The sequence below is a fragment of the Leuciscus leuciscus genome, assembly GCF_965113295.1.
Source record: "Leuciscus leuciscus genome assembly, chromosome: 1".
In the NCBI taxonomy this organism is placed as follows: Eukaryota; Metazoa; Chordata; class Actinopteri; order Cypriniformes; family Leuciscidae; genus Leuciscus; species Leuciscus leuciscus.
This window is the reverse complement of record NC_138725.1, coordinates 74885351-74939961: the sequence shown is the minus strand read 5'-3', so window position 1 is coordinate 74939961 and position 54611 is coordinate 74885351. Positions and strand designations below refer to the sequence as shown.

General features: G+C 38.3%; 1 protein-coding gene across 1 annotated transcript; it reads left to right on the top strand.

Moving 5' to 3' along the window:
• The first annotated feature begins 5848 nt into the window (after positions 1 to 5848).
• Positions 5849 to 42966, top strand: vwa3a (von Willebrand factor A domain containing 3A). The gene is given in 34 exon segments (XM_082185107.1): positions 5849 to 6205; positions 6948 to 7020; positions 7119 to 7191; positions 7282 to 7376; positions 10332 to 10412; positions 11459 to 11513; positions 11603 to 11704; positions 11808 to 11914; positions 15058 to 15183; positions 16148 to 16247; positions 16323 to 16385; positions 17539 to 17670; positions 18944 to 19082; positions 20054 to 20157; positions 20260 to 20340; positions 20622 to 20719; positions 21957 to 22076; positions 27669 to 27743; positions 28494 to 28641; positions 29862 to 30030; positions 31446 to 31516; positions 32753 to 32905; positions 34373 to 34451; positions 35347 to 35451; positions 35571 to 35668; positions 37448 to 37600; positions 37690 to 37798; positions 39124 to 39268; positions 39801 to 39875; positions 39877 to 39943; positions 40868 to 41019; positions 42223 to 42340; positions 42462 to 42559; positions 42648 to 42966. Coding segments are annotated over 33 exon segments (3363 nt in total). The 5' UTR covers positions 5849 to 6205; positions 6948 to 6988; the 3' UTR covers positions 42688 to 42966.
• Positions 42967 to 54611: the final 11645 nt, after the last annotated feature.

Genomic DNA, 54611 nt, shown 5'->3' with positions numbered 1-54611 from the left:
GTCGCTCGCTCGCGCAGTTCGTTTCGCTTTTGTCCAGTCCGGCGCCTCATATCGAAGATGTGTGGCGAGTGACTAGCCGCAGCCGCAGGTGTGTTGTTGTTGTGTGGAATCTGATGCGCGGCATGGCGGCAGCCGGGTGGTGGGCGTACCCAAAACAAGGATAGGAAGCGGCAGCATTGCTGATATTTTTTTAGCTCAGAACAGACAGATTTCACGCAAATTAGGCAGAAATGACATGCATTGTGAACGTCAGACTTATAATCATTTTCGTTCCGTCTCGTCTCGTCAACGAAAACTCGAAAACGTCTCGTCATGTTTTAGTCACCTTAGAGCCATTTTTAGCTAGTCATCGTCGCGTTATCGTCATAAAAAAAAGGTGCGTCAACGAAATCATTTCGTTATCGTCATCGTTGACGAAAACAACATTGGTTTGACAGCAGATATTCACATACATGCTCCGTGAAAGTGACGTCATCGATTAACAGCACATAGATTTGTGTTAAATATCAGTTTTTTAAAATAAATTAGCCAACTTCCAATCACCCATTCAACTGACACGAAAAACTTTTACAAAACTAACAAAAAATCTCGTTTACACAAAAAGACGTGATTAAATAAAAGGCCAAACTTTTATAAACAAGAGTTTAGGTTAGCTTAGGTGCGTTCACACCAAACGCGAATAGAGCGTCTGGCACGAGTGATTTCAGGATAGTTCACTCAAAAATGAAAATTGTGTCATCACTAGCTATGTTTCCATCAACACGTTTTTATCCGAATTATGTGAAATCGAATGAAAAATGCCTTATGGAAACAGTAAAATTCGATTGAATTTCTTGAATATCGACTAAAATGAAATACGGTCGGTCTCATCGGATTTTATCTTGATCGATGTACGGTTTATGCGATAAACGCTGATGGAAACGTTATTTGCCGAATAAATAATGGATTGCGATTAAGTTTTAGGTCAATTTATGGGAACAACCCGCCACAAAAGAAGTTTTAGTTAATTTCCGCCCAGTTTGTACCCATTATACTGTCTGGTTTGCACACATGGCCGGTGTCAACAAAGTGGATAAACGAGGAGACGAGATACTTTTTGAATTTAATTTAACAGAAAAATAAAACGGCTATTATAGCAAAAATCTAAGAAATGCCATAATAGTCAAATAATGTCGCTAGCTGTCACATAAGCACCTAGAGTCCTGCAATGGGTTGGGTACCCGCATAAAAGTGGCTAAAACGGGTGGATTCTTGTGACATTCCTAAAATTCACAGGCGGGGATGCGGGCGGATAATGAACTCCATAAAAAACCAAACTCGCAGGCAAGCAGATGGACTCAGAATAACGCGCAAAGCTTAATGCTGAGCGTTTCCCATTGATAGACTGGCATAAAGATGGCTTGATGTTGGACATTCTCACATTTAGGGTCGTCCGTCTCTAAAGTGTATACGACATTGGTATACACGTTTCTAACTCCGATAGCATTTGAATAGAACGACTTACAGTCATAAAACCAACTGTAAAGTGTTCATGTAGTGTCAGGCATAATGCGCACCCTTTGGATTTTTGATATTTTTTCAAATAAATGTAAGTTTGCTATTGAAGTTAGAAAAGTGTATGCCAATGTTGTATGCAACTTTAGAGACGGTCCCTAAATGTGCGAATGTCCAATGTCAAGCCAATTTCACATTTAGTTATTTAGCAGACGCTTTTATCCAAAGCGATTTACAGTTAAACTAACAATAGGAAAACAATATGCAAGTGCTATGACAGTTTAAGCTGCAACCCAGCAAACAGGGGACGTCCCCCGGACGTTTTGAACGTCCCCTTAGGTCCGCATTAGGTCCGCTTTGTAACGTTCCCGAGCGGACGTTCGGCATTTCTTTTTTTTTAAAGAATAAGTAACGTTTTCTTCAGCAGCAAATCATCATTAGAGTGATTTCTGAAGGATCATGTGACACTGAAGACTGGAGTAATAATGCTGAACATTCTGCTTATGATCACAGGAATAAATTATATAGAAAATAGTTATTTAGAATTTTAATAATTCACAATAAATGCAGCCCTAAGACACACACACACACAAAAAAAAAACCAGGCCCACACGTTTGAACAATATTGTGTTTGTTCTTATATTGTTTGGTACTTTTAAGTTTTTATTTTTTAAAGTGCCTTGAGTACTGGCTGTAAGCGTTAGGTTAACCGATATTACTATTGTTGTTTTATCAAGAAGCTAATATCTCCATCTCGTGCATTTTAATAGGCCTACGTTGAAGAAAGTTTCCGAAAGGAGATTCTACATTCCTTTCTTGTGATTTTACCATAGCAACAACCAAAGTATGCAGTAACTATGGTATTCTACGTTACAGGAAAAATCATGTTGAAGTGTCGCGAGCTTATCAATAGGCGGATCTTTTGTGACGTCATTGTTTATGTTTGTCGCGTTGCATCATGGGAATCGTGTGGCAGGAAACACCGCTAGATACCTCTAGATACCTGTAATTTGATTGTTTTGCACGTTTGGAGGAGGATTTAGAGAAGAGGATGGTTCACTCTTGCTGTGTGGTCGAGTACGGCTCGTTGGGGGCCTGATAAAAAGTTTTTTTCGAATTCCCTCCGAAAAGGATCGCGAAAAACAATTAGGCGATTGAACCTGGACGCTCCGAAGAAAGCCTGGATTCCTGCAGCTAACGTTACTGATCGAGTTTGTGAGGCTCATTTTGTTCATGGTAGGCCTAAGTCTTAGTGACTATGTATTTATAGAAGATTGAATAAAAAAAATAATAAAACTGAGTCAAATCAACCGAGTCATGTTTTCGCGTTCTGATTCAGGTGTCCCAAACCGCGATCCACAGCACCCAGACTATGTTCCTCACATCAAAATGGGCTATTCTGGATCGCAAAACTTAAAAGCAAAAGAAAAGGCTGTTCTAACCTCTGCTTTTAGCACGATCACTGCTTTCTGTTTGGCAGAAAAGATCGGCCCAACTTTTCGAAAAAACAAAATAATCATAGGCCTCCAGACTTTTGAAAGCCTTTAATCTTTCATTAGTGAAGGGTCCAGGGGTTTAAATAAGAATAAATGTCTCCCCAGCTGATTGGTGGCCAAGACACGGGCAAGTCGGACCAACGTTTTTTGTCATCCCAGATCTCATATGGGCTTTGAATAACTTCGATTTTGTCACCAATACAAATTTTGAGCTTCTCTCCAAACCTCCTCCGGTCTTCAGATGTTAAAGTGCTTATATATTGTGGATTTCGCCCGCTAACTCTCTTGAAAATGCTCGTCGCGTCTTTACTGCCCGCAATACTGTTTGTTTTGTTGCCACACAACCACTCGCGCATGCGTACAAAGATGTCAACAAAGATCCTCCTATAGTGTTTACCTTCACGTGACGGTGTTGGTTCTGAAGCTCGCGCGCGTACAGTATCTATGATCCTCGCGCAGAAACCAGTAAACGTCCGTGTGCGGCTCACACTCGTCAGTGACTGACAGCTGCTGTGTTAGGCGTCTCCATAGTAACACACTGCACTAGTGCGCCTCACGAGCTCATGTTGACATGTTCATGATCAGTGCTACAGTTATTAATTCAAGCATTACTGTTATTATTGCTGAGACAAAACACGAGAAGTACTCATGTAACGTTAGACATCTAAACGGATGGCACTTTAGTTTTCACTGGAGCCAGTGACCCAGAGTCAGACTGATGTTCAGTTCGCGAACGAGTCGTTCTTTTGAACCGGTTCTTTTGATTAAACTTACTGATCCAGTTCGACAAGTTTGACAGTATGCTTATGTAATAACTTCCGCTTTTCACGTCTTAGGTGCTTTAATAATATAATTGCGTATATGTGACAACATTGTGTGATTATGTACACAAATAAATTGTTAATCGTTTTTTTTAACTGGTTAATTGAAACGAACTGTTCGAAAGAACCAGTTTGCGGAAAAGATTCTATGGAAGTAAAATAATGTCAAATGTTTTTGAAATAAAAAGCCTGTTGAATTGCACTACTTGAAAAAAAATAGGCCTTACATTAACCATGCTTGCATTTTAATGCATTGCATTTTTAGGGCTTGCATTTTTATGGGCTGAAATTCAACGTGGTTGAATATTTAAGCTGTGAATATTTCAATTAAAAACATTTCAAACACCTTTTCATTATTAACAATTCAATAATCCATATTCACCTTTCATATTTCACTTCCAAAATATTCAAACTGTTTAAAAATACAACCAATAATATTCAACAGGCATTTTTCGGTCCATTTTATTTCGCTTTGCAAATTCTCTTCCACAAATTCAGTGGTTCAAATTCGACAGTAAATTCAACATTGACGTCCAGGAACTGCAGGAAAAGCAGTAGATTGCCGAGCATACTCTCCATCTGCTGTTAGTCAACCTCACCAGCAGATGGTGCAAAAGCGCTTGTTGCTGACGAATACATTCATTCATAAAATGGAAATGATTATCTGTGTCAGTATATGCGGAAAAGATGATAAACACACAAAAGGTGTGTTTATGTTTCATTCAATAACTTCATTGTTACTTTCCCTGTGTAGCCTACATGTCATCAGCTTTCTCTACATGAACAGGATTATAATCGGTTTCGCTCAATACCTCATACTCAAGGATTCCCCTTCCGTCGGGACAAAACGCTTAACGTAGCTTAGCCTAATGGACTAATACAGTGATATGAAAGACCAATCTTGCACCGTATTGGGGAAGTAGGCTGTAGGCTACTATATAGGCTACAGGCAAGAAGATGGACTCAGAATATGAACTTAACGCGCAAAGTTTCATGCTGAGCGTTTCGTGATATACTGACATAAAATCAACACTTGATCAATTAATACTAACACTTTCTCTTCTATTCTATTCTCTCTCTCTCTCTCTCTCTATATATATATATGTGCTACGTTAAGCGTTTTGTCCCGACGGAAGGGGAATCCTTGAGTATGAGGTATTGAGGGAAACCGATTATAATCCCGTTCATGGTAGAGAAAGCTGATGACATGTAGGCTACACAGGGAAAGTAACAATGAAGTTATTGAATGAAACATAAACACACCTTTTGTGTCTTTATCATCTTTTCCGCATATACTGACACAGATAATCATTTTCATTTTATGAATGAATGTCTTCGTCAACAACAAGCGCTTTTACACCATCTGCTGGTGAGGTCGACTAACAGAAGATGGAGAGTATGCTCGGCAATCTACTGCTTTTCCTGCAGTTCCTGGATGTCTATGTTGAATTTACTGTCGAATTTGAACCACTGAATTTGTGGAAGCGAATTTGCAAAGCGAAATAAAATGGACCGAAAAATGCCTGTTGAATATTATTGGTTGTATTTTTAAACAGTTTGAATATTTTGGAAGTGAAATATGAAAGGTGAATATGGATTATTGAATTGTTAATAATGAAAAGGTGTTTGAAATGTTTTTAATTGAAATATTCACAGCTTAAATATTCAACCACGTTGAATTTCAGCCCATAAAAAATGCAAGCCCTAAAAATGCAATGCATTAAAATGCAAGCATGGTTAATGTAAGGCCTATTTTTTTTCAAGTAGTGCAATTCAACAGGCTTTTTATTTCAAAAACATTTGACATTATTTTACTTCCATAGAATCTTTTCCGCAAACTGGTTCTTTCGAACAGTTCGTTTCAATTAACCAGTTAAAAAAAAACGATTAACAATTTATTTGTGTACATAATCACACAATGTTGTCACATATACGCAATTATATTATTAAAGCACCTAAGACGTGAAAAGCGGAAGTTATTACATAAGCATACTGTCAAACTTGTCGAACTGGATCAGTAAGTTTAATCAAAAGAACCGGTTCAAAAGAACGACTCGTTCGCGAACTGAACATCAGTCTGACTCTGGGTCACTGGCTCCAGTGAAAACTAAAGTGCCATCTGTTTAGATGTCTAACGTTACATGAGTACTTCTCGTGTTTTGTCTCAGCAATAATAACAGTAATGCTTGAATTAATAACTGTAGCACTGATCATGAATATGTCAACATGAGCTCGTGAGGCGCACTAGTGCAGTGTGTTACTATGGAGACGCCTAACACAGCAGCTGTCAGTCACTGACGAGTGTGAGCCGCACACGGACGTTTACTGGTTTCTGCGCGAGGATCATAGAGACTGTGCGCGCGCGAGCTTCAGAACCAACACCGTGACGTGAAGGTAAACACTATTGATAAGCTCGCGACACTTCAACATGATTTTTCCTGAATACCATAGTTACTGCATACTTGGGTCGTTGTTGCTACGGTAAAATCACAAGAAAGGAATGTAGAATCTCCTTTCAGAAACTTTCTTTAACATAGGCCTATTAAAATGCACGAGATGGAGATATTAGCTTCTTGATAAAACTGTTACTAATACTAATAACAACAATAGTAATATCGGTTAACCTAACGCTTATAGCCAGTACTCAAGGCACTTTAAAAAATCTAAACTTAAAAGTACCAAACAATATAAGGACAAACACAATATTGTTCAAACGTGTGGGCCTGTTTTTTTTAATGTTTTTTTTTTTTTTTTTTTTTTGTGTGTGTGTGTGTGTGTGTGTCTTAGGGCTGCATTTATTGTGAATTATTAAAATTCTAAATAACTATTTTCTATATAATTTATTCCTGTGATCATAAGCAGAATGTTCAGCATTATTACTCCAGTCTTCAGTGTCACATGATCCTTCAGAAATCACTCTAATGATGATTTGCTGCTGAAGAAAACGTTACTTATTCTTTTAAAAAAAAGAAAAATAATTCAGGATTCTTCGATGACTAGAAAGTAAAAAAAAAACAAAAAAACAGCATTTATATGAAATATAAATATTTTGTAACATTAGACACAAGCAGTTGTTAGAGATCAGTCCTCAGAGAGTTACTTCATCGCATTATTATACACTGCTATTATTCCACAGAGAACCTGTGGCATTGGGAAGTAAGTTCCTCTCATCTCCGTATGGAGCAGAAGAAGACGGGACCCCTCGAGTGGTGAACTTACACAACAGATCCGGTTTCTATGTTCATCTGTGCTTGATATGCAGATTATAAAGAGACATTTTCCCCTGTCTTATTTAAATGGTCTTTAGGGCAGAGAGCAGTGAGTCTCACATGGAGACGAGTGCACAGTCCACCATCTTCAGACAAACCCAAACTTCAGATGTACTGGTGCCTTCATTACCTATAATCATGCAGTTATTTCCTACATTGTAAGCTTCGTTGCTGTATGAAGTGATGACGCTGTTGTTGCAGGATCGCAGTGAAGTGTACGAGAGCTCAGAGCGATGGCTGGAGAACTGTGGACTGACTCTCTCTCGCCCCCTCTCTCTCTGCAACACTCGTCCTGTGTGAGTTTACTACTGACTCTTACACACCCTGTGTCCGTCTATACACTGATGTAGCCCAACCAACCTGCAACACTCCTATTATAACTAACTGAGCTAAGATACAGTCAAACCAAAGATTATTCAGACAGTTTGACCTGATCATGTTTTGCTGAAGTGTTTTTTCTTTAATTGCTAATGTGACCTTTTTACACACAGACTGAACACAATGAAGCATTGCTTGGTAATCAGTTGATCTAAACTGGCATTATCTAATGGTGTAGTTAAATTTAACAGCTGATAGATATTCAACATAATTCATCTGTGAGACAGTCTAACAGAAGGACAGACAAAACCAGTCAAATATAAACTGATCTGATAACTCTGAGTTCTAGTCATATTTTATTAACACTTATAGTGAATAAACTGTGATAATGTGAGAAATGTTGAAGGTGTCTGAATAGATTTAGGTTTGACTGTAAGTGTAAACAGGCCCGATTGTGAACAGATCGCAGATTTATTTATTTTTTGCCACCGGTTATGCCATCAAAAACAAATTCCCCACACAATATCGGTTCAGCAATCGTTTCGGTTTGGGTTTTAGAAACCAGGTGGTGGAATTATAATTACCTGCTGTTCTCAAAACAAGGAAACATGAGTTATAAATTATGCTTATTCTTGTGGAAATATAAACCATGCTTTCAGATCTGATACACGTCAATAATACAGATAACAAGCATACCGTTATTTGACAGAGTTTAAGGTAGTAATGTGTGGCCTCTATTACAGCGAGAAAAGCATAACCTTGTGAAAAAGAAGTGGCTTAGTTGAACTGAATGTGCACTTGTAGTGCATTTAAAAACAGTATAAAAAGTATATCTTACTTGCATATTATTTAATATTCATGCAATTAAGTGTACTTAAAGAGAGCACACTTTTTATGATTTAACACACTTAAGTACACTTTTAAAAAAGTGCACTGCAATAGTCAAATAAAATAATAAAAGTAAACGTTAAAGTACATTTTAAATCAGCATGTTTTAATAATCTTTTGTCATGCTTTAATGTACACTTATTTTGATGTGTTGACTAACATACTAAAAGCACATACTTGATTTTAACTGTACTGCTATTTGATGTTAAAGTCCCCATGAAATCAAAATTGAAGTTGTAATGAAGTCTATAATCCATCGCGCTCTTTAAGATCACTAAATTCAAGGCTTTTGGTCATACCTAGGATATCCAGAACCACCAAAGGAGGGAGAGCATTCTCACATTTGGCTCCAAAACTCTGGAATAGTCTTCCTGATACTGTTCGTTGCTCAGACTCGCTCTCCCAGTTTAAAACTAGATTAAAGTCGCATCTCTTCAGCCAGGCATTCATATAATCCTACAGTTCAAACTACAATCCGGCCTCTAGCTCATAAATGCCAGAGGAGAACTGGCCCCCGACTGAGCCTGGGTTCTCCCAAGGTTTTTTTTTCTCCATTAGGTCACCTGATGGAGTTTTAGGACACCATTAGGTCACCTGATGGAGTTTTAGGACACCCATTAGGTCACTTGATGGAGTTTTTCGGTTCCTTGCCACTGTTGCCTTTGGCTTGCTCAGTTGGGGATATTTTGGGGATATTTAATTTAATTTTAACAATCAATAAATTCCACTTGAAACAAACCTTGTTGTATTATTTTAATTTAATACTGTGAAGCTGCTTTGATACAATCTGTATTGTGAAAAGCGCTATACAAATATACTTGACTTGATACTTGACTTAATGGCTTTTAGTATGACTAGGTTAGCCTTTCTGTTGTCTATAAGCTGGTGTCCTCTAAAACAATGACAGCATTCGCATTTAGAAGATATAAGCGTTCAAAACTAACAGTCTCTCACGCCCACCAATAATGATCAATGGTTTTGATGATATCACTGCACTTCAGCTTCTCATCAGATTTTCTATCCAATCAAATGCTTTCTAGAATCTGAAGCTCCGCCCCCTAAATTATAAATAGACGCTGAAGCTGCTGCTGAAATCGGTCACTTGTTCAGTGGAAATTACATCAACGCATTGAATAACGCTGCGTGTTTCAAGGCACTTCAGTGGGCCTTTAACTGATTGATTTTAAATGTACTAAATTGCATCTTTATCATTACAAATGTGCAATATAGAATAAATTATTATTATTATTACCATATATTCTTGTCAGTAAACTTCAGCCACGTTCAGTTGTTGTTTCAGTTTAATTTTCACGAACGCTTCTCATTATTTACCGTGTTCCTTGGTTACCAAGTATGTTTTCATTGGTTGTCATGGCTACTCATTGATTGCACACACCTGATCCTTGTTCTCTCTGCATATATTGCACTCAGTTCAGTTTGCTTGTTGTCTGGTGTTGATAACTGTGCTCTAGCACACTGTTCTGTTGACTGATTACTCTTTTGTTTGTGTTTAATAAAGTTTATGCTGCTATTCGATCTGCTTGGCTTACCTCTGTCTTCTTCCTCATCCTGAACGTGACAATTATGAAATTACATATGAATGTGCACTTTGGTACTTAAGTCTTATATAAGTGGGGCATTAATGCTCTAATGTTTTCATGTGTAAAAATTTGGGAGCCAAAAAAAACTACAATGTAAAACTATTGTATGGGTCCTAAAAATAGGCAGCATTTTCTTTATTCAAAACATTTCTTTTTTTTTTGATTTTGAGGTGAAATATGACCTAGAAGTTCTTAGTGATTTTCTCTCTCTCACTCGCTCTCTCTCTTTTGCTCTCTCTCGCTATCTCTCTCTCTCTCTGTCTCTCTCTCTTTTTTTCTTTCTCTCTCTCTCTCTCTCTCTCTCTCTCTCTCTCTCTCTCTCTCTCTCTCTCTCTCTCTCTCTCTCTCTCTCTCTGTCTATCTCTCTCTCTCTCTCTCTCTGTCTCTCTCTCTCTCTCTCTCTCTCTCGCTCTCTCTCTCTCTCTCTCTCTCTCTATCTCACAGATCTGAAAGAGGAGACGAGCTGAGCAAACAGATGCACATCAGCAGTGAGTCACTGGCTGACTTTGAGGAACAGCTTTACACGTGAGAATCATCTCCACTACTTGTTTACAGTCGCCATGATGATGCTTTATCATTCTCTGAATGCAGTACATGTGATTTATATGCTATACAGCCCTATCAAAATGTGGAATTAATTACATTATATGAGAAAATACATTACAGTACATGATACAGATTAAATAATGTAACAATAATTGTTTTGTGGGGGCAGACAGACAAGTGAAGCCTTGCATTGACAGCAAGTGACTTTAGAACTCAGTATATTATTATTAAGTTTTATTACAAAATTGACAAATCAAGGGTTATGATTAAATGTGTTAATCTTATATATATAAAAAAAAAAAATCAAGGTTTGTGTTCTTGAGCCACCAGGCACTGTTGTTGTGCGAAGTTGATAACTAATGATCTTTACAACGGAAGTGAATCAATCAAAAACAACTTTAGCTGGACAATAACTTTATTCTAGAGCCAAAACAATCTCTGTAACTTTAATTCCCTATTATCACTGTAAAGCTGCTTTGAAACAGTCTATATTGTTAAAAGCTCTATATAAATGAAGGTGACTTGACTTGACTTGACATTGTTTTTTAATATAATAAACTAAATTAACCTGATAGCCCAACTATTACAATGAACAGTGTCTATTTATACCAAGTGCAAATAGCCTGCCTTGTTGGCAGAGGCTATTTACACTAACTCCGCCCACTTTTGTATCCAAAAATGACAAAAGACACCTGTCTGATAACTGGATCGGTGGTGGGAGGCATTAAAGGGATAGTTCACACATACATTTTAATTCTGTTATCCTTCACTCACCTTCAAGTTCTTCCAAACCTGTATGACTGTGTAAGGGCGGGGTTTAGGTACAGGGTCAAGATGTAAGGCAATACAATTGCCATAAGACAATACACTGAGGTGCAAATAGTATAAATAGCAACTACTATCTACACTTAGTGCAAAGAAAGTTCTACTGTTGGCAAATAGCCTCTGGCTAATATGAATCTGATGGTTGATGGCTTCACTTGTGTTAAATTCAGATGTTTTGATCTGTTTTTTTTTTTTTGTAGTGCCATTGAGATGTACCATGACCGAATTAAGTGGCTCAGTCAAGGAAACCGAAAGGTAACCTGGATCTCTGAGAAATCCTCACATGAATCTGGTTCAGGCAGATGAACTTTGGTACCCAGTGTTGGTTTGGTTTGATCTGTCAGGTGTTTGGGGTGGTGAACGGATCCCGAGTCGGAGTGCTTGTCGACACATCTGATTTCAACGCCTCTACGGAGAGACTAGCAGATCTACAGCGAGAGCTCTTAGTAGGGTCCCAATATGCTTCATACTTTATTTTACTAATTGAATCAATTACACGGCTCATTTTTGTGGTTTTTCTTCTTACTTGCTTATGTAACACCATCAAAGACTCTCATTGAGGAGCAACTTTGCTTCAAAAACCAACTGTATCTACTGTCCTACGGCTCGGAGGTCAGCAGCCTTTGGGACAAACCACTAGATATCAGCCCACTAAGGTGAGTGAGATTGTTTGTGTGAATATCATCTGTTTGTCTCATTTGCATAGTGTTATTTTCATGATTCATACGGACAAGTGATCCTGTAAGTCCTTCGGGTTTTGGAAACGGCTCTGCCTGGCCATTATTTTAATTAGTTTCTGTTTAGAGTGACTCCTTGTTTTATTTTAGGTTGTCATGAGGGATGAGTGGGCACATGTGAGAACAGTTTGTTCTTGTATTAGACGCCAAGAAATCACTAGAGAGGAGGGGATGGAAGGACAAGAGAGAGAACGGGGAGATGAGATAATGAGAGAAGAGGATAAAGGCCACGGTTCTGACACAAATTAAAACTGATTTTTGCCTCTCGTCATTCAAAATCAATGAATCATTCTTCAAGACATTTGTATTTGAAACATGGTGATGATAATGAAATGAGACACTCATAGGCAACAGGCTTACTGAAACAGAACCTCATTTGGCTCATTGACACACACAGCAACAACTCAACACAAATAGGGAGACTGACCTTACAGTGTATTTAAATAGAGTTTACATTAGCGTGTGTTGCTAAGTCTGAGGTGTAATTGTAGATATCCACACGTCAACACATCCACTATCTTGGAACCGTCAATATTTTAGGCGCTGCTCATCATTCAGACTAACTTCCCAGCATTTGTTTAGCCATAGTTGTAAGAAACACAGATGTCTAGGCTTCTCTGATGAGTTTTAACCAATAATCATTTTTATTTACTATATGCATCTAACTTTTGATAGGTAATTGATTGAAATTGAAACATTGATAAACCTAATCCTGTGAGAATCAGTTGCTAAAGACTCATGCAGATATAGATATTCATGGGCTGCATATGAATAAGATGCTGACACACATTCATCTTGCTCTCGAGTGTTCACAGAACAACTTTGATTGTGTCTTTGTGTCTTCTTTAGTAAGTCCTGACATTAATTTTTAACGACAAAAGAGGGTTTGCGCTGACGCAAGGTGTTAGTTCATCTGGCCCTATGTTTCCACAAAGGATGTATGCCATGCTTCCTTAGAATATGACATCTAAAATAAGACATATTGTGCAGCATAATTAAGATACCTACCTTTTGAACAGCTTTCACGCGGGGAGTTCGTCCATGACGCCTGCGGAGGCAGCTCATTACACAGCAAATTCCCCAGTGTTAAATTAACACCCCTCAGCGTTCGTATGTGTCCACACTACAGAGTGTTAAAATAACACTGAAGCAGCGTTGAAGTTAATTAGAAAATGAAGTGATGGTTGAGCATTAGTGATAACAAGGATGTGATGGTGAGGAAATAATCGACATGTGACAACACCGGTAATACCGGAATCACTGCCGGGAGGTGGGAGGAGTTTTTCCCTCTTTTGCACCTCACTTTTAATTTGAAAGTGAAAGTAAAATGCGCACAGTCGCACTGGCATTCACAACGGTGCGGAGCAGAGCGAGCGTTTTCAATAAATTCCTATGGAAGTTAGGCTTTCATAATGAACTGAAAACGCTCGCTCTGCTCTGCGCCAGTGGACACGCACCGTCATGACGCGCATTTTACTTGCTTTCAAATTAGCCCTAATTTGGGAGCGGCAATTGCTTGAATGGTGAGTTCATTATTATTCTTATTGAAAAAGACAACAACAAAACAGTACAATGACAGACTCGCTTAAATAGGCGCTTTTACATTTCACTTTGGAAGCAAATCTTCCTTCATCGTCGTTGTCAGTCAAGAGTGAGGTGAAATCTGAGAGACTCCTGCGATTCTTGTTCGGTTCACGCTCAGTTTTTAACTGTAGTGTCTGTTCTTTAACTGAACTAAATTATTTGTATTACTATAAGAAATCTAAATAATGGTGGGGATTGGCAAGTGATATAACCGGTGTTGCGGCTGTAACACGGGCATCACCGACTATTGCAGCAAGCATAATTATTGATGAACACCTGTTGTTGACAAGCAGAATCACTGAAGGAAAGAGGAACAACAAGAACAGAACAAAAAGAGATGAGACCAGAAGAAATACAACTGACTTCCAGCCATTACACATTAGTACACTTATTACTAACGTGTTTTACTTTATTTCTGCAATCATCTACAAAAGTTCTTATTGGGAATTAGCTGAGGTTTAGATGTTGATGTGTTATTGAATGTTTCATCTTGAGTCATCAATATGGTGACCAGTGTTTGCTTTTGTTGGACACTTGACTATTTAACTTTAGTTTTTATTTGGCTGTTGCAACTTTGTGTTTATACTGTAAAGCACATTTGTTATGGCAAAAGAAACTATGATCAGTTATGTTTTGATAATGACATAATCATAATGTAATGGCATTATTCACTGATGTCATTCTCAGCATGCATTGCAACATGAAGCGTTTTTTGTTTGATTTTCACCATTGTTAAGTGTTTTTTTATTTATTATTTAACCCTTTAGATTAACAGCACTGCTGGATCACAAGCTGTAGCATCACAGGACTACTATAATGAAAAAATAATAAAACGTCACCTATATAATCAGTTATTAAATGTTGGATGAGGTTGAATCAGGTTACTACATGATGACTATAATATAATGAGTACATAGACAACATCACATGACCACATTTTCTCTTGAGTTTTGTTTGCCACAACAAATCTGCTTTATAAAGTTGCAGCAGCCAGAAATAAATCAATAAATGTTAAAAGTAAAGGTTCTGAAAAAGCCCAATTAACGCAAACACTGATCACCATAATGGTGATCAACATCTAAACCTCTGAAAACCTATCAATAAGAGCTTCTGTGATGTATGACAGAAATAAAGTCAAACTGGTTAATAATAAGTGCAATAGTGTGTAATGGCTGGAAGTCAGCTGTAGTTGTTGTGTTTCTGCTCGTCTTTCCTTCAGTGATTCTGCTTGTTTACAGAAGGTGTTCGTCACTGATGCTCAATCATCACTTAATTAATTGCAATCATCTCATTAACTTCAACACTGCTTCAGTGTTACTTTAACACTCTGAAGTGTGGACACATTTGAGCAGTGCTAATTTAACACTGGGTGTTTTGTGAATTCAGCTATATTATCACTTTTGTTTTGCTACACATCAAGAATGTGAATGAAAGTCTGCAGCAGGAGGCTCTCTTCTTAATGTCCCGTCCCGTCTCAGGCTCAGGGAGTGTTATGCGTGGGTCATGCAGCTTCGAGCGGGTGGAGGCTGTGATCTTCTACAGGCGATACAGAGGGCACTGACACACTCACAGCTGGACACGCTGCTCATCATCCAGGCCGCTCGGTGAGAGTTTGTTTTGCTATGATGAATCACTCTTTCTTAACTTGAACCTGCAGTCATTTAATTTCCTTTCACCTTTAGACATATTTGCAGTCCATTGTCCTGAAATAAGTCCATTGTCCAATCAGAGCAGAGTAGACCAATCACAACAGACTGGGATCATCTGACCAATCAGAGTAGAGTAGACCAATCTCAACAGACTGGGTCATCTGACCAATCAGGGCAAAGTAGACCAATAACAACAGACTGGGCCATCTGACCAATCAGAGTAGAGTAGACCAATCGCAACAGACTGGGTCATCTGACCAATCAGAGCAGAGTAGACCAATCTCAACAGACTGGGTCATCTGACCAATCAGGGCAAAGTAGACCAATAACAACAGACTGGGCCATCTGACCAATCAGAGTAGAGTAGACCAATCACAACAGACTGGGTCATCTGACCAATCAGAGCAGAGTAGACCAATCACAACAGATTGGGTCATCTGACCAATCAGGGCAAAGTAGACCAATAACAACAGACTGGGCCATCTGACCAATCAGAGCAGAGTAGACCAATCACAACAGACTGGGCCATCCAACCAATCAGAGCAGAGTAGACCAATCACAACAGACTGGGCCATCCAACCAATCAGAGCAGAGTAGACCAATCACAACAGACTGGGTCATCCAACCAATAAGCTGCAATGTGTATTATGAGAAAGTTAAAGTGTTTTTTGATTATGGATGCATGTAAACCTATTGTTGGAGACTCCAAAACAAAATTATGAGCCTTTAAAATAGCATAATAGGGGAACTTTAAGTGTAATAATAGAGTGAGTTAATTTGGCTTTGAACTCTATATTGTAGATGTTCATGGAGGAAATAAATGGGAAAAAATGCTTTGGTACCAAGGCAGCTGAGAAAAAAGGGTGGTCAACGTTTGCACACTGATAATGATTATTAAATGCATATATTTCATTTTCAGGCCTGATCAGACGGTGGACGTTATATGTGATTGTTTAGCTGTGCAGCGAGCGCCCTGTGTTCATGCGGTCGCCTACAACAGTAGCAGTCCCGCCGCCATCGTGAGGACTGACTCGTCTTTATTTAATATGCACAGGGACATTCTCCACCTCACTGACTGATGTGTCCTGTCTTAGGAGACTGTGAAGCGGATGGCAGACGTTCCTGGGGGGAGATATCACCTGTGTTCTGCTGCACTGGTAATATGAAAATAAATCGAAACGAACGTGAAAATATTCACAATTATCTCTTAAACTGACATGAATCTGATATTACATACAGTGGCGCCAAAAAGTATTTGGACACAAACCTTTACACTCAAAAATTCATACTATTAGATCACAAAATATCATTAAATGACATTTATTTGGTCAACTTTTTCACAAAATTATGTTTTTGTAGGTTTGAAGTTATACTAGATATAATTTTAAAAAATGAAGACAAAAAGTATTTGGAAACTTGTTATTGTCAAATGTTAGTGGTTCATGTTCATACTTAAAGGAATAGTTCACTCAAAAATGAAAACTTGTTTTACAATTAAATTTTATTCATCTTGGAAACACAAATAAAGATGTTTTTTTAGTGAAACCGGATTTCTGTCCCTCCATTGAAAGTCATTTCCACCAAAAATGTCACGCTTCATAAGAGAAAGTTCATACAAAGAACATTTTGTTCTCACACGTCGAGCAAGTACGGGTGATCTGCCATTGACCATATTTAAAGTGATCTATGTATATGCGTTGTTCAATTTATATATGAATAAAAGCCCAAATGAAACCTGTTCATCATAAAAAGTGTCCATGTCTCTTCAGAAGATTAAACTGCTCCGTTCATATGGATTCCTTTTACAATGTCTTAATGAACTCATTGAAGTTGGAAACTGTTAGTTGCATATACTTTCAATGGATGGACAATAATGACGATTTAAGAATATTAAAAATGTCTTTATGTTCCAAAGATGAACAGAAGTCTTACAAGTGTGGAACAACATGAGGGAGAGTCAGTGATGACAGAATTCACATTTTTGGATGAACTATCCCTTTAATTTGAGACTCTACACCTGTGTGAACTTGAGAAGAACTGATTCACACAGACACTAAAAATCACCAAAACAGCAGCTGATTAAAAGTCACTGAGCAGAAATGATGAAGAAAGGTGAAAATTAGTGAAGAGAAAAGCACCATTTCACCACAGATGATGATTGCTTTGATATTTCGTTCCAATGACCTTCAGTCATTGTGTGTGTGTGTGTGTGTGTGTGTGTGTGTGTGTGTGTGTGTGTGTGTGTGTGTGTGTGTGTGTGTGTGTGTGTGTGTGTGTGTGTGTGTGTGTGTGTGTGTGTGTGTCTCCCAGGGTGTGGTGGACAGCAGTACAGATGTAGATCTGCTGTGGGAGGAGATTAAAGCAGCTCGGGATGTTCTTGCCCAAATTCAGGACATGCGTCAGGGTCGAGTCGGAGACACGGCTGTCACTGTTGAGTCAGAGGTGAATATAGTATATATTATTCTCTATATCAGTGTCACTGTTTCTGAACTCCATTATAGTCTTGAGTTTTCTTCCAGGAACGAACACGTCACAATATTCCTCATTTAAATCATTCATACGCTAAATAAAGGGGCGGGGCCTGGTTGAGTAGTGTTGAAACTAGTGGTTATGGTTAGGGGCGGGACATTTACGAAACACACTCGAAGTGTTTGACTAATCACAACACACTGATCCAGCTGACCAATCAGAGCACGGTGTGCTTTTCAGAAGGAGGGGCTTCACAGAGACAGGAACTAAACTGAGCGTTACTGACAGACTGGGAAGAGAGGAGCCGCAACAATGGAGAATATGAGAAAAATAATGTGTTTTGTGAACATTCAAGCATGAAAACCTGTTCTAGTACAACCTAAAAACAAAATCAAGACTTAATAGGTCATAATAGATCTTAACATAACACACTTAACTAAACCTCCAAATAAGTGCACTTTGTAAGAATGTAAATGTTAAAAGTTTCACCTTAAATTACATTTTAAATAATTATGTTTTAATAATATGTTGTCATGCTTTAAAGAAGTGCACTAGTTTAGATGTTGACTAACATACTAAAGCATGTGTAAAATAATTGATTATAATTTTAACTGTAGTGTGTTATTCGATATTACATTTGAAGTTAATATATTTTAAATGTACTAAACTGCAACTTCATCATTACAACTGGTGTACAAATGGATTCACAAATACATATAAAATACATTACATACATAAATATAATGCCATTTCTACTGAAACTTGTAAGTATATTTTAGTTTACCATGAATGTTTTTCAGTACATTCAGCAATACACTTATAAAACACGTGTAAAAATGTACTTATATACTGTAAGTGGGTCAAAATACACTCTAAAGCTCAACTAATGGCAATTAATATAAATTTTAACTATAATATATTTTCATTTAATTAAAAATAACATGCAATTAAGTGTCCGAAAACAGTTTGAACCGAAGTATATGATTTCCATACGTACTCTTTTATAAAAGTATGCTAAAGTGTACTTCATCTTCACATGGGTAAATATAAAAGAGCTGAATTTTACTTTAAGAATTTCCAACACAGTATATGTCCACAAAAACATGGTATTGATATGATATCATGTTAGCACTATGGCACTTTTTGTTATTGAAATGTTTGTGTTTTCTACCGGTTTCTCGTATGATGCATGTTTCACGGATATGAGGACTGGACATGTTCTCAGTCGTAACCTCTGCCTCTCCAGATCTCCAGGGGTTTGGACAGTCTCACTCTTTCTGACTTCAGTCCTGTCAGTTCTGCTCTCGGCGGTCCACTGCACATCAAACCCGCGGGTCCAGCGCCCAGCAGCTCCAGAGACTGGCTGAAGACCCACGGCCTCAAGGGTATCTTCATAACCTCTGAGGGGTTCACTCTTCAGTTTAATCTACAACACATTTTACTTCTGCAATGTTACAGACATTCTGACGCATGACATATGACATATATCCAAGTGAAACTGAATTTTGACCAAGAAAAAGTAGAGTGAACTGTAAACATAGGGTCACTTGCAATTTTAATATTGACCGTAAATATAAATATTTTTGACCGTAAATATAAATATTTATAAATATTTGTAAAAAAAATTATATTATACCATTTTTATTAAAAATTTCTGAATTTTAAATATTTATTTAAAAAAATAAATAAAGTCAACATGAAACAGAAGTTGCGCTAGTCTTTTCTTCCCTATTGTGACGTATATCAGAGTGAAACGGCTTCTCAAACGGTAACATTTACGGTAAAAAGCGGCAGCTGTGGTTGCCAGACATTTACTGTCAAAAAATACTGTAGCAACATTTTAGATTTACAGACTTAAATTTACAGTAAAAAACGTATTTCATCATCTGATATAATGTTAATTTACCAACCTATATAAGTACTGACATCTCTATTGTACCATTGTAATACACTGACAATGCTAATATATAGAAGCTGCACAGTGACATTCACATAATCACGATAATTTTTCACAGTGGGCGGGGCTTAATTTTGTCCATGGAGATTTGATTGGATGGTTGTGGTCTGCTATTGGTGCATCTCATGTGAGTGACAGGTTGCCCCTCCCTCACACCAATGAACACATCATCAGAGAAGAGAAGAGATGTCGCTGCAAGAGGGAGAAGTTATTTTGATTCAATAGTCATTTTCTGAAATGCATAACTTGGACACAGTCACCTCTGATAACAGATCACTCTAAATTATAATGTGTGACCACCAAAAAGCACAGTCTGACAGTCTCCCAGACGTATTATTGCAGCATGTGTGAGTTTAGTGGCGAGTGTGTTTCTTGGCTCACGGTTGTGTGTTCCTGCAGCTCAGAAGCTGGATCTCTATCAGCTGCTGGCTCGCGATGCCTACTCTCCGCAAGAGACGTTCGTGCCAATCTTGGGAAAGACTGTTTCCTCTACCGTTCATGAGGTGATGAGCATGTCCTGCTGCATTTATGAGTCCGGTTTGAGTCCCATCTGTTCGTCTGTTCACCTGTACAGCAGAGCTAACTCGAACTGTGTGTGTTTGCAGCGGGTCATGGTCCAGTGTGAGTGGCATGATGGAACAGTGAAGAATCTGCATGTTGATCTTCCATCACTGCTAAAGTATCAGGTCATTTTTGTTTTTTAATCCACAAACTCCATATGATGAACTTGGACCAGCTAGAAACCATGTAAAACCAGCTGCAACCTAACTAGAGCCATAAGCAATGCTAGCTGGTTCACTAAACTCCACCCGTGAACCTGGTAAGCTCCCACTTCCAAGCAAACACTAGCTTTACATTCACTGACACTTTTCATACACCTATTGATGAAACAAATATGGAGTATACAGAGTCCCATTGAACCGATGTCTATCGATATTTCCCACTTCATTTGGTCTTTCATGTGCAGAAGCGTCTGATGGGTGCTGTGTGTCTGTTTGAGAGGAGAGTGGAGTGGCTGAACGGGACGGCCAGCCGGCAGATATGGGGAGCCGTGTGTGAGCAGAGGTGAGAACATTAGCCTTGAGACGGGGTGTCCCAATCATTTCAGTAGCTCCCTGCCCAGTGCACTTCACAAATCATAGGGAGCACATGCTCTGAAGAGGGCACTGCGGATGGCATAGAGAACTACATTCATTGATAGCTCTTGTTAAAAACAAGTGCACTTTAGTATACTTTTAAAAAGAGTATTTATTATAATATACTTTAAAAGAATATAAGTGTGAACTGAATGTAATATTTCCAACACGTATGCATGTTATTAACAGTTAAATGAAAAGGTATTCTAGTTTTAATTTATATTTAATTCAGTTAGTTTAGAACTTGACTGCTTTTTTGACCCGCTTAAGTACATAGGTACATCTTTATATGTAATGTCATACACTGCAAAAAATGCTTTTCTTACTTAGTGTTGTTGTCTTGTTTCCAGTCCAAATATAAAAAAATATATAAAAAAAATTTATCAAAGTAAAATGACATAAGAAATTATATCTTGTTTAAGTGAGTTTTTGCTTAAAACAAGCTAAATTATCTGCCAATGGGATAAGAAGAAGAATCTTGATTCAAATGGCAAATAATTGTACTAGTTTTACACTAGTTTTTTTTTTTTTTACATTTATTTTATAATAAGATATAATTTATTTTCATTTTATTTATCTAGTAAATGCTTCTTAATTTAAGAATTTTTAGATATTTGGACTGGAAACACAAAAAAAAATATGTTTAAGTAAAAAAAAAACATTTTTTGCAGTGATAATTAATTATATTTTCTTTAAAATATGTTTTAACATGTATGACAAACATTTATGATAAAGTAAAATATACTTTAATGTAATTTCTATTGAAACTTGTACTTAAATATATTAAACAAATATATATGTATGTATGTGTGTCCTTGTACAAGAGTAAACAAAAATAACCTTAAAATTGATCATGGAAATGTAATAATCCCATGACCGGCATAGACTCAACAATATACAAAACAACAACAGCAGACGTGCTCTTTACAGTCTTGATGGTTTGAGTGCTTTTTAAAGGCTCTCAACCGCCAATAATTGAAGAACAGCCTCACGCGAAACACATTGCGGTCGGCACAAACAATGTTTATCCCTGTGAGATGAACTTGAGTATTAGTGCATATTGATCCTTGTTCGCCAGCCTTAAAGCTTTGTGTAAATCCATTACCATTACAGGAGGATATGGAGTGTGTTTGTGTGTCTCAGTCTCTCTGTGTGTCTCTGTACAGGGTCCAGGTTGTTCTGGACATGTCTGGGATGAACACACACTACCAGCTGCACATCCAGTACGCTCTCCGGATACTCCTAGAGGAGCAGCTGGCTGATACACACAGCTTCAATGTCACTGTGTAGGTCACACACACACTGTCGGGGGTTTTCACTTATTTATAGAGTGACAGATTATGATCTGCTTTGTCATTTGGTCCCAAAGTCTCCTGCTGCTTTCTCCCAGAACTGATTTTATATAATGAGATTTTTCCTCTATATATAACCTATACCAGTCAAAAGTTTGGACATGGCCGACTAAAAACCTGTGAATCTAAAATGTATACTTGCTTGAAGTTATACAATGCTGTATACAAATATAAAATGCTGATTTGTGAACTAAAATTGACAGTGATAAAGGCTTTAGTTCATCTTCGAGGAATATTTTTACTGAAACCTGTGCAACCAAAACGTTCAAGCTTAAAAAAGTTTATAAAGACTTTGTGAAGGCAAGTACAGTTGAGCTGACAGATTGACCATTTAATAAAAGCTGAACTTAAATCTGTTGTAAAGAGATCGTGTCTCTTCAGAAGACTTGGTTTAAACCGCTCAGGATAAGTTAGCTGGAATCTGTCAAAGGGTGGAGATGGCTTTAATTTAAAGGGGTCCTATTGCGCTCTTTCACTTTTTCAACTTTAGCTAGTCTGTAATGTTACTGTTTGAGCATAAACAAAGATCCACTCAAAAGGCAGATATTTTATTTAACAGAATAGTTGTGTTTTCTATTAACAGTTCTAATTATACGTTTTCTGTAGTTGCTGTGCTATGATGTAAACGAAGGGCAAAGCTTTGCCTCCGCTAGCCTGCGAACTAACATTACAGTATTGATGTAGTGTTTACTGTAGCTTTTGTCAGACTGTTCACAAATTATCCATGATTTTGTGATCGATTACTGTTTGTATTACCATAGTTGTCCGACAAATATGATTAAGTGGTGGATAACATCATATTTATAAGAAAATTACAACAGCAACAAAAACATACAACTCTGAAACATCCTGTGAAATCTGTGCTTGAAGTTTGTTCTGCACGATTCTCTTGTTCATTAACATTGTCAGGGTCTGAATCGGACTCGAAATGTTTTGAAATTCACGCCATCGTTAATTATTTACACCAGAGTTAATTATTTACACCAGAGCTGAACTTGCTGCTATGAAGGGGCGTGACAATTCCCAAACACACGCTAAGCGCTGCCAATCACATCACACTGGGCCAGCCAACCAATCACAGCACAGCATTTCAGAAGGAGGGGCTTCATCGAAAATGACTCGTTCAACCAGACTGGGTTGAGAGGAGCTGTAATAATGTAAAATATCTGAAAAATAATGAATTTTTTACACCCCAAAAACAAAATCAAGACTTCGTAAAAGGGCGTAATAGGACCCCTTTAACTATTTTTAAGTCATTACATAATTCCCATAATTTCATTTGTGTTGTTTCATAGTTTTGATGGTGCCATATTATTCTAAAATATGGACAATAATGAAACTAAAGAATCAGTAGGTGTGTCCCAACATTTGACTGGTAGTCTTGAGTTAAGAATTCCTCATTTTGATTACCAAAACTGATGGTATGCATCGGGATGCCAAAGAAGAGCCTGCACCATATACCAAGATATATATATATATACACCATTGGACCAGGGGTGTCCAATCCTGCACCTGAAGGACCACTGTCCTGTAGAGTTTAGCTTCAACCCCAATTAAACTCCCCTGATCAAGCTAATCAAGCTCTTACTAGACATACTGGAAACTTCCAGACTGGTGCATTGAGGCAAGTTGGAGCTGAACTCTGCAGGACAGTGGCCTGGTCTATACTTCATGATATATTCATATTATGTATTTGTACATCTAGTGCAGAACAGCTCTCAGAGGTGCATTTGGCACTTAGCATAAATGCAAATGTGCACTTCTCAGCTAAATAAATGAGTCTGTGCGTGACAGAAATGTGCCGGAGCAGCAGAACTGAGGTACAGGTGCAAGCAGGAACGGGCCGGCTATAGGGAGCACTGGGACGTTTCTCTGTGGGGTTTTGGCCGACTTGTGGTCCAGCTGTCGATCCCGAATTTAGATGCCAAGTAAATAAACAAAGGTTTTAATAGGAGAAAAATAAATTCGGACATCATTTGGCCAGCCTATTAAAAGCCGCAGTGGTAAATCCAGACAACATAGTCAACAGTTTTGAAAATATGTACATATATATATATATATATATATATATATATATATATATATATATATATATATATATATATATATATATATATATATATAATATAATATAATTATCAGTGTGTCATGGTTCAGCTCCAGTACACACACTCTTAATAATAAAGGCTCTTTGATGGCATCTATGGAAGAAGCTTTAACATTCATGGATCCTTTCAAAAGGCTCTTTATAGTGGAAAAAGATTATTAAAAATCTTCACACTAGGAAAAAATTATTATTTTAAGATCTGATCGATTCCCAAGCTAACAGGGAACGTTCTCAGAACTTGAAACTTCATAACTGACTAATGTTCTCAATAAGGTTCTCTCAAAGTTATGAACAAACGTTCTTCAAAGTTAATCGAATGTTCTTTCGGTTTGGACTATAACTATCTGGTCTTCAATAATGTTCTCAGAAAAGTTATACATCGTTCTTAGAACTTTTTTTTAAACTGCCATGGACTGTTTTGGAACGTTCAGAGAACATTCAAAAGTAACGTTCTCATAATGTTTGCAAAATTCTAAAATGGAATGTTTTAGATGTTTAAGGCGAGACACGGCAGGCAAAAACATTGTTTTGTTTTTTACTGGTCAATTTTGAGATTTTTGGATATTTGTCTTCAATAACATGTCTTCTTTCAGACTTGTGATGAAAAAAAGTCTGAAATACACATTTAGGTCTTTATTTTACTACACTTTGTCTGTTTGCGCCTGTAGATTTCTCATAAATTCAACAAAAGTTGGCGTTCTTAATCAACACGCTGCTCCGCGATCTCTGTCTGCTCTCTGTCATCACACACACCTTTAGAAAGCTCTCTCTCTCCTGTACAATGCTGTCGGATCCAAATATGGTCATTTCCTTTTTATCAGCAACCAGTCGTGAAAGTAAAAGGGCTGAATGCGCAATCTCATTGGCTGATGATAAATCTTTAAAGCCCGTTTTCTCAAAATGATTTTTCTCTCATTCTCCAAGTCCGAAATCTCCACTTCAGTATAACCTATATACACCAAACTTCCCAGTCTTGTACCTAGTTATATTATGAAGACATTTACAGAGGGATTTGTAAATGTATTATTCCTAGCCTGTTTTATATAACATTTTATTCCAAAAAACATGGCGAAAATAATTGTTTTAAGGCTATTGACAGTATATTCTGATTTACAAGATAACAAAAGTAGATATCCATAAATCCCTCTGTATTTTTTCCCCATCTAATATGTGAACACAGTGAAAATAATCATTTTTAACCTGGCTTTATCCAATACTCTGATTTTTTTATATATATATGCAAATTAGCGCATATTTAATTAGATATTGCCTAATTTGCATATTTAAACATGAAATTACAGAAAACTTGTAATACATTTTTTTTCTCATCTTAATGTAGGTAATCAACTGGGAAAGTTTCATGGTGATATCTGCTAGTTAAAAATGTTACCCTATTCACCTGTAGTGTCTCGCCTTAATGTCAAGAAAATGTTTTGAAAACTAAAATTTCAAGATACATTCAGAAATAGCGTTTTCATAACTCAATGGCAAACGTTTTTAGAACATATTTTTGTCAGCTGGGTCTTTGAGGAAACCAAAATGGCTCGTGTATGACACTGGAACCTTTTGGTATTCTATTTTTAAAAGTGTAATTTATAAGGGTAGCCTGCATTGAAATGTTCCCTGGTGTGTGTGCGCGTGTACCTGTGCGAATACATCACCATGTTCATAAATCACTTGTCATAAGTCAGTTAATGCACAGAATCACTGTTGCATCATCGCGCACACTTACCCAGAGGAAATGAAGGCATTGATTGTAAAGCCTCTAGCATTTATCTCCGGCAGTTAGTTGTCTGCTCCTGTTTTAGCGTAGTCATGAGTGCCCTACTTTAGTCTGGCATGAACAGAAGTCTTAATAGATGTGGATATGAAGCGCACACACCTGCTCCTAATACTGTGCGCTTCACTCCAGAGCATCATCATGTCACATGACCTTCAGGAACCGTGTCACTCCCTTATTTAATGAACCCTCGCTCTGTAACTCTATGGTGGAGCCACTTTTACACACATGCCTTGGATGTGTTATGGATCAGTCTTGTTCTACAGTAAACCCTGTTCTCTCACATTATGGGAGTAAATCGGTGCAGGACAGAACTTGATGTGACCGTCACTGTAAACTTAATATTCAACATGCCTGTGTTGTAATTTAAGTAGGCCTATTTCCATAACTTGATTGTTTATATATGGCAAATAAATGCCCAACAGGATTTGAAGTTATAGCCGTTGAGTTGACGGTTACAGTGGCTTACATGAGGACGTCATATGAGATTTTGTTTATCCAATAGAGTTCTGCAGAGATGACGTATTTTTTTAGGCCAACCCGTAATTTAGCGTCACCATCTTAGTTAGAGTTAAAATGAATAACTTGTTTCGATTTTTTATTAAAAATGTTAAAAAAAAACCCTATTAAATAGAATTATTATTTTTTTACAGTGGCCTGGGTTAGGGTTAGGGTTAGGGTTAGGGTTAGGGTTAGGGTTAGGGTTTGGTTTATTGTATTACAGAGACAATAAGTATTTGTTAATAATTAATTAACAAAATAACAAATACTTGTTATTATTTTTATTGTTAAAGCAACGAGACCGGAAATACCCCAGCACATGAGTAAGAGTTAACCCAGCAGGAGGGTTCATTTCACCCACTGTTTGGGTCAAATAAATGACCCAGAAATCTGGGTTAAATGGTAAAAACCCAGCATTTGGGTCAAATCAACCCAGCGTGTGTTCTGTCCAATAGTGACCTAGCAGTGTGGTTAAGGTTGGGTTATTTTTTTTAACCCTGCAGTTTTTAGAGTGTATAATAATGTTTTTGGTAACGTTCCCATTATTTCTGAAGGTTCTCTGAACATTCAAAACATCTGGTTTGTTAAATGTAAAAAAAATTAAAATAAAAAGGCTAATGAAGCAGAAACAAAGGAGGCATTTATACACGTCCAGGTGTCAGCTGATCAATCAGGGCGTGGTACCAATCAGACTGCAGGAACCAATCCGGTCTTCTTCCTGGATAAAAACAAACACCTACCACAACAGCAGCAAAACACAGACAGACCAAAAGGGACGTAACAGTACATTAAGCCACGTTAAGTGTTTTTACACGTGAAGCGTTTTAGAAATGAAAGTAAATATCACAAGTGGGTTATTACTGATGTATTTTATGGTATAGAATAAAACGTGGAAATATCTTGAACTTGTGTTCAGCACAGACCTTATATCAAACATTCAACCTGTTCAGAAAACCTGCTGACTTCAGGATGATGGAGCCGGAAGTGCTAAAATGCAACATATTTCCGAGCTTCGGCCTACAAACACACGTCATTCCTGCAGCACTCTCTATATTAACAGATACGCTGAGGATGTGAAATGCAGTGTGTATCAGGGATCGTGTGTGTGACTGTATGTAATCTCGTGAATGTTCCTCAGGTTCGGATCCGATGTGAGGTCGTGGCAGGAGAAGATGGTTCCCTCCACCCGAGAAAACCTTCAGGCTGTTTGGCAGTAAGACTTCAGTCTGTCCCTCTCTCTCTCTCATTTTCACTTCATTAGAGTTTGCTTTTGATATTGCTCGTACTGCACTACAAGACACTTTATCAAACTCAGTAAGAAACTGAAAGAAATCATCCATCAGGTCTTAAAAAAAAATAAAATAATAATAATTAGTAATTACTGCATTTTGCCTTAGTAATTTCATTCTGAGTTCACTTAGTCTGTGTTCACTTCAGTGAGAGTGTATTTCAGCCGAGTTTCACCTGTTTTTGTTCCCCAGTTCAGTGTAAGTTCATCCTGAAACAGTAAATCTCTGCGGCCTGTGTGTGTGTGTGTGTGTGTGTGTGTGTGTCTCCTAATATAGCCTGTTCTGCTTCTAGGGGTCTAGAGTTTAATTGAAGCCTCGTAAGAAAGAGTCTTTTGGTGATAAATCTCGCTACTTATAACCTCCCGAGACCTCAGTGTGTGCGTGTGTGACTGTGTGTGTGTGTGTGTGTGTGTGTGTGTGTGTGTGTGTGTGTGTGTGTGTGTGCAAGTTTGTGTGACTGTGTGTGTCTGTGTGTGAAAAACAATGTAAAAACAGAAAGTTGTGTGTGATGGGTAGGTTTAGGGGTTGGGTTAGTGTGTGTGTGTGTGTGTGTGTGAGGGGTCGGATTAGTGTAAGGGGACAGAATATACAGTTTGCACAGTATAAAAACCATTACGTCTATGGAGAGTCCCCATGAGATAGCGAACCAGATGTGTGTGTGTGTGTGTGTTCAGGTGGGTCCAGGCGTTAGAGTGTGTGGGGGGTCGTGATACTCTGGCTGCTCTCCGGCGCGCTCTAGAGGAGGAACCGCAGGAAGAAGAAGAAGTGTCTCTGACTCGAGGTGTTTACCTCTTCACCACCGGCACGCCTGATCAACACACGGTCAGTCGGACACTCACGCTTCTGTTTCATCACAAAATAAAAGAACATTTTGCAGAAGTTCCCATTAATTTAGTCATGTGTCATCGTCACTTTTTTGGAGAATTTTTGGAGACATTTGAGACAGGGCATAAAGTTTCAACATAGAAAAGGAAATGAGTGTTTTCAAGTCCCCCTGTAGTCAATCATCTAATCCCTTTAAACTCATCTCTGATCACCAAAATTACATATGTAAGCGTTTTTTCCTTGAAAAAATGTCTTCATGGCTTAAAATCTTGAATGTAACTCGCATAATACGCGGTTCTATGAATATGCAAATGAGCCCCGCCTCCACTCACTCACAGCAGCTCAGAGATCCACTCGTTGACGATCACACGTTGATCAGGGGTGTGTTTCCCGTAACTCGCTGCTTCACTACCAGAGTTCGATGCTTTGTTGAAGAAATCAACTAGTCTAGTCACGACTGTTTCCCGAAACCGTACTGTCGCAAAGTGGTTGCTCAACCACACTGGTTTATGATGTCACACACGTGCTGGAGTAATAACTTTCTTTAATGAATCTGTTTGAGATTGAATTAACGCTAGATGTTTTGCTATAATTTACGGACATGGCATCTGAGGACTAGTTCTCATTTTGCTTTATTTCCAGATTCAATCATAGGCTCGTTCTTGCATACTAGAGCACGTTCACACATGCGCACTCTTCAAAAACGACACTTTAAATCTCTTAACAAACTAAAAGATGTAAATTATATTTGTATGTTTTCTAAATTAAAGACACAGATTGTTCTGAATGTCAGCTTGCTTATTTGGCTCAAGATAAGGATTTATTAAGTCCACATGTCATGCAAACTAGTAACTATGCTTCTAACCACAGGTCGAGAGCTTTCGTTCCAACCACACAACTGTGCGATTGCGAATGTTCGTTAGAACGATGGTTTCGGGAAACACCGACTCGTTGAACTATGCTGATAATGACAGAACTTGCGACCATAGTTGGCTAACGATGCTTTCGGGAAACGCAGCCCTGATTGGTTACAAGGTTGTTTGTGACGTCAGAAACACCAGCGATTTCAAACCCTGTTTTTGAGACTGTCTTCATTGCAGATTTAAGAAGAAGTAGATACTCTGCAATGGTGTTGACTTATGCATTTACACATGGTTTGTCTTAAAGCATATTAAAAACACCACATAGACATATAACCAACATTATCTCATCCTCAGGAATCCATCACTGATTATGTGTCTGAGCGCTGCAGCGTTTCAGACCTGAACCTCCACGTGTGCCTGTTCACCGGAGAAGAGGCCGAAACCACACGGGCCGAGACCACACGGGCCCTGAGCCGCCTGGCACACGCGGGCCACGGGCGCTTCCTCTGGACCTCTGAGACTGGTGAGGACAGGGTGTTGAATTGAATTTTTCAAGGAAGACGAGGTTAGGTACTAGAAACAAGTTTCGTTTCACCCTCATTCTTCCCTTGGGTCATTTTGAGCCTGAAATTTGTTTAGATTTTTTTATTTTTTTATTTAGTGTTCATCGGAGGTGTACAAGACCCCCATGAATTTTGTCACACTTGAACCACGAATACACACACAAAAAATAAATAAATAAAAATGGAATGGAATCGAGAAGTTTTGTGTTTGAAATGTGGTGAAACGTGCGTTCACGGGAGATGGATGCCGGCGAATGATGTAGGACGTAGTGTTTGATTTAGCTATACTTCGTTCTACGTCACAACGGTTCCTACACTACGTCCTACGTCATACGCCGGCATCCATCTCCTGTGAACGCGCGTCGACCGTTGCCGGAAGCCAGTTATTTTCATTTATAAAGTTTTAAATATGTAGATTTTTACGACAAAACCGCACGGATTACCCTCCGAAGGCCTTCGTTTATCCCCCTGGAGCCGGATGGATTACTTTTGTGAAGGATGCATGCACATTTTTGGGACTTGAAGGAGGTGGACCCCATTACTTGACAATATAACCACTGAAAGATCTAAGACATTTTCTAAAGTAACTGAAAATGTGTTCGTCTGAAAAATGATTGACATATGCATCTCGAACGGGCTTGAGGGTGAGTAAATCATGGGTTTAATATCATTTTGGGCCGAACTATCCCTTTAAAAAATCCTAGCTGACTATCAGCTGATCCATGTCTACCTATAGGAATACGACGCCTATCACAGCATTCATATATCAGTATTATCAGCAGCGATCGCGTTTCTCAGGAGCTAATTACCCTCCTCCATCCCCAGCTCCTCCTCTTGTCAGTCAGGATTTGGCATTGTGATTCCCCTTGAATCAGAATCAATTCTCGAATTATGTTGTACTTTAAAATCTTGAATTAATGATATCTGCATACATTCATGTTGGTTCTGTTCTGTTTACCCCAAGGGGGTTTATTGCTGCTCTTATCTATGCTAGACTGCGTGGATGCGCAGGGAGTTTTCGCCCAGAACAGAACCATACCGCCAATCCAAACTGTATGCTAATTGTCAATCGTTGACGATAGTGGTCCTGACAGAACGCAAGGGAAGGATGTTGAGATGTACCGACAATCATTCATTTTTGTTGTTCACCTTTTGAGACCGTTCTGAGGTCATGTGTAAATCTCGAATAGAGCTGCTGTTTACTTTACTTTGCTGCTTTTCTCTCGGTCATATGTGCAGCACATGGTGCCTGAACCCAGTGCACCCTACAATGGGAAGTCTTGTGTTTGTGTGCATGTTTGTATTTGTGTGTGTGTGTGTATGTGTGTGTGTGTGCAGTGGAAAATATGAGCCTCTTCCTCGTGTTTCCCTGCAGGCATCGTGGAGAGTGATGACATCAGTGCCCTAATTGGAGAAATGGAGACGGCCGATAATTATTGTCAGAAGGTGAGTCTCTCACGTGACCTGGACTTGACCCGTGTCCGCCATGTTTAAATCATTCATGGGAAACGGAAGAAAAGTTTGAAGCACACCTGCAAGAAATGATCAGTTGTTTATCCGGGTTCGTCCAGGTCTCGGTGTTCATTCAGAAACAGCTGGATTTGTTGAAGATGTTTCATTACTCGTCTGAGCTGCATCCTCATCCTCAAGTCTGTTCGCTTTTAAAGTCACACTTGCCGTGTTTCCATTACAGATTTGCACAAAACCTTTGCAATATTTTCTAAATGTTGATAATAAACTATTGCGATATGACGGCGTTTCCATAAACCGATGTTATGCGACTAAAACGTATTTTTTTCCTCTCACAATAAGTCATTTAAAAAGTCATGGCGACAGATTTTGGTAGGTTTATGTATATCACAGCCACCGCACTGGCCATTATTAATAATGGAAGGAGACGTAGGCGTGTTATCCAAGCATTAATGGCAAGGAAAGCCACTTATACGTGTGAGTGGCACATATGAGGAGTTTCTGGGTGTTTCTCCCTCATATCTTGGTAAATTGTGTCATTTCTTTGTTGTTTAGAATCCAGTATTCCCATAATACTTTCATCTTATGAGTTTGATGAAGAACTCAGTCTCGTATTCTGTCCAAACACACCGCGTCATCTACGTCAGGTGACCTGTATATGCACAAAAACTGTTTCCATTGCAGATGTGCCAAATATTTCTTATTCGAATTGCCTGAAAAACCACCTCATGCGAAACCAAAAAACTTTTTAGCGATATATGGGAGTTTTTGAGAAATTGACGTGTTTCCATTGGGCGTATTTTCAATTCGCACAATTTGAAGGATAATGGAATATATTACTATTGAATATAATATAATACTGTTCAAGTATGACTGAATTAAACAAAAGTGACAGTAAAGACATTTATAATTTCTATTTCAAATTAATGCTGTTCTTTTAGACTTTAAACTCTTTTCTCATATATCCCTTCCCTCAAACTACCTGGCTTCATTCCTGTTACATGCACTTTTCACAACTTAGTCGTTATCCAGTGGATAAAGCCTCAATTTTTATTTATTTTTTTTACTCTTGTTTCACACAAAATGCATCAGATTACGAAAGTAAAATGGATTGCGAGCACCATTTCATGTCGCCTTACCTGAGAGTTGTTGCTGATGTGCTGGTTATTGTAACTCTTCATATATGGGACTTTCCTCCATGTTTTCCTGCAGTGCTCTGAGCTACTGGACTCTCTGATCCAGAAGGGCTCCGGCAGCGGTTCAGGAGAAGCTCAGGAGAGTTCCCCATCCCACAAAGCCCAGGCCTGGACCCGCAACGCAAAACTGCCGTGTCCCAGACCCACAACACTCAGCCTGGCTAGACTGGTCAGATCACGGTCCTCATCATGACACTTGATCTGTCACACCGTCTGTATATGACAAGAACCGCACTGCTGATCACATCAGGCTTCATAACTAGCATAATCATACGATCTTGCCTTCAACACTTAGGCTATGTTTGCATTAATCTGGATACATTTTAAAACGTTTTCATTTCCATCACATTTTTGTTTCAAAACACTCTCCGTCCACACAAGCGTTTCCAAGCGTTGTCCAAAAGTTTCTCATCCACTCTGAAACATCGAAAAATGCAAAATTCACCCCACAGCGCATACTGTACGTCAGGGTTTCTCAAACTCTGTCCTGGAGGGCCACTGTCCTGCACAGTTTAGCTCCAACACTGACCAAACACACCTGAGCAAGCTAATCAATGTCTTCAGGATCACTAGAAACTCACAGCTAGGTGTGTTTGATCAGGGTTGGAGCTAAACTGTGCAGGACAGTGGCCCTCCAGGACCGAGTTTGAGAAACCCTGCTGTACGTAATCCCTCATAAAAGCTCACTGAGATGATACAGATGGAACAAGACATAATCAAGTTATCACGCAATTCTTCTGGCAGGATCATTTTATTTAGCACAATATCTCCGCATTCACTGATCCAATCACAGTTCGTTTTGCTCTGCGTCATGTTTAGCGGCGTGAAAATGTACAATAACAGACCGGTGTGTTAAACTCTTGGACATGAACTTCACATATGTCACATACTTTTGAAAATCCAGCGTTTAGCTGATCCTGGTAAGCGCTCATTGTCACAGTTGTAAACAGAGCGGCGTTCTTTTTCCATGAGGGGGTTTGGCTCCACGGCAGCTTCGTTTCCAGGCAGACCGTTAAAAAACACCACACACATGTCTCCCGGTTCAACCAAAGAGATGACGACTTTAAAAATCCCGAACAATTTCCGATTTTGTGTGCCTTATGCATCAGACCAATGGTTTGAGACTACACATAGCCAGACTTCTGATTATCAGCAAAGTCCTGTTTAGCTGATTCTCGCCTAGAACTATGACAGGAAGAGGCATGTCTGTCAGACGTGTTTTGTTGTTATGTGCTGTTTAAGTGTAGCTTTATATGAAGTTGTTGATAACACAGATTATGATAACCATCTGAAATCATGCTGTTAAGACGGTCTTTCAATAGGTAGGACACTTCAGTAGGTACATTGAAAAATTTAAAATCTGTGATTTATTAACCATCATGTCGTTTTAAACCCGTATTTCTTCCTTCTGAGGAACACAAAAGAAGATATTTTGAACAATGTTGTTGGTAACCAAACAGGTGTACGGACAAGAAACACTGAGACATTTCTCAAAATATCTTCTATTGTGTTCCACAGATGAAAGAAAGTCATAGAGGTTTGAACTGGCATGAGTAAAGTAAAAACTCTTTAAGGGACTCATTAAAAGATGTTTTCACTATGAAGGCGTTTTGATCGTGATGTATGATGTGAACAGGAAAGCAGACAGATGAGCAGGTTGGCACAGAACGGCTTGGCTTGGAGACCGAACAGCTCTAAAGCAGAAATCCCAGCAGGTGTGACGCCTTACCAACATCCTGACTGCAATTATTAGAGATCATATACCAAATGCTCTCTATTTGCCATCTGAACTATTTGTTTTAACTCTCTCTCTCTCTCTCTCTCTCTCTCTCTCTCTCTCTCTCTCTCTCTCTCTCTCTCTCTCTCTCTCTCTCTCTCTTTATATGTATATAATTTTTTATATTTTTTTGTAGTGGGTGCAGGACACTATAGTTCATTTATGTAAGTCAGGATAGCAAAATAAAGTAAACTGTGACATGTTATACCCAAAAATTCTTCATACAGTGGAGTACCAGTAACATTTATAACAATTTGGGACCGAAATTTATTCAGACACTTTGAGCTGATCATGTTTTGCTGAAGTGTTTTTCCTTTAATTGCTAATGCTCTTTTTACACACAGACTGAACTAAATGAAGCATTGCTTGGTAACTGGTTGAGCTAAACTGGTATTATCTAATTGTGTAGTTAAATTTAACAGCTGACAGATATTCAACATAATTCATCTGTGAGACAGTCTAACAGAAGGACAGAAATATCAACTGATCTGATAACTCTGAGTTCTTGTCATATTTTAGTACCATTTTCTAAACTATAGCGAATAAACTGTGATAATGTTAGAAATGTTGAAGGTGTCTGAATAAATTTTGGTTTGATTGTATGTATAGATAGATAGATAGATAGATAGATAGATAGATACTTTTACTTTATATTGCTCCAGATAAAGCAACTCATTCTCTCCACGTCCGATTCTGAAAGCATGTCACTGTCTATATGTGTCTCGGTCTGAAACATCCTCTGATTGCCTCTCAGACTAAACGCTGGGCTATTTATGTGAATCATGGTGCATTCATTCTTTTCAGAGTATTTATTTTTAGTCTCTCTTCCCCAGTCCAGTCAGCTGATTTCAGCCCACCAGCTGGGCCGTCAAAGTCTGCGGATCAGAGGAGAACCATTGTGTCTCAGTCGGTCTTCTTCATGGAAGATGGCAACTTCGGTTAGTGGAAATGGATTTTCCATGTTTGTCTTGTCATAGCCAGAAACATATCCATTATCCATATCTCATATCCATTTCTGGTTCATGTTGTGTCATATAGCATTGATTGTCTTATCTAGGTGTTGTCTTCAAGAAATATCCAAAACCCAAGAGTGTGCGTAAGTCTATCAACACCATTAAACTGCCAAAACATGAAGAGATCTGTTCAACTAAACAGGTACTGTACTGTGTGAACCATCCTGTTATTTTTCACAATAAAAATGCCAAATTTTTCCCAATTCTACACTATCCCCAGCAAACAAAACAAGTTCTAAACATTCCCATTAGGTTATGAAAACAATATTTCTGAATGTTCTCTGAACATTCAAAACATAATTTTTGTTTTAATGTTGTAAAAAGTTTTTTTATTGGTTATATGAACATTAAAGAAAACATTCCATGAACATTCCATACAATATTTAAATCATGCGAACATAATGGGAACGTCATTTTGAATGTTCTCTGAACACTCTGAAATGCGTAGGAACATGTTAAAAAACTAAAACATTTCAGAAAAAAAGTTCCATGACCGTTGTATAAATAATGTTTCTGCTCTTAAGTTTTGAGAACATTATTAAAGACCGGATAACTTTGAACGAAAGTTCTATTAATGTCACTGGAAGAAGGTTTGTTCATAACTTTGAGAGAACCTATCGGGAACTTTAGGAAAGGTTTTGAGAGCGTTCCCTGTTAGATGGGTTTCTGTTCTGACCTAGTAGCTAACTTTTCATGTAGCAATGGTCAAATGTTTCATCTGTCTCTCTTTCTTTCTATATCACCCCAATAACCGCCTAGCAACACCTTAGAAATCACTTTAAACTCTTTAGCAACCAATTAGAAACCCACTAGCAATAAGAAACCCCATAGCAAACACTCAGAACGCCTCAGCAAATGTGATAGGAGGGATAATAGAAAGTGTTTTAATACCCGTACAAAATTACACACTGCAGCTTTAAACAGGATATATTATGCCCTTTTGCAAAGTCTTGATTTTGTTTTTAGGTTGTACTGGAATAGGTTTTTATGCTTGAATGTTTAAAAACATTATTTTTCTCATATTCTCCATTGTTGCAGCACCTCTCTTCCCAGTCTGTCAGTAACGCTCTGTTTAGTTCCTGTCTCTATGAAGCCCCTCCTTCTGAAAGGCACAATGTGCTCTGATTGGCTTGATCAGTGTGTTGTGATTGGTTGGATCAGTGTGTTGTGACTGGTCAAGCCGCTTACCATAACCACTAGTTTCAACACTACACTGTTAAAAAAATCTGTAGAAATTACAGTATTATTGGCAGCTACTTGCCAGTAACTTACTGTAGATTTAAATTGATGTTATTTACTGGCAACAGTTTGTTCAAAGTTAAATGAACATTAAACATTAACAAGTCTTTATCTTTACAGAATAAAACTAAAATAACAGCCTCATGCAAAGCATTCTGGGAACCAAAATCTGAAGGAAAATAACAGAAAAAGGTTGATGAAGATTTCTGGTTCCCAGAATGCTTTGCATTAGGTTGTTATTTTATAGTTTTATTCTGTAAAGACAAAGACTTGTTAATGTTTAATGTTCATTTAACTTTGAGCAAACTGTTGCCAGTAAATAACATTGATTTAAATTTACAGTAAGTTACTGGCAAACAGCTGCAAAACTACAGCAAATTTTTTACAGTGTACTAACTAACTCAACCAGGCCCCGCCCCTTTATTTAGCGTATTGATTATTTAAATGAGGAATATTTTGACGTGTTCGTTCAAAAATCAAGACTAATGGAGGCGTTTCAGGGAGTTTAAAATAAGTGACGCTGATATAGAGAATAACTCCCGCTGGAGTGACTATGTGCTTTGACCTTTGTCATGCTCAAACTGCTACATTACACACTAAAACCCGTTAGATTAATCGTTATTAAATCAGTATTTATGTGTGTTTTTCTGTGTTTTCTGTGTGTATGTGTGTGCTCTTTAAGTGGCTGAAAAGGTTTGGTATAAAGAATCTGAAGTTGGACCTTCACAAACTGATATCTGGACCTGAATGCTGCCATCACAACAAACTGGTGCGGTCCGTCCAGAAGAGAGTGTCTGCTAAATACTGCAGCATATTCCCCAGCGTCCACGTCAATGTGAGCCCAGCGCTGTGTGACACCAGTCATGCTGAGGATGTGTGTGTTTTGCATGTTTAGTGAACGGTTTGTCTTGATGTTCCTCATAGGGGGCGGTGAAACACCTGCATCTGACTCCTGGAGAGTTAAAGCACTACCTCAGTCAGACGGAGAAGCTGATGCAGCGATACAGCAGAAGACTGGAGTGGTTACTGACAGGTACAGCACAGGTGTTCATCACACACACACACTCTCTGAAGTGACTTAAAAACACAACTGACACTCTTATTTAGCTCTTTCTGGGAGGAATGTGAAATATGATTGTGTGCTTGCTTTTATGTGAAAAACTGTCTTGTTTGTTAACCGTCACCCCTATATTTGAGCATAGATCTGAATATAAATAGAATTCACGAAAGCTTTGGAATACAGATCCCTCGCGAGTCAAAATGATCCAAAGCCCTAAAATTATACTTTTTTTTTTTAAACTTTTTTTATTTAATTTTAATCATAGTTTTTTCAATTTTTAATGCATTTTTTTGGAGACTTTTATTTTATTTACCTTTAAATTACTAGATTTGATCAATAAATAATAAATAAATAGTAATTTAAGCACATTCCTCACATTCGTTTAACTTAAATTCAAAATAACTCACAATTTCATGCCTAACCCTTTTAATTCAGCTCAGAATATCTTACATTGGGTGTCTTTGCCGACCTCTTGTGGAAAAATAATAATATAACATGATATTTCATGACTCTTGCCACTAGATGGCCTTATAGCTCTATATATATATGGAGAAAATTAGCTGTTTCTGCTGGGTATTTCACAAAATAGGCCATATGCCTAACCAAGTTTTGTACCAAATTGTAATATTGAGCCCGCTAAATAAATTTAAAGTGGCATTTTCATAGTAACTCTGTCCAGTTATGAAATGGTTTTCACAGGTATTTTGAATGATACCTAATTTATAATGATTACTAAGCTATCTGATAAAGAAAAGACCAATTATAAAGCGCACCAACTGTCCATCTACAGTTATAAGGCTACAGTAATGCACTACAGAAGAAATAACTGAGGAAAGAGAGGTTTCTCTCTTTGCAGTTCGCAACTATTTCATGTGTTTGGATAATTGGTGGCTAATTAATATGAATTTGTACAATCTCATTCATATATTTTCATAAAATCTGCTTGGAGTGGACCTTCATGGGTTTTTTTTTTTCTTCTAAAAATCATACATTTCCATGAGAATCACATTCATCCGAGAAAAATTTTTTTCCTCCTGAGATCAGGTTGGTGGTAAACGTGTCTGTATATGGATCATATCAGTACCAAAGGCTGTTCCTGAAGGATAGGGATCCCAGTTAGCAGGAGACAGAAGCTCACTGGGTTTCTCCTGCCATGTGTATCTCTCGTGTGTGTGTGTGTGTGTGTGTGTGTGTGTGTGTGTGTGTGTGTGTGTGTGTGTGTGTGTGTGTGTGTGTGTGTGTGTGTGTGTGTGTGTGTGTGTGTGTGTGTGTGTGTGTGTGTGTGTGTGTGAGAGCAGGCAGCAGGCGAATGTTCGGATCCGTGCTGGAGAAGGACGTGTGTGTTCTGCTGGATGTGTCCGGATCAATGGCCCCGTTCCTCCCTGAACTCCAGAAGGGACTGACCGCACTGATCTGGGATCAGCTGCATGCCAACAGCGTCAGGTGAGGGGACTCTTCTTGCTCTATAGAGGGAGATATAGACAAATCTCTTTCACACTCTCCTGTCCTTCCACTGATTGGCCGAACAGAGAGTCCCGGTCTGAACTCATGTTTTGTCACAAGACAGCAAATGTGAGTGAATGTTCTGTCATCTTTGCAGGACTGTGACATGAAGAGTGTGTAAAGTAACATATTTTAGCAACAGTGTGAAAGTGAATAGCACATAACAGCCACAATACCAGTGTAAACATGAATATCTATGGGTTCAATATGTGTCACATGACTAAACTTACGTCATCGTTTTTAAATACCTTCGTTTTCACAGTCCACACTACAACGCGAGAACAGCGTTTTCAAGTTATCCACTTTGGAGAGCGTTTTGTAAAATGTATTAGTGTGGACAAGGCCTGTGATGACACATTTCCACAGTTCACCAGACTAGAAATGTGAAAAGGGTCCATAATACACCTGAAAGTTTCCTATCCTTGCCTCCTATCATGGTTAGTGAGTTTTCTGGCCGGTGTGTGTGTGTCAGGTTTACCATGCTGGCGTTCTCTGGAGGGGTGTGTGTGTGGCAGCCAGCGCTGGTGGAGTCCAGTGAGGATCAGTGTGGAGGCAGTGCAGTGGTTGAGTCGGCTCACGTCACACGGGCCTTCACACACACTGCACGCGCTGCAGGTACTCTCTCAATAACTGCCTTTATACACACTGTTATCACATGGAAAACATCATCGGGATTGGTCAATGGCAGCAGTGTGTGCTCAACTCAGCTTACTAATTTTTTTGTTGCAAGAACATTTTCCAAACATTCTGTTTTGGTTATGGAAACTTTCAAATGTCCATGTTTGCATGTTTAACCCTCTCCTCCTGCACTCAGGCCCTGTTTACAGCTGGTATTGAGATGTGTTTTGGTGGATCGGATCACAGGTAGACGAGGGAGACACATTCCCGTTCACACCTGGTGTTTTAATCCGTCTCTTTTGTCCACTTTTAACCACTTCTGTCCTGATTTCTTCAAGAGGAGGGTTTATGGGTGGGTAAATGTTTGGGTTTTTCAGATCATTCGATCTAATGGACGAAATAAGCTCACGCAATTTACATAAGAACACGACTGGAGACGACGAAAAAACACACAGAAATCATCAGCTTTAGTTTCTTCTCTGACAGCCGAACGCTGTGAGTGTGTGTTAGAAATCAGGAATGGCGAGAGAACATTGTGCTTGGTACATTTTTCATCTTTAAATCAAACTTGGGTCTCCAGCCGATAGTTTAAACTCCATCTGGCCAGAGCTCTTCTCATAATGTTCCTCATTAGTCCAGTAGACGGAGAGAAGACGGTGTTTTGTGGCTGTTTGAACACATTCGATCACATGAGCGTTTACACTACAAAAGCAATCCGGTCGAATGCGTTTTCACTCCCTCTGGAAGTGGTTGAAAGTGGACAAGCTCAAAGCGTTTTAGATCCTGTTCACACCTGTATTTAGAGTCGTCCACTTGTGATCCCATCAACCAACACGCATCTTAATACCAGGTGTAAACAGGGCCTCAGTGGTTCTGGTGTTTGTAAGTGTAAGTGTGACTATGTAATGCTTCTTTGCTCAGGCCGGCTGTGGTTTGTCAGATGATGTTGGTCTGTATCTGATCTGTGATGGAAGGAGTGACTCGAGCCACAGTCTAATACTGAGAGAGATCGAGACCCTGAGACGAGAGAAGAGCTTCACCGTCCACACCGTTGCACTCAACCGCCATGACAGGTCAACTATAAACGCCCGTTCACACCAACGACAATAACTATAAAGATATAGTTCTAAAAGTCATTCTCAGTATTAAAGAAAAGCAGAGTTCACACCTCGACTATAGCGATAACGGCACAGAGACACGATATTGGTGGAATCACTTTCAGAACGATTTTATCCAGATGATGAACGATAAAATCACTGACAACCAATCAGAATCCATCCTGCTGTAACGAGTTTGAGCATTTAAAGTGACATAAAAACACTGCTTAATGATACGGCTTGATTATTATACATTTGATTATTCTAACCGACTTTGACATTATTTTCATTGAAGAGTTAAGCGGAATAGTCAAACATTCGCTCACAATTAATGATCCACAGATATCATTAAAACCTTTTCATTTATGGAGTCAAATGAAATAACGAGAGAATACATATTCAAATGTATTGCATTTAATCAAAAAATACTTTGCCTCGAGAAAAGGACAGTAACACGTTAAGACCTTCCGCGCTGGTCGGATGCCGGACTTTGGGCCGATTGAGCGCTAGCTTACACAGTTATCGTTCTTGGTGTGAACAAGACTTAATGCTGCCATCTTTTATGTCTTCATCTCAAATCATCTTTTTTTTTAAATCCAATTTTAGGGGGCATTTTCAGCAAAAAAATAAAATAAAATAAATATTTTAACGCCGTTTTAGGGCCTGAAAACACAAACTTTTGAAAACTGGTTTCAAAGTGCAAGTTTTTTACCCATGTAAACTACAAAAACGTGAATTTGTGAAAACCGCGACGACATGCGCATGTGTATTATGTGTTCAGTCTATAGATGTGTAGTGTTTCTTTATAAAGTGACATCGCCATCTACTGGTCTGGCATGAATAGTACAGCGTTTTTAGTCGTATTTACAGATCCATGTGAATGGGGATCATTTTGACAACATTGTCGTCTGCACTTGAAAAGTTTCAAGAACGCAAAGGAAAAACTTTTGCATTATTACAATGTCGTTGTGTCACTCACTTTAAACATTCTATAAGTAACTTTGCAACTACACGTCAAGTAACTCTCATTACAGTATTAGTGAACTGTTAGGTTAGGGCTTGCAAAGTTACTTGAAGTTGGTAGAAAGTGGACTATTGAAATAAAGTGTTTAACTAATGTTGAAATGTATCATAGTGTGTGTAATGGTGTGATTTGATCAGTTCAGTGTTTTTGAACAGATCTGGCAGTGAGTTTCTGAAGTGTCTGGCCCATAAAACCGGAGGCCGTTTCCATCAGGCTCCTGAAAACACGGATCCGGATCTGATCAGAAAACTGCTGTCAGACCCGGGCAGTGCAGTGCGTATATGTGCTCAACATCACCATACTGCAGGAGTCTGTGGTGTTCGACACGTTCAAAGGCATTTCTGCAGATTCCTTGTTATGAAATGTGTTGATTCTTGTTTGTCCTCAATCAAAGGATCCAGTGCTTCCACAATTTGAGGGGGACGATCTGAGGAAACTATCAGAAGAGATCGAGAAGCTGAGATTGTTCCAGAAACAAGCTAAAGCTTTCAGGTGTGTGTTCATTCAGGCAACAGTGCTTATGTAATGACTGATGTTATTGTGGACTTTTTAATATGCTGACTTTACTTTTTTTTCATAGGGAAACTATTCTGGGGTCGAGGAACCTGGAGGGAACGTAGACGCTGATCTCCATGCCTGTTTAAATCACTTTATTCAGAATAAACCTACACTAGTATGGAGTAAAACATGTGGTGGAGTTTTACTCAACTATCGTGTTTCACTCACTCAAACATCTATAAATCATTTAATAAGGCCTAATGTAAGAATATTTGGTGTAACTTTATTTTACAGTGTTCCTGTTAAACATTTTACATGTAGTTACTGTAGTTATAACTATAAATTATAACCCTAAATCAAACCAATTCCTAACCCTATAGTAAGTACATATAGTTAATTATTATTACTCATAACTTAAATGCAATTACACTGTAACATGGACACCTTAAAATAAGTCAAGTCAAGTCAAGTTTATTTGTATAGCGCTTTTCACAATACAGATTGCATCAAAGCAGCTTCACAGTATTAAATTAAAATAATACAACAAAGTTTGTTTCAAGAGGAATTTATTGATTGATAAAATTAAATTAAATATCCCCAAAATATCCCCAACTGAGCAAGCCAAAGGCAACAGTGGCAAGGAACCGAAAAACTCCATCAAGTGACCTAATGGTGTCCTAAAACTCCATCAGGTGCCTTAATGGAGAAAAAAAAAACCTTGGGAGAACCCAGGCTCAGTCGGGGGCCAGTTCTCCTCTGGCATTGGATAGAGGCCGGATTGTAGTTTGAACTGTAGGATTATATGAATGCCTGGCTGAAGAGATGCGACTTTAATCTAGTTTTAAACTGGGAGAGCGAGTCTGAGCAACGAACAGTATCAGGAAGACTATTCCAGAGTTTTGGAGCCAAATGTGAAAATGCTCTCCCTCCTTTGGTGGTTCTGGATATCCTAGGTATGACCAAAAGCCTTGAATTCAGTGATCTTAAAGAGCGCGATGGATTATAGGGCGATAGAAGATCCGTTAAATAGACTGGAGCTAAGCCGTTTAGGGCTTTATAAGTCAGTAGCAATACCTTGTAATTAATACGGAACTTTATAGGTAACCAATGCAGTGATGATAAAATCGGTGTTATATGATCATATTTTCTTGATCTCGTAAGAACTCTAGCGGTGGCATTTTGGACTAACTGTAGCTTGTTTATTGAGGATGCAGGACAACCAGCTAATAAAGCATTACAGTAATCCAGTCTCGAGGTCATGAATGCATGAACTAACTTTTCTGCATCAGAAACTGATAGCATATTACGTAGCTTAGCAATGTTTCTAAGGTGGAAAAAGGCTGTTTTTGTAAACATATGATTTTCAAAAGACAGGTTGCAATCGAGTATAACACCCAGGTCTTTTACTGTAGAGGATAAAGTAACAGGACATCCTATGATGTTAAAGTTGTATTGTGCGAGGTTTTGTGGGCGTTTTTTTGAACCGATAAGTATTACCTCTGTCTTGTCTGGATTTAATAAAAGAAAATTACGCGTCATCCAATCTTTTATATCTTTAACACACTCTGTCAATTTGGAAAATGTAGCGTTTTCATCCGGCCGTGATGAAATATATATTTGAGTGTCATCAGCATAACAATGGAAACTAATTCCATGTTTCCTTATAATATTTCCAAGTGGCATCATATATATTGAAAATAACAGAGGGCCTAATACAGATCCCTGCGGCACTCCATAGTTTACTGGAGTTATGGTCGATTTTTCTCCATTTAAATAGACAAAATGGTAGCGGTCAGATAGGTATGATTTGAACCAGCTTAGTGCTTGTCCTTGAACACCAGTATAATTTTGTAGTCGATCTAAGAGTATTGTGTGATCTATAGTATCGAACGCAGCACTAAGATCAAGTAAAACTAGTATTGAGATACAGCCTTGGTCAGAAGCTAAAAGTAAATCATTTGTGATTTTAACGAGCGCAGTTTCAGTGCTATGATGCGGTCTGAATCCAGACTGAAACTTTTCATAGATATCATTTTGTTGCAAGAAAGAGCCCAGTTGAGCGGACACCACTTTTTCTAATATTTTAGACATAAATGGAAGATTTGAAATGGGTCTATAATTTGCTAGATTATTATGATCTAATTGTGGTTTCTTAATGAGAGGTTTTATAACTGCCAGTTTAAATGTTCTTGGAACATGACCTAAAGATAAAGACGAGTTAATAATATTGAGGAGAGGCTCTTCCACTACAGGTAACACTTCTTTCAGTAGTTTAGTTGGTATAGGATCTAATAAACATGTTGTTGTTTTAGATGAAGTGATAAGTTTATTTAACTCTTTTTGTTCTATAGTTGTAAAGCACTGTAATTGTTCTTGCGGGGTGATAATTGAAGCTGAATTATAAGGCGCGATTGAAGATTGAACGTTTATAATTGTGGTTCTGATGCTTTCTATGTTCTCAGTGAAGAAGTTCATGAAATCATTACTACTGAACTGTAACGGGATATTTTGTTCGGGTGACGTCTGTTTATGTGTTAGTCTAGCCACGGTGTTAAATAGAAACCTTGGATTGTTTTGGTTGTTTTCTATTAGTTTGCGGAGGTGCTCAGCCCTGGCCGCTTTTAGGGCCTTTTTATAACGTGACATACTGTCTTTCCACGCGATTCTAAAGACCTCTAAATTAGTTTGTTTCCATTTACGCTCTAAAATACGGGTTTCTCTCTTTAAAACATGCGTAGTATTGTTATACCATGGAGCTTTATTTTTCTCTCTGACCTTTTTTAATTTAATAGGTGCAACCACATCCAATGTTCTAGAGAGAATGGTGCTCATAGTGCTAGTTAGTTCTTCTAGTTCATCTGTTTGTTTGGGTTCAGGCAGCAGCTGAGACAGATTAGATAAGCAATTTGAGAAATTATCTATGGTGGATGGGAGGATTGTTCTGCCTGGTTGATAACGCGACGCCGCATGACATATTACAGCAGTACGTAATATGCAAGTTACCATGTAGTGATCAGTGACTTCATCACTTTGTGGAATGATATCTATATCGGTTGGATCGGTTCCATGTGATATAATTAAATCGAGTGTATGATTAAGACGATGAGTTGGTCCGGTGACGTTTTGCTTTACCCCAAATGAATTTAATAAATCTGTAAACGCAGCTCCTAACGCATCATTTGGATTATCTACGTGTATGTTAAAATCTCCAACAATTAATGCTTTATCGACATTGACTAATAGGTCTGAGAGAAAATCTGCAAACTCTTTTAGGAAATCAGCGTAAGGCCCTGGCGGTCTATATACGGTAGCCAAGGCTAGAGATAATAGGGATGTTTTTCTAACATCTAAGAGCGTAACATTTAGTACAAGTACTTCAAATGAAATAAACTTATAACCCGTTTTCTGGGTAACATTTAGAATATCTTTATAAATGGTTGCAACACCTCCGCCACGACCAATCAGACGGGGCTCATGCTTATAACAGTATCCAGGAGGAGTAGACTCATTAATACCGAAATAATCATTTGGTTTAAGCCAGGTTTCAGTAAGGCAAAGTACATCGAAGCTATTATCTGTGACTATTTCATTTACAATAACTGCTTTAGGTGTGAGTGATCTAATGTTTAGAAGACCTAGCTTTAGAAATAGTTTTTGTTTACTAATAGCAACATTTTCTGTTTTAATAACAATTAGATTTTTCCTAGATCCTGCATTAGATTTATTATTTGATCTCACTAAACGAGGAATAGACACGGTTTCTATGCAATGTTCTACACTAGTATTTATATCAGTTGAATTGGTGCAGCAGAGACTATGATTTGGACTTTTGGTTACTAGTCAAAGGGTATTTAACATTTTGGAGATGTTATCTGACAGAAGATCCGCTCCGAATCTGCTTGGGTGTAAGCCATCAGCACGGAAAAGCCTAGGACGCTCCCAAAACAGATTCCAATTATTTACAAAGAGCAGTTTCTGCTCATTGCACCATGACATTAACCATTCATTTAGCGCAAATAATCTGCTGAACTTTTCATGCCCTAGTCGGTACGTGGGAAGCGGTCCTGACACAATGATCGTTGTTTCAGGCGATGTGCTGCGTACCGTATCGATTAGATTCCTGAAGTCTTTCTTCAGAATCTCCGTCTGGCGCAGCCTGATGTCGTTCACTCCCGCGTGCAGGACCACAGTTCCGACGCGCTCGTCACCGTTCAGGATCTCGGGAACGCGAGCAGCGATTTCAGAAACACGAGCACCAGGGAAGCAGTGACTTTGCAACTTACTTTTACCTAACGTAGCGTGTACGTGCCGAACGATGGAATCGCCGATGATCACAGCATCGCGTTCTGTTTCGCGTAGAGGGGAGAAGCGGTTTTGTGTGGATAACTCGAAAACCGGGAGGGTCGGAGAAAGTCTTGGTCTAAACCTGACTCGCGTCTTCCGCTGCGGAACCACCCAGGCTTCGTGGTGGCGTGTTGGAGCCGGATTGAGCGAGACCATGGCTGATTGCGACCGATGCTGAGGAACGCACGGAGTAGACGCGGTCGGAGTCAGCGGGTTAGTAACGTTAAACACTGATTTGTGTGCATCGGCGCGTGATGTTTCAAGAGCCAAACACCGGTCTCTCAGCTCGGCCTGTCTCAATAAAAGGTTGTGGATCTGTTTCTCAACAGCTTCCAGCTCAGACTGCAGTGCGTGAAGCTCAAATGTGTCCTCACCTGCACCAAGCGGTAGACTACTTACATCTGATATATTCGCCATTTTAACAGATGGACAGTGAGTTAGCAACGAAGCTACCAGTGATGCTATCAATATTAATACTAATTTATATTATAAGTTTGTTTGTAACTGAGTGTGGAGAAGACGCGTTCAGCCGTGATCCACGGACGTAACCTTTAAGAGTATGCAGCGTTGGATCACTAATAGGCTTGGTAACCCTTTAAAGGGGTCATATAATGGTACATGCACTTTTACAAGTTGATTGCACTGAAATGTCTGTTGGCAGTGCCTGTACACAACCATCCTATCATGATTAAAATCCATCCAGTGGTTTTGTTTTAATCTCCTTATATGTTTGACCATCTCTGAAATCAAGCCGTTCGATATTGTGACGTCATAAGATCGTACGCCCCTCCCGCGATTGTGATTGACAGCCGTGCTTCAACACAAGACCCGCCCTGAGCAAGCTGTGACAGCCGTCGTCATAGTAGTCCGCCATTGTTGATATGCTGGAGTAGAATGGCGTCTACACGATTGTGGTGTTCTGTTCTTAGATGTAATAAGGAACACAGCAGTCATTTGGATGTTCCTAAATCCGAGCCGTTGAAGAAGCAGTGGCTGAGTTTTGTTTTTGAAGCATATGCCCAAAGGATTGACGCGGGGATTCCCTCACGGGGATTCCCGTCTGTGCTTTCATGTTTACGCTAATCATTTCACACCAGACAGCTTTACAAACGAGAAAAAACGGATCGGTACCAACGTGTTACTGCTGAACCTCCAGAAGATGTGAGTGTAATGTTTTATTAACCTTTATATTAGTATTTATATTAATCTTTGCGAAATTTGCAAACCTTGCTGCAGGCTTCACGATGAATGCATCTAAGGTTTACACTCAGGGTACATTACAGCATGTTTTCTATGTACGACGTTCTCAATATAATTCATAATCCCACGTTTATAATGAACAACGCGTGGTTATTGTGTTACAAACGGTGTGCGCACAGAACAGAGGGGCGGGGTGAGCAAAGCTCATTATCATTTAAAGACACATGCACTGAAACGGCGTGCTGAAAACAGAGCTGTTTTTGACCAGCTAAAATTAGTGTTTTCTTACAATACTAATGAGAATTTTTAATTAAAGTATATTACAAACTTTTAATTTAGACCCTAAAGAATCATATTAGCTTGTACAAAAATGGCATTATATGACCCCTTTAAAATAAAGGGTTACACTTTATTTTAAGGTGTCAGTATTACAGTGTAATAATACATTAAGTCATGAGTAATAATAATTAACTATACCCAGATAGCAATATTGTTTTGGCCCAGATCCGGCCCACATCTGGCACTTGTGGAATACTGATCTGGCACTTGTGGAATACTGATCTGGCCCACATGCAGCGTGGAATGATGGCACTTGGGCGGACCGCTCCTGTTTGCCAGATCTGGGCCACAAGCAGGCCATAGCAATGCCACATGTCAGCCAAGAGCAAAGAAATAAACCAGAACTGGACCTTATCTGAGCCACAAAATCTGTGTATATTAAATATGGAGTCATCTCAGCCTTTTATAAGCCTGTTAACAAGCAGAATCACTGAAGGAAAGAAGAGTTTAAAGTTTTTTTTTTTTTTTTTTTTCAGTGCGTACAGGATCTTACAGTCTATGCTAACTTATCCTATATTTCTTAAAAATATATGTTTTCAGAAAGTTTTAAGCTGCAGCAGAAACTAGTCAAACACAGACATCAAGAATCTATGGAAGCTTGTTTCCGCCACATAATAAAACATTTGAAAAGATAATTGCGACTTTTTATTTCACAATTGCGAGTTTACATCTCGCAATTCTGACTTTATTTCTCAGAATCGCAAGATATAAAGTCAGAATTGCGTGAAATAAAGTCGCAATTGCATGTTATAAAGTCAGAATTGCGAGATATAAAGTCAGAATTGCGAGATATAAAGTCAGAATTGCGTGAAATAAAGTCGCAATTGCGTGTTATAAAGTCAGAATTGCGAGATATAAAGTCAGAATTGTGAGATATAAAGTCAGAATTGCGATATATAAACTCGCAATTATGTGTTATAAAGTCAGAATTGCGAGATTATAAAGTCAGAATTGCGAGATATAAAGTCGCAATTGCGTGTTATAAAGTCAGAATTGCGAGATATAAAGTCAGAATTGCGATATATAAAGTCAGAATTGCGAGATATAAAGTCAGAATTGCGATATATAAACTCGCAATTATGTGTTATAAAGTCAGAATTGCGAGATTATAAAGTCAGAATTGCGAGATATAAAGTCAGAATTGCGTGAAATAAAGTCGCAATTGCGTGTTATAAAGTCAGAATTGCGAGATATAAAGTCAGAATTGCGAGATATAAAGTCAGAATTGCGTGAAATAAAGTCGCAATTGCGTGTTATAAAGTCAGAATTGCGAGATATAATGTCAGAATTGCGAGATATAAAGTCAGAATTGCGAGATATAAACTCGCAATTATGTGTTATAAAGTCAGAATTGCGAGATTATAAAGTCAGAATTGCGAGATATAAAGTCAGAATTGCGTGAAATAAAGTCGCAATTGCGTCTTATAAAGTCAGAATTGCGAGATATAAAGTCAGAATTGCGATATATAAACTCGCAATTATGTGTTATAAAGTCAGAATTGCGAGATATAAAGTCAGAATTGCGTGAAATAAAGTCGCAATTGCGTCTTATAAAGTCAGAATTCTGACTTTTTTTCTCGCAATTGCGACTTTATATCACGCAATTCTGACTTTATAACACATAATTGCAAGTTTATATCTCACAATTCTGAGAAAAGATGTCAGAATTGCGAGATATAAACTCGCAATTATGTGTTATAAACTCACAATTGTGAGATATAAAGTCCAGTTCTAAGAGGAAAAAAAGACGGCTTTTTTTATTTATTTTTTTTACCTCAGAATACTTTATATCTCACAATTCTGACTTTATAACACGCATTGCGACTTTATATCATGCAATTCTGACTTTATATCTCCCAATTGCGTATTATAAAGTCAGAATGGTGTGATATAAAGTCACAATTGCGAGAAAAAAACACAGAATTCTGACTTTAGACGCAATTGCGACTTTATTTCACGCAATTCTGACTTTATATCTCGCAATTCTGACTTTATAATACGCAATTGCGACTTTATTTCACGCAATTCTGACTTTATTTCTCAGAATTGCGAGATATAAATTCAGAATTGCGTGAAATAAACTCGCAATTGTGAGATAAAAAGTCACAATTCTCTTTTAAAGGTGCAATGTGTGATATTTCTGAGGATCTATTGACAGAAATGCAATATAAGATCCATAACTATGTTTTCAGTGGTGTATAAAGACCTCACTTAATGAACCCTTATGTTTTTATTACCTTAGAATGAGTCATTTATATCTACATAACCGCGGCCACCCCCTTCTATGAAGGTCGACATACTGTGACGTCATGTTTCTACCGTAGCCGACAGCGAACAGAGCGCTACAGAGCGCGTTTCGTCACTAACTTGAATGAGAAGCAGCAGAATACTCAGGTTGTCCCTGACGCGGCAAACGTGGAGAAAAACATGCTGTCTGAACGACGCCTCGCCGATTGCAATACGCAAATTTCAACACTAGATGCCGCTAAAAATCACACACTGCACCTTTAAAATGTTTTATTCTGTGGCAGAAACAAGCTTCCATAAGAATCAGCACATGAATCTCAACAATGGTGACAAACAAAAAGCTTCGTCGCAATGCATGCTGGGTGCCACTGTAGTACAAAACTCATCCATGACTCCCAGCATGCATTGCGGTATGAAGCATTTCGTTTGTCACCATTGTTGAGATTCATACGCTGATTCTTGATGTCTGTGTTTGACTGGTTTCTGCTGCAGCTTATAACTTTCTGAAATTCTGATAACTATAAAAATATAGGATATTCTGCAGTTTTGGATAGCATGATGTAGTTTCACAAGACCGTTATAACTAACAATACATAAATAAAATAAATGCAAACCACCCATATATTCAAAAAACTTGATCAGATCAGTACTTGAAGATTAAGACATCATCAAGAAACATCTGATCATATTTTATCTCGCCATAACAGATGTATTTTATTAAAACATAGTTAAATCAGCCAGAGAAAAACTAACAGAAAAGTAAAGGGTCAAGAGCTCAAATAAAGGAGCCATTAATCACGATTCTGGTGACTTCAAATAAAACATTCAATGAAACATCAACATCTAAAACTCAGTTAATTCTCAATAAGAGCTTGTCTATACAGATTCATGATGTCTAAAACATCCAAATGTTCAAACAAACTCTTTATTAAACGTCACTGAACTACATAAAAACAAGTTAACAATACGTTTCAGTTTTCATCCAAACACTCAGTTGTAAAAACCCAGGAAGTAACTCTGGCAAATACACAACGACTACAGTCACATGTGACACATATCTGACACAAGTTGTGTAACTATAACACATTAGTGTGTAAAAGGTTTCAACACACTTCTGTGTAAGAGGAATAACACATTAGTTGTGTTAAAGGTAACACAAAATGTGTAGTCCTTATAAACACAGAGATGTGTTAAGAATCGACACAGGTTGTGTGTTAAATTTGACACAACATGTGTTGTCCCTGAGCACACACACTACATGTGTTAAAATCTACACAACATGTGTTAAAATCTACACAACATGTGCTGTCCCTGATCACACACACTATATGTGTTAAAATCTACACAACATGTGTCATTTTTAACATCTCTTTTTACAGGTTGTTATGTTTTCAACTCTGTGAATGGTATGCAGTGTTTGCTATGTTCTCAAACAAACAGGCCAGTGTAAATACAAGTTATTTATATACAATATTTAGTCAGTTGCTACATTGTTAATTCAAAGTGTAAACTCGGTTAACTGTTATCTCTTCATGAACTTTTGTCAAAAGCAGCATTATCAATTAGGGGTTGAAGTGTGAATAACTGAATAATGTCCAGTACAGTGAGTCTGTCCAGTCATTGAGCTTGAGACATTGTCTTGTACTTTGTGTGCACATGCATTCTGTACTCAACTATTGATTAAACGGTTAATATTTTTGCATCTGCCCCTTTCGCTTTATTTTTTAAAATGACACAATTTGTGTGTTAAAATGACTTACACATTTATTGTGTTAAATTTGACACAACATGTGTTGTCCCTGAGCACACTCACTACATGTGTTAAAACTGAAACAACATGTGTCATTTTCAACACATCTCTTTTTAGAGTGCATGCTTAATTCTGGGGCTCGACCGTGACTCTGCTGCAGGGCATCCTTGGGGCCAACGGCCAGGCCCGCATAAGTTACGAGAATGTTGGTTCTGCTTCTTATTTTTTACATAACCATCAGCTAACGACAACATTTCTGTCATGACAACTCTCTGAGTGTTTGGAATGGTAATAGATATATGACCATGTTATAATCAACTCACTCATCAGACTCCTTTGTAATCCTCTGCAAATTTGACAGCTGGTTGAACCAGTTTTTTCGGTTCTTTTTAGATGGAAGTGTTAACAGAGGTAAATGAAACACAACAATTACAACTGACTTAAAGCCACACAGGCTGAAATCAACTGCAAATAAAATAAGACAATAAATCTCTCAAGATCTCAGGAGAGTTTTTTTTTTTTTTTTTTTTTTTTTTTTTGAGAAGTAAAAGAGGTTTAGTAGTTGATATTTTATATATTTTTTTAAATGGTCACCGTTATGGTGATCAGTATTTCCTTCAGTTGGACAGTTTGAGACGTGGCTTTTATGTGAGTTTCTGGTCTTTGTAACAGTGTTTACCAAAATATATATTTCTTTGCTAAGAAAGCCAGAAACAAAGATAATCAGGTGAAAAGGTTTTCAACATAATTTGATCTAGAAGAGTTCACAAATTTTACCCTCGAACAAATGTGGTCCGGGACCAAGTTTGCCAATCCCTGGTCTAAAGTCTCTGCATCATGTTCACCTTTCACAGAATTTACAGCTGAACTCGTTTAGCATGTTGAGTGCTGTGATAAATGCAACATCCTGTAGTTCTAATAGGCTGATGAAGTGCCATTTTTCTCATCAGATGTATGTGTGGGAGAAAATGTATTTAACAATATGTCAAATGTATAAAATTGTTGTGATTATTTTGTGTGTGCTGTCATTTTGAACAGTTGCCAAACTGGCAAAACCTGTACAAAGGGGTTTTCAAAGATTATTTTTATTTCCTGCAGTACAGATGAAACAGAAGACAGTAGAAAGAATTCAGACCTGCTGAGCAGCATAACATATGGTTATGCAAAAGGCCATTGACTGTACAAAGCATCTCATGAAAAAAAAAGTCTACACACACACACACACACACTGTAAAACTCAACAAGTTCAGCTAACTTACTTAATTTGAGGACACTGATTACCTCAATTCAATTAAACCAATAGTTATGAGTACTCTGAACTTATTTTAATCAGGTCCACTAAAAAACAAGTATATTTCTTAATATACACAGTAAAAACTCCAATGTTAAATAAACTCTCCTGGGAACTTATTTGGCTCCCCACATAGCAACATTGTTTCGGCCCAGATCCGGCCCACATCTGGCACACGTGGCCCACATGCACATGACGGCCCTTGGGTGGCTCACTCCTGTTTGCCAGATCTGGGCCACAAGCAGGCCATAGCAATGCCACATGTCAGCCAAGAGCAAAGAAATAAACCAGAACTGGACCTTATCTGAGCCACAAAATCTGTGTATATTAAATATGGAGTCATCTCAGCCTTAATAAGCCTGTTAACAAGCAGAATCCCTGAAGGAAAGAAGAGAACAGAAAAAGAGACGAGCAGAAACACAAGAACTACAACTGACTTCAGACACAGTCTAAGATGAAATCAACTGAAGAGAAAAGAAGACATTAAACCTGTGAAGATCTCAGCAGAGGAGGATTAAACAACTCCACAAACAGCATTACCAGCTTCACTTATTACTAACCAGACTGACTTTATTTCTGTCAGACGTCTACAGAAGTTATTATTGAGAATTAACAGAGGTTTAACTCTAATGTGTTTCATGTGAAGTCACCATAACAGTGATCAGTGTTTCCATTAGTTGGGCTCTTAACTCTTATTATAACTTATGTCTTCTTTGGCCGCTGTGACAGTGTGTTTGTTAAACACATTTGCAGCAGCAAAGAAAGCTAAAGTGAAATGAGTTCAGGTGATGATGGTTTCCTGTTGATGATTTTATATTCATCATGAAATAACCTTTTTCACTGATGTTTTTGGAATCTAACCATTGTGTTGTTGC